The 72,089-nt window shown below is 39.4% G+C and overlaps 1 protein-coding gene across 3 annotated transcripts; it reads right to left on the reverse strand.

The window, feature by feature from the left end:
• Window positions 1-29,482: 29,482 nt before the first annotated feature.
• Window positions 29,483-38,730, reverse strand: CRP (C-reactive protein). 3 transcript variants are annotated; one of them, XM_025388614.1, is made up of 3 exons: window positions 38,566-38,730; window positions 37,712-38,327; window positions 29,483-29,511 (listed from the first exon to the last, which is right to left on the reverse strand). In XM_025388614.1, the coding sequence occupies exons 1-2, from the start codon at window positions 38,624-38,626 to the stop codon at window positions 37,714-37,716; spliced, it is 675 nt and encodes a 224-aa protein (XP_025244399.1). In that variant the 5' UTR covers window positions 38,627-38,730; the 3' UTR covers window positions 29,483-29,511; window positions 37,712-37,713. The 3 variants fall into 3 exon arrangements, with proteins under 3 accessions (XP_025244399.1, XP_025244406.1, XP_025244391.1); XM_025388621.1 differs by lacking the exon at window positions 29,483-29,511 and having other exon boundaries at window positions 36,492-37,792; window positions 38,192-38,327; window positions 38,566-38,729; XM_025388606.1 differs by lacking the exon at window positions 29,483-29,511 and having other exon boundaries at window positions 36,492-38,327.
• Window positions 38,731-72,089: the final 33,359 nt, after the last annotated feature.

The raw sequence follows: 72,089 nt of genomic DNA on the forward strand, positions 1-72,089 counted from the left end.
GGGGAACAAAAGATAATTAGAAACTCCAAGAAACAAACAACAGGCCGGGCGCGGTGGCTCAAGCCTGTAATCCCAGCACTTTGGGAGGCCGAGACGGGCGGATCACGAGTTCAGGAGATCGAGACCATCCTGGCTAACACGGTGAAACCCCGTCTCTACTAAAATACAAAAAAAAAATTAGCCGGGCGAGGTGGCGGGTGCCTGTAGTCCCAGCTACTCGGGAGGCTGAGGCAGGAGAATGGCGTGAACCCGGGAGGCGGGGCTTGCAGTGAGCTGAGATCCGGCCACTGCACTCCAGCCCGGGTGACAGAGCCAGACTCCATCTCAAAAAAAAAAAAAAAAAAAAAAAAAAAAAAAAAAAAAAAAAAAAAAAAGAAACAAACAACAACAACAAAAAAGAGCTGAAAAGGAAACACAGTCATACTATAGCATTTGGCTCTGCAGTGAACAATAGTCACAGAATTATAATCACTACTGAGCTCTGCTTTTAAAACTTATCAGTAAACAAAACTCAAAATTTGTATTGTGTTAAGAATAGATCATAACACTATTACATTTCGTGATCTAAAAATCTAAAACAAGAGAGAAATGAAAAGGGGAGGAAAGAATAAAAGAAAGTATAGGGATACTCATTATTTTATTCTGTAAAATGTAAAGTGAGGTGAAAAGAAATACTGGATACAGTTTCTCTGCTGTCTGGAATTAAAGTAAATGTTACAAAGTAATTAGCAAACTAAAATGGCAACACACCTTCATTTAAAGGAGAGGGAAAGATAAGCTGACTCTTTTTCTATTTTTTTTTTTTTTAATTTTTTATTTTGTATTTTTTTTTTGAGACGGAGTCTCACTCTGTCTTGCCCAAGCTGTAGTGCAGTGGCGTGATCTCGGCTCACTGCAACCTCTACCTCCCGGGCTCAAGCGATTCTCCTGCCTCAGCCACCTGAGTAGCTGAGACTGTAGGCATGTGCCACCACACCGGCTTATTTTGTATGTTTAGTTAGAGACAGGGTTTCACCAGTTTGGCCAGGCTAGTCTCGAACTCCTGACCTCAGGTGATCCACCCGCCTCGGCCTCCCAAACCTTTTCTATTATAATAGGAAGTCTATAGATAATGTTTAAAATTGGCAAAATAAGAAATAGCAACATAAGGCTTTTTTAGAGAAGTGGAAGCTACCTCCATAAAAATAGAAATAATTTTAAAAGTTCAAACAATTGCCTCCATGGAGTGTAATTGGGGGTGGAATGGTGAAGCAAGAGACTGCTGTTTTTCTTTAAAACACTTCTGCACTATTTCACCTTTTCATTGCAAGCATAAATTAGTTGGATAAAATGTAAACATATTTATAAAATTTTAAAGGAAGTGCTACTTCAAGTATGTGTGAGGCTTTGGACATTGGGGTTTCATATAGATGTGGGAAATGTGAAGAAGACCAATAAATATCTTGTGTGATTATTTAAACTGGCCTAATAATCTTTCCACTATTTTCTTTGAGGTTTTCAGTCAGAAAAAAATGAACAATTTGAAAACTATATGAAATTTTCTAGATACTCAAAAAGCTGTTCCTTCAATTCCCAAAGTGTTAGTAAGTTAAGGAAAAAATAAAAACAAAACAAAATACTGAATAGGATATGAGAAGACCAAGGGTTTTTGCCCCACATCTGAATCTGACTCGCATTAGGATTTTTAGAAAATCGATGTTCCTGCTGGCATTTGGTAAGTGCTTTTGCAAAGTGAGAGGGCCTCTCTAGATGAGTGGACCTCAGAGGAGGTGACACCATGCCCAAAGGCCAGTGTGATATTTTTTTGGTGGGGGGAGTTTTTTTTTTTTTTTTTTTTTTTTGGGACAGGGTCTCCTTCCCATCACCTAGGCTGGAACATAGTGGCACGATCACAGCTCACTGCAGCCTCAACTTCCCGGGCCCAGGGGATCCCCTCACCTCAGCCTCCCAAGTAGCTGGGACTACGGGTGTGCACCACCACACCCGACTAATTGTTGTATTTTTAGTAGTTGGGGTGGGGGATATTTTTCACTGTCACAAAGATTAGGGGATGTATTGGCACTAGAGGGCAGGAGCCAGAATGCTCTAAGTCCTCTAATCCTGGGGATAGTCCCACAAAACAGAATTGTCCTCATGATTCTCAAAATGTCCTTCCAGACTTTCATGTAATTTTGAAAATAATGTATTTATATAATTACCCAAGCTTAGTACTTTCTTCTATTTGTTTTGCATGTAAACATCAAATATATTTTATAGAATTTTAACCTAAGCTGGATTTTCCAGGAGTGCAGATACCATGTAAATTGAGGGATTATTTTGTTTTACTTCCAAATTTTACCAAGAATTGTTTACCAGTTCATAAAATTGCATGACCAATCACAAGGCTGTTGATCTCTGACTTAATAACTCTGCCCCCATGGATTAGCCTACATTTGTGGCTGCCGTATTCACCATGAATCTACTTACAGACATAAGCATCCGATTTCTTCATTATGTCATCTACTAAAGGCATACCCAAGCATTTTCATATTGAAATACATAATATTTTATTACACATTGATTTACTTTTATTTATTTTTATAATTTAAGCCTTCTATTGACATGTTTAAGTTATGTGGTAGGTTATATTATCTATTGATTTTATTTCAAAATAATGAAGGGGATGTTATAAATAATTGTTATGTAAAAAGAATATTGACTCTGATAGGACCAAAAACTATTGGTCTAAGTAGTTTTTACAACTCTTTCCAAGTATATAGTTCTCATTTTTAATAGCCCCTCTTTTTCAATATGTTTTTCATATTAATATGGAGCAGAATATGCTCTAGATGGTTATCTAATGATTTAAAAAAAAATCAAGGGCAACCTAACTATATGCCCAGCTGGGCATCAGATTACTATCTAGAGAGAATATAGTCATCCAAACATCTAGGAAGTATCCAGATAGTCTAGAATATTGGTTGCTTTCTCCCTCCTATCCGTTCTTGTGTAGAGGCCAAATGCAACAAGCATGGATGTTCCAGGCACCTGGGGGGTCCCCTTCAGCATCTGTTGTACCAAGTGGGATAGATAACCCACCACCTTCCTATAGCCATTGCAAACATGTCACTAAATATCTGTTGTTAAGCAGCCAACCCATACCTTATCAGATCTCAATACTCTACTCATACTATTTCTTCTACCTAGAATTTTCTTCTCAAAGTTCTGCACTAAGCAGAATTTTACTTGACTTTCAAATTTTACTAAAATATAATGACTCCTGTGAAGACTTCCTTGGCTGCCCTTTTCTTGCTCTCCTCCCTCCCTATTGTCTAAGAAGAATAGATCACTCCCACCAGTCTTTACTTACACACACACACCCACACCCCAACATACACATATATACATACATGTATATATGCATATACATCTATCTGATATACATAACACACATACATGTGTATTATATGTCACACATATATGTATATGTACCAGAACATTTATATTATGAAAGCATAGCCATATGTTTATATGAATCCTCTCTTGCTAGACTGAGGGCTATCGAATGGCAAGGACCGTCCCATTCTTTAGCTATAGGGTTTCTTTCAATAAGAGGTTCTCAGTAAATATGTATTAGATCAGTGGGGGAGTAGATGAAAAAACTGAAGGATTTCCTGAAATTTTCACAAAAGTGTTTCTGTTTTCATTGCTGTCAATCTTAATATTTTCTCATGACACATCATATCCCTTTACTTATCTGTAACTTCAAGTATTTTCGTGTTGGGTTTGCAGGACTACAAAAATGTGTCTCAGGACACATTGACAATGGGGATTCCCACCACCGTAATCTCTTGTAGGCAGCTGCTTATCTCCTCTGTACTACAAATGTCAGAGAAAACTTGCCATTGTCAATATCCCCTCATGCCTTGTGCTGATACATCTAGAAACGCTTTAAGTGCCCCAGTGCCTTTCATGGTAGATGGAGCAGAAATGGCAACAGGCATCCTCCACATCAATATTTATCCCCATGATTTTGTCTTTCTTGTTCTTTACTGACACTCTCTTTTCCTTCTCTAACTCTTCTATTGCTTCCTGCAACTTGAGCCTAGTTCTATTCCTACTGGGTGCTCCTGGCTAAAGGTCATCCTGCCCTGCTGACACCAAGTGTATATGATCCTCCATGCCTTATTGCAAAAGCTTAGGAAGGGGGTTGCTCATTGGGTTTTTAATCTCCTCCAAAGCCCCTTTTTGCTGTTTATCCTGGGTCCATTTCCTTGGTTCTGGGACCTGCTTCAGAGATCACCCTTCCAGTCCTCTCAAGACAGCCATCTGTCTTGGTCACCGCACACTCCTTGCCTCTCAGTGAGAGCCACACTTAACTTTCTATCAGAGAGACTGCATGTCTTTTATTGAAATCTCTTAGACCCACATCCTGATACCAAACATTCTCATAACACTGTATTTTCTCTCCTACTTGAAGCATGAAGTTTCCATATCATCTCAGATCCTTAAAATAAAACCTATCCAGGGTGCAATTTCGACTAGCAATACATAAAATGGCACAACAAACATAATGTTTCCTGGAGTACCTTTGATACTCTAGGCCTCACAGTCCCAAGAGAAAGAATAATATTACGGCCTTACTACTTATGCACAGGAACAGAGTCAAAAGATGTTCTGGTACGCTTTTTCTTTTTGTTGTTGTTGTTGTTTTTGTTTTTGTTTGTTTTGTTTTGGTTTGGTTTGGTTTGGTTTGGTTTGGTTTGGTTTGGTTTGGTTTGGTTTGGTTTGGTTTGGTTTTTTGTGTTTTTTTTGAGACAGAGGCTCGCTCTGTCACCCAGGCTGGAGTGCAGTGGCACGATCTCAGCTCACTACAACTCCACCTCCCGGGTTCACGCCATTCTCCTGCCTCAGCCTCCCAAGTAGCTGGGACTACAGGTGCCCGCCACCATGCCCAGCTAACTTTTTGTATTTTTAGTAGAGACGGGGTTTCACCGTGTTAGCCAGGAAGGTCTCCATCTCCTGACCTCATGATCTGCCCTCTTCAGCCTCCCAAAATGCTGGGATTACAGGCATGAGCCACCGCACGCAGCCCACTTTTTTAAAACTAAATAGCAAATAGAGATAAACTCACCTCTAATGAAGAAAGGGAAAAATAAAATGTAGTAGAGTCCTAAGAAAAATACTGCCCAAAACAAGGAATAAATACATAAAGTGCATACTCCTAAAGATTTTCCCCAGTATACTTTAAACAATTTGATAACAACTTGTTTGCCCTCTGGTAGAAACAAGAGAAAAGTAGGCCCCCAGCATGATAGAAGGCAGTTTTTAAACCTACCCAAATTTTATCTTTTTATTATTCCAGTGAAGGTCTCTACTTCCTTGCTCTCCTGATTATAAGGTTTTATGATTGAGATTACTCTTGCTTTCATGCTACGCTTATTTTCCTTTATCTCAAGGAAGGAGGCTAGTTTTGCTCTATTCAATACAATATCTGCTAGCCACATGTGGCAATCTAATTTTTAATTAAAATTAAATAAGATTTAAAATGCAATTCTTCAGCCGCGCTGGCCGTGTTTCAAGTGCTCATAGCCACATTTGGCTACTATTTGGACAACGCGGATAGAAAACGCTGCCATCCCGATGGATGGCAGCGTTTTCTATCCGCGTTGTCCAAAGAAGACAAAAAAAAAAAGAAAAAGCAACCCTCACCATAGAAAGTTCTACTGGACAGCACTGGTCTACAGGAATTTCCATTTCGGTCAGGACTGATTAAAGTTCCTGTGTAATAATAGTACAGAAGGTAATATTGCCACAGAGGATTTATAAAACTCAGAGCCAAAATGTCTTGCCCTTTTCAATGTGACTAAAACTCCTAGTGCCATAGAGTATGATGCAAGCAGTTCACACATAAAAAGATAGGAGCTCTGTCTGGGCATAGACGTTTATGGACACTGATGAGGTGGAACAGGAAGAGGATTAATAAAATATTGATTTTAAAAACTGATAACTCATGAGCTGAATGCAAGGTACTCGGAGGCAGCGCTGAAAGCGGCATGAAGTGATCACTTTAGGAGTAGTCAGAGCATGTCCTAAATTCCCTTACCCAGCTTTTCAGAGATAATCCCTAGGTTCAGCTATGAAAGNGTTTTCTTTTTTTTTTTTCCAAATTTGGAAAAAAAAAAAAGAAAACGCTGCCATCACCATAGAAAGTTCTACTGGACAGCACTGGTCTACAGGAATTTCCATTTCGGTCAGGACTGATTAAAGTTCCTGTGTAATAATAGTACAGAAGGTAATATTGCCACAGAGGATTTATAAAACTCAGAGCCAAAATGTCTTGCCCTTTTCAATGTGACTAAAACTCCTAGTGCCATAGAGTATGATGCAAGCAGTTCACACATAAAAAGATAGGAGCTCTGTCTGGGCATAGACGTTTATGGACACTGATGAGGTGGAACAGGAAGAGGATTAATAAAATATTGATTTTAAAAAGTGATAACTCATGAGCTGAATGCAAGGTACTCGGAGGCAGCGCTGAAAGCGGCATGAAGTGATCACTTTAGGAGTAGTCAGAGCATGTCCTAAATTCCCTTACCCAGCTTTTCAGAGATAATCCCTAGGTTCAGCTATGAAAGGGTGGAAAGCAGGGGTGAGATTGTAGAAATGAGCACTGGAAATCATAAGATCAGGATTCTATTTCCAGTATCGAAACTCACCACTTCAGAGCCTGTGTGTGTGGTGTGCGGATGTGCACACAGTGTCCAGCCAAGGGAACGAGTGGGGACTGCTATCTCCCCACACTACACTCCCTGAGCCATGCACTATGGTATAATGTTAACCCATTCATTCACATAAAAGCACCATGTGGGTTAGCAGGAGCCCACATGAGCCTTGGAGGTTTTATTTAATTCTTCTTTGCTAGCATTTCAGTTATATCTTCTGCAAAATGAATGCAATAGACTGAATAGCTATATCCTAATTCCTGAAAACAGTGAATATGTTTCCTCATATGACAAAAGGGACTTTGCAATTGTAATTAAATTAGGGATCTAGAGATTATCCTGGATTATGTAGGTGAGCTTGATATAATGACAAGGATCTTTATGAGAGGAAAGCAGGAAGTCAGAGAGGAGAGAAAATGTTATAACACTAGCTCTGAGGTTGGAGGAAGAGGCCACAAACCAAGGAATGCAGGCAGCCTCCAACTGCTGGAAAAGGCAGGAAAACAAATTTTCCCCTAAAGCCTCCAGAAAGAATACAACCCTGAGGATACATCCATCTTACACTTATGACGTCCAGAATTATAAGATAATAATTTCTATTGGTGCTGTTTTAAGTCACTAAACTTGTGGTCACTTGATACAGCAGAAATAGAACACTAAACCAACGGCATTTTGAGTTATGTCTAAAATCCTTTTCAACTTAACAAACTAATTCCACAGCTTTGATTCCTTCTGAAAAAAAAGAAAAAGTACAACATATGGCTTACTTTTCACTTAAGAAGAAGCATGCATTCTTTGGTACTGATGAAGACAGAGCAGAAAATGGAAGCCAGAATCCATGGTGCAGTATTTCAGCAGACAAAGGCAAAAAAAAAAGCTTCTGTGTCTGAGACATGGAGCCATTGTGAGGTGTCATCTCCAAGAGACACTTTTCAGGACCTCTGCTCTTTAGAGGGATCGCAGCCCTGGAACCGCAGCCAGGGCTTGGTGAACACTCCACTCTGCAACTCAAACACCAGCACTATCCAGTCCAGGACACTAGGACTGAAGGCTCTTCCCCCGACCATGATAGACTGTGGTTCTCTCTTCTGGCAACAACACATACATGTTCGCTTCCCCAGTGTCTCCCACAAGGACTGGTTCTTATAAAAGACCACCCGCAAGGAATCTACTCCTGCCCCCAGAGTAATGCTTATCTCTGTTCCCACAGAGCATTGCTTTTCCAAATGCCTCTTCACCATAGGCTTCCCATCCACCCAGAGCTCAGTAATCATTGAAGTGGACCCCCTGGCTCCCACAGATGTGCAGCAAAGTAAGAATGGCCCAAAGACCTTGAAAAGGCCTCCTATCGCACTCAATCAGTACGATATAAAGCAGTCTCTTCCCTCAGTCTCTTCCCTCATGAGGCAGTCTTATTAGCATGGATCTAGGCATCACAAAAAGAGGTTGCACCCACACGCAGACTCAGGGTGGACTTCTACTGACTGGTGAAGATCACTCTTGATTTCTATTGTGCTTATCTGTTCACAAAGAAATTCTTGCTGTCTTTGAGAAACATGAGAGCCTTTTTGCTCATGTCTGTAGAAGAAATAAAAGGGTGGACATAAGAAATTGAATTATCTAGTATATTTGTAAAAGACAATATAAGAAACAGGAGATTCACTCCTTGTCTTAATCTCACAATTCTGGGTGTTCTCCACTCCATGCATCCTCTCCCCAGCCCACACAAGGCTCTTCAAAGTCTCAGACCAGGGACTGGCTCTCAGACGTAGCCTGGGGCTGCAAACTGACTTCTGAGCCAAGGTATAGAAAGGCTGGTGAGGACCAGGAAACAGTGAGAGTTTTGCCAGTTCAGTCCTCCTGCTGTTATTCTCTAGGGTGAGGATGTCAGTATCTGAATTCTCAGGGCACAAATGTCTTAGACACCCTTGAATCCAAATATTAGCAAATGTGTGAATCATTTTCCAAAACTGCCTATGAAGGCATTAATTTGGAGACAAAGCGCAGGATCATTCTCAGGCTTGGAAATCGAAGAAAGACATTTATCAGGGCTTCTGGCATTCCCAGAGCACCACATTTCTATGGTCATAATTGAAAACTTGGGAAAAAATTATTCCATTCACCATTTTAATGAAATTATTCAAAATACGAAGATCCTTTTTCATCCTAGCATTGTTTAAAGGGGTAAACAATTAGACCAAATACTCATTCTGCCCATTGATTCAAGCCAGAAACCCCTCAACTGCTTTATCTTCCTAACTTCCAGTAACCGCTTCCCACATAAGCACTTTTCAGATCTTTATATCCATCCAGCATCACTAATGAGAACCATGTAATCTCCCACCTGGATCTCAACAAACCTCTGCTTTATGTCTTCACAGTCTCCCTGTCCCTCTCCAAACTAGTTTTCACAAAGCAGCTAAAGCAATCATTCTAAAATAAAAATATCAATTCTCACACTTAAAATACTTCAGTGGATCCCTATATTAGGATGTGCAATCATCCGCATGAAATCTACTCCAGGGGACTTAACCAAATGTGGGGTTTCTTCACCTTGCTCCATAAACAGTCTGCAAGGAGGGAGCTCAGTACTGGTACAGTCGCTCTGCAGTGGCATCCGGGAAGCAAAATTGTTCTGTCTCTGCTCTACCCTCCCTAGTGATGACTTCTAGCCATTGCTGCCAATCGAGAAAGAAGAGTAAGGAAATAAATCAGCAGAAACTGCAAACTCCCACTCAGTATCAATTGACCACACTGGTTCACACAGCCACTCCTGTCTCCAATGGGGTATAGAGAAAGTTGAGTATTTTAACCTTCTAGTCACTAAAGAAAAGAAAAGCAAGGAAAAAATGGGATTGGAATGAATGTTAAGTGAGCCAACCCTCTTAACTCTTAAGAACCTCAGGATGCATTATAAGCTCCTTGACAACTGGGGCCATGTTTGATCCTCTAGCTTCATTTCTCTCAACACCCCAGTGTTGACTTTTCAATTCTTTTTGATTTTTCAATGCTTAAAACATGCCAGTATCTCTCTTACCCCGTGTGTCTGCACATGCTATTCATTCTCATTCATCCTCATTTGGCCAGCTAACTCCTGCTCTTCTTCCATTCTTAACTTACATGAAAATCCTCTAGGAATGATTTCTGCCCCTGCCCCCCACATCTAGATTAGGTGATCACCCCACTTATCAACTGTGTTGGCATTGACTATTGGCTTGTGCATATCATCCACTATGACAAAGTCCTTGAAGAGGGTGACCAGGACATGTCATGTTCACTATTATGTTCTCAGTGCCTGGTCCAGGCTCTGTCACATAGTTAAGGGTAATCATTGTTTATTGTATAAACAAGTCAGAATACTCATTGAGGTAGTTATTTGTTAATGCTATTCCTGAATATATTGGAATATGTCTTATTCTAAGCAAGTAACATTGAGCTTCCTTGTCTCAGGGGAAGTTTGTAACACAAGCAACCAAATATGTTGGAGATAATCCCCTTTTTAATATTTGTTCTCCAAAACCCCAAGCTCTTGCAGAGATTATGCTGGGAGTTAAGAGAGGCAGACACATGGAGGCTTCCTGAGGGAGTGAAGAGCACGCCTCAGGCTGGCAGGTCTGGTGGGCATCAGGGACCTGGCTCACTTTCTGCCAGCCCTCTGGGAAAGGAACAGAGGCCCTAAGAAGATGGCTGCAAAATGTACCTCTAGATCAGGGGTGTCCAATCCATTGGCTTCCCTGGGCCACATTGGAAGAAGAAGAATTGTCTTGGGCCACACATAAAATACACTAACACTAATGATAGATGATGAGCTAAAAAAAAGAAAAATCACACACAAAAAAATCTCATAATGTTCTAAGAAAGTTTGTGAATTTGTGTTGGGTTGCATTCAAAGCTGTCCTGGGCCGCATGTGGCCCACAGGCCATGGGTTGGACAAGCTTGCTCCAGATCCTTAGGACTCCCAACCTGGACCAAAATATCTGTGGTCTACTTGGCAGAAGCAGCAGAGTTACAGACATCGAGGATCCAGGTGGCCTTGGACAATGATCATCTCTGCAGTACCCAGTGGGCCTCTGAAATTTAAATGTTAATGTAAGACTCCTAGAACCCTTACACAACCTTGGGGCAATGAATAGGGAATCCCAATGGTGACTAAATTAGAATTTTTCAGCAACTCTGTAGGACAGAAGCTCAGAGACTTATTTAATTTGATTTAAACCAAATAGAGATGTGACATTTCTTGCTCACCTGAGTTTATTGAATAAGATTTATATTCACTACATAAATGGATGGCTTAGTGATTTATGCTGCACACGTGATGGATGAAATAATAAGCAGTCATTCAAACTAACAGTGACTTACTGAGAGAGAAATAATAAACCTCACAATGACAAAGTCCTGTAAATGGAGCTTATTACCTGGTTTTATTCTCTCTGGACACCTTATTTTAACCTAAAAATTTGGATCCATTCAGTCAAGGTCTTTCAATACAAGAATACCTAAAATATATTTATCAAAAATCCTTACAAAAATAGCAAATGGATCCACTGAGAGGGACTGCACTCACAATCTATAATGAGAACAATGTGTTTATTATACCAGTACAGTCATAATTACTTGGACTTTCAGGCTAGACCATGTGTAATGATTTGCCTCTTCTGTTTCAGTTCACTGAAGAAAGGGAGAAGCCATAATCTGTGTAAGATAAATGAACTAGTGTCTGTTGTGGCTACATCTAGATGCTATTTCCTAAGTCCCCCAGTATTCCAAAATCCCATGCAATTCAATCTACTTCTTTGCTTTGACAACTTGTTTATCAAGCCTCAGTATGTGAGCATGCACTTGCTCAAAGTAAAGCTCAGGAGGACTCAGTCTCTATTGAATTTTCTGCAACATCTGGCTTTTCCCAGGCCTTACCTGCCTGAAAAAGAGAACTGAATCACATCAACTGAAATGCTCCATGGCCCTTCCCCTTGGCCAGAATTATACTCAGTTATTTCTGAGAGTCCCTAGGTGTGTTCATATGAGGTCTGCCCTCTCTTGGACTTTTACTGTTGTCCACTTTTCTGAAGCTCACAAAACCTCTCTTAGGTAGTGCCTTCAGCCACCCATTGCCATCACTGCTGCCCACTGTGAGAAGCCGACGATCACTCCAAGGATCCCATCCCTAGGGCTTCCAAAGCCGCCCTCACCAGGTGCCAAGGCTTGATGCTGTCTCTTCAGTTTTCAAGGCAGGGAAGCTTCGCTATCTTCCCCATAAAGCAGAGTAAACTTCTTTCTATGCCACTCAGTGGAGTACTGAATCTGCATTGCATGTCCTCCCTATACGGCTGAGTTCTCCAAAAAATACAGTTTATTTGGCTTCTATGTAGCCCCGAATCTCCAAATGGCTCATGTATAGATCCATGGGGCCCAACTAGGAGAAAAACATCTGAGATATACACTAAGCTATCCTCCTATCTCAAGTTTTTCCCCAAACGTCTCAAACAGGGACAAAAAGTCCTTGAGCAAATGAAGTCCTCCTGGTCCTGCTTCTATTTTATCAGACATGTTCTAATCCTGTTTTATGGTCTCTGCTATAGAGGGAAGGCTATAACTTGCTGGAATTTAATAGTAGACTACTTGTTTTTATCTCTCTGGTCTCAACCATCTATCCCTGCCTACTTCTAAACCACAGACACAAAAGCAAAATATCTTCTCTGACAACCAGGATCCCCTGAGATTTACATAAAGCTTTAGGTAAGATTTGCAAAGTATGTGTGACTTTCTCTCTTCTGCCCATCCTATGGAAAACTCTAAAGCTGTGAGTGATTATATGAGCCTTTTCCTTGTATTGTCCTCTATGCACAATTGAACAAAACGAAGTGATCTAAAAATTATATCTCAGAGCCCAGAGACTTTAATCATAAGTTAATCACAAATTATTGACTCATTTATTTTAAGAAGCTATGTCCTGTGCATTGTAATTTTTCTCAAATATTCCCCACTAGAAGAAAATACATATGCCCCCAAGTTCCATTCAAACTCTCACCACATCTGAATACTTCCTTGACCCCTGTTCCATTCACAATCTTCCCCTCCTCTATTTCAAAAGTAAAATAAATCACTCTACTAGTTTTTACTCCTGTGGTTCAGTATTCCCTAATCTGTTACAACATATATCTCATTGAAATATAGTTGTTCGTATATCTTCCCCACCTGTAAGCTGCAAGGACTGAGACTGCATCATCTTCACTGAATCAGTGATTCATGAATTCACTTATTCAATAAATATCTTGTTTCACTATATGCAAGGCACTGTGCTAGGCTCATTAATCAGTCCTCTATCTCAAGAGACATTAAATGACTAATTTTTACCTAAGCAAAAGGGAAGAAAAGAGTTAATTAAGGAATATAAAGGACTTGCTCACTGAAAAACAATTTTTAAAAAAATGCAGCATGCACCTGCAGTCTCAGCAACTCTGGACACTGAGGCAGGAGGATTGCTTGAAGCCAGGAGTTAGAGACTACTGTGTGCTAAGTTGGTGCCTGTGACTAGTCACAGCCTAGACAACAGAGCGAGACCCCATCCTTAAAAATCTAAAAGAGAAAGAATTGCCCAACTCTTCCGTCAAAAAAACAAACAAACAAAAAAAAAAAACAACAAAAAAAAAAACTTTCCTTCTTTAGTTGATTCCTTCAAGTATTTCTTCCATGATACACTGAGCTGTTCTGCCAGTCTATGATGCTTCTCCTCTCTCCAAATCCCTTCAAGCTGAGGGCTGGCGTCCGTCTGTGGCTTGTCACCATGGCCTCGTGGTTTGGGGGTGGGGTTCTCTCTCCCTCTTTTGAGTGAACTCCAAAAATGGACATAAACTCTTTTCTAAATTCTCTGGAACACAGCTAAACCCATGCTATTATAGTGAATAAAACATCATTCAGTTATCTTAAGAGAAAAAACAATGCAAAGAGAAACTTAGATCTGGTTCTTGGATATGAGTATTCTTGGAACCCACAGGTTCTGGCTTCTCCTCAAATCACCTCAGCCTACTTCTCTCACAGCTCAAGGGATGCCCCGAAGTAAGAGCCAAGGAAGATTCTGAAACATTTCTATCCTCCCTCTCCAAGCCTAGGCCAGAGAGATCAAGTACCTAAGATGGGAATGAGTTCCTTTTCCTTCCTGCTCCACATCTTTCTGTGAGTTAAGATTATCCTCTTGCCAGAAGGATCTACACTGGGAATGCCTACACCCTTTGTATGAAACTCAAGATCTACCTTTGTGTGCAGCCTTACCTATGAACCCAAACTCAGAAGGTAATAGCCCAGCCACAGGGTGAGAGATAAGCACACAATTACAGTTAGAGGGGACGAGTGGATACCTTCCTAAACTATCAGCACCTGGGACCTGCTTCTCCAAATCAGTTTCTTTTGTTACTCTATTTCCCTTCTCTTGACCATAAAACTCACTTCCCATTGGGCACTTTGTCCCATCACACTTGACTTGCCTTGAATTTTTTTTTTCCACCTTTGACTTCAGAACATCCAAACCAGAGCATTTGCTTGTCCACCCACGCACACACACATGCACATACACACATATACCACCTGAAAATAGCCAAGCATGAACAATATATCCTGCAGGAGACCGTGGATTATTACATCATAAAGCAAACCTGCCACAAACATGAAATGTAATACCCGTTTTGTGTTTTATCCTAAAATGAGTATACATGTTGCATTCTGATTTCTAACATACTGATTTTTTTTCATGTTCAGTTTAGATACAAAACCACTCAAAATTGCACTAAGTAACCCAACCATGTCCCATCTCTCTTGGGTAAGAGCTGAGGCTGATATACAGAGCATGTCAGTTTCAAGGTCTGGACTGAACTGAACTGAGCTGATACTTGACAAATCAGATTCAGCAACCAGGCAATTGCTGTTGCTTGTCTGGTATTATATTTCAAGAGTCTAGGCTCCTCATTAGATATAAATAGAATCAGATTTTGATGGCTGTGGTTTAGTGTGTTATGGAGAAAGAGGTGTTTGTTTGTTTGTTTTTATGTTTTATTTTTATGTCAGTGTAATAACCCAGGTGAGAAACCAAAATAATGCTAACGAGGTGCCCACCTTTTCAACTTGGTGAAAATTTTGATCAGCATATTTTCTTACCGAGAAATCAAATAGTTTTTATCATTTGTTAGGTTAAGTGATTCTGATCCACTAGTCAGTTTATTTTACTATTTTTGAAAAATCATGCCAAATACATTTATTTTAAGCAAAAAAAGATGGTAGTGTTCTTTATTTTACTATCAAAGTTATAATTTGTATCACATCCACATAAATAAAGAATTTCAAACAACCCGTAGTCTTCACAGTCAGTTTTATTTCATCAGTTCTCAAACATCATCTTCATTGCGGTGTGTTTGTTATATGCCATAAAAACTTCAGTAGTTTTGCCTTACAGTTGTTAATTGTGAGTATTCAAGCTCTTACAAATTGCTAAATAAGTAAAATTTGTAGTCTTCTCAATTATTAAGATAAGAATTTAATCAATTTAACCTATCTGGAAGTTTAACCTTTTGGAAAACACTTTTTTCTGTAAACTTAAGTAATCAATCTATCTTCAGTTTGTAAACTCTAACCAACACCTTTTCAAGCTAATTCAGTATGAATATATATGGCTGCTAAATAAAAACAAACAAAAAGCCATTTTCAAAACTAGTTCCCTATTCATAATTAATTTCCCTTAGAAAATAACTTACAATAAGTGAAACAAAAAAACATTATTTGAGGAGAAAAATCTCTCCCTTTCAAAAATTTTTCAAGTATAAGAAATATTTGTGCAAAAATTATACTCAAACCTAAACTAAGTAAGTTACTTTTAGTTAAATAATTTCAAAACCAAAACTATAAAAATTGCTTCAAATTTTTACAGGAAAAGAACTTATATTTTGAAAGATGAGTAAATGTGAATATTCTTCCTAAGATTTAGGATGGAGCCTCCAAAAGTAAGAGTGCAGCTAAGTGTGCAGATTTGGGGAAAAAAACAAGTTTTCCACTCATTCACACTGAAACATGATAAAATCTGTATTTGGATAGGCATCTAAGAATATCCTAAACCATTTAACTTTAAATTTGCTGTTTACTGCCAATTAGCAATGACAAAGGCTAATTCTGTCACCTTCTCTATTTAGTCCATGACACCTAACCATGCCAGTCATACTCTTCTCTGATGACTGCTTTTCTGAATTTCCCTGATGATCCTACTCATTTTTGGTGATTTCAAGCTGCAACCTGTCTTTACTCAAACAAGCCCACCTTGTCATTTGAGTGCAATTTATAAATGTTCATAATTTTAAGAGAGAAATGAATAATGACAGTAAAATAGCAAAATTTGGAAATGCAGTTTTGTGTTCTTGAAGGTATACAAATTAAATTGAGCTTTAGATAAATATTTGATTAACACAACTATGGGAGAAATTTGAAATAAATTGTGGAATTAGTCTGTGAGAAAGCAAAAAAGATAAAAATGTGGTCCACAGATTCAGCTGCATATGCCTGGATCTGTGAGATTTCACCTCCTTCCTTCCCTTCTCGCATACACACCCCACAACCCAGGAACTGGGATCAATGATCAACTCGGGGATGTGCACCTGGCCCAACCTAAACCAGATCAGAGCAGTTGAACTTTCTGGAGCGAAGATGTGACGTGTGAGCCTGGAAGCTGCCAGTGACCAGTTTCCAGCTACATAAAACAACCAGGCATGAAAAGATGAAGAGAAATGGAGAGAAGCAAAGGTGACAGAAAGCCCTGGCAGCATCCTTGAGGCCCAGCCACACCTTTTGCCTCTTAGCAAATTACTACCTTGGACCAATAGAGTCCTGATTTGTCTTATGGCGGTTTATGTTACATACCCTCCCAACACAGCAAACAAAACATAATATAGAAAAAGAGCTCTCTCTTATCCTCTTTGTATCTACTTAATTCAGCACTTACAGAACATGCATTCTTTATAAGATTCTAGGGTTTGCATTTTTAAGTAGCCTCACTTACAGATTAATCTAATTAGACACAAAGCTCTCTGCTCTCAAAGCACTTATAATCCAGCAAATAATCCTGCAGCATTCGTATTTGAGCTGGTTTTCAAGATATATAAGGAATTCTCCAGTTGTTTGAGGCAGGCATATGCATTCAATCTAAGAAACACACATCATGCAAAGGCAGAGGCGCGAGGCTGCATGATGTTTGGGAACAGCAGATAACTGTATTTCTGAGGCTTAACGTACAGAGGAAAATGAAAAGAATGGAGAAACAGATAGGCATAAACTCATTAAAGACTCTGAAGGACCTGCTAAGGGATTTGGATTGATTAATCTTCCAGGTCAGGATCTCCAAAAAGGAGTTTGCACAACCCAGGCAGGGACAAGGTGGTTCCATGTTTTTCTTTTTCTCTTTCTCAAGGAACCACCTTGTCCCTGCCTGGGTTGCGGCAAGGACAAGGGACCACCCACATGATTCATTCAGGCAAGACCAGCTACATAATTAATAGGTCCCAGTGCAAAATAAAAATACAGGGCCACTTGTTCCAAATATTTCATCATTTCAAAATTGCAACAGCAGAGCATTAAACCAAGTATGGTACCTTTCTGTATACAACTACACAGGTTGCACACTGATAAAGCTGGCCTGCATCCTAGGAAGAAAATACTGGAACTTATATTTATATAACTTATATTTATATAAATACTGAAACCTTATATTTATTTTTATCACATTATTTCCTAATTTTCAATGCTTTATAATGTACATAATTATATTTAATGCATATATGTAATTCACAATTAAATGAATATGTTTAGCACATATATGTAATTTACTAATAAATGAGTATTTTTAGTATATGTATATGTAATTCACAGATAAATGAATATATAAATATTTGTAGAGTGTGCCTAAAATTTATAACTGATAGTACATGTAATCAATCAAGGTTAAGGACTCTGCTATCATCCTAAGATTGGGCCCAAATTCCCTGATGGAGAGAGTCTAGCTATGCTGGCGTGGAGTGCAAGGGGGAACAGGAAGAGAAGATAAAAGAGAGAGAAGAGACAGAGAGACAGTGGCAGAAGAAGGCAGAGAGAAACTCTAGCAAAGAGAGAGAATGAAATTCTGGCTCTGCTCACACTCTAATATCATTTTAAAAAGCAAAAAAAGGAGCACTTTTTAAAAATTCAGTAAACCCAAAACTATGAGAATCATCAAATCTGACCCATCAATTAGGATGTCTCCTTCTTGGATTAGAGAGGATGAATAATAAGAAGCAAGAATATTAAATATTTCTTCATTGCCCTTCTTGTATTATTGCTGCTGACCCATTGGGCTGAATAGGATTCATGGTAAATTGGAGCCAAGGCTATTCTCCCCCAAGTAAGACAATCAAAGCCATGTCAGGGATGTCCTGGTCACTCTCTCATTTCCACTTTTCAGTGCATCAGTCTGGAGCCAGTGAGGCTCCTGCTCAGTCACAGGAACTGCCTTCATGGTGTTTCCCACAGAAGCTCAGGAAGTGGGTTAGAATATTGCAGTAACTCAAAGGCCATATGATCCAGGAACTGAATCTTTAGTCTATGTTTTTTAAAAATGTTTAATATTTACTCCACTTTTAAAAAGGGAAATAAAACATAAATGCATATTACTAAAAGAAATAAGCCAATATGAAAAGGCTACATACTAGATGATTATAATTCTATGACACTCTGGAAAAGACAAAACTACGGAGACAGTGAGAAAATCCGTGGTTGCCAGAAGTTAGTAAGAAGGAAGAGATGAATAGGCAGAGCACAGAAGATTTTTAGAGCAGTGAAACTATTCCATAAGATACTACAATAGTGGATACATGTCATTATACATTTATTCAGACCCATAGACTTCACAACACCAAGAGCAAACCCTAACATAAACTATGAAATTAGGGTGATAATGATGTGTCAGTGTAGGTTCACGGGTTATAACAAATGTACCACCATGGTGCAGGTTGTCGATAGTGGGGAAACTGTACATGTGGAGGGACCAGGGCATATGGGAACTCTGTATTTTCTGCTCAGTTTTGTTGTGAACCTACAACTTCTCTTAAAAAATAAAATTTATAATTTTTTAAAGCAAGATACATTTTCATAGAAAATGCCAGTGATTTTTGAAACTACCTGTGATCCCTTCCCTTTCAAGAAAACCACATTAACACTTTAGTTTGACACTCTTTAGTATTTTTCTAAGCCTACGCATGCACACATTTTCCTTATAAAATGGGAAAATACGAGTATTAATACACTTTCTTTTTAATGGAAATATAGTATAGGTATATGTCTATGTCAAAACATTCAAAGACACAATGAAGTGAACTTTATTGTAATCACCATGGTGGGTCCTGTGGATTCCTCCCCTCACTCATTCTCATCCCACCCATGCTGCTGGAATGATGATAAGCTAAACATTACATTCCCCGGACTACCTTGTAGCTCACATTCTGGACGTCAATCAGATTCTGTCAATTCAGTGAACTTACATGAAATGTGGAAGATGTAACTGTGGTGGGGGCCCTTTTCCTCCCCTCTATCAGGTAGTTTTGGCTGGCTAACAAGGCCATGGCAACATGAGGTTTCCTGGCTGCCATGTACCAGTGCCCATTCTCCAGGACCCTAGATCTTGAGAAATAGCCGCTACTGTTTCTTGATTCAAACTCTCTGCCTGGGATGGTAGCTATGGGATTATGTTCACGAAATTGGAATTTCTGTGGTGGCTTCAAAGGAGACATCAGTGTGTCACTTCTCAATTCTTCTAGGAGTCTTTTTATTCTCGGAGGCCAATCAAGAGCCTACTTAATTTAGTCCTTCTATTAATTTGGGCTGGACACAGTGGTTCATGCCTACAATCCCAGTGCTTTAGGAGGCCAAGGCAGGAGGATCTCTTGAGCCCAGGAGTCCAAGGCTGCAATGAGCTGTGATCACAACACTGCACTCCAACCTGGATGACAGAGTGAGACTTTATCTCAAAAAAGTAAAAATTGAAAACACTTAATTCTCTATATGAAATTATTTCCCACTTAAAATATTTAAAATAGTTTCTCTTTTCTACACTGAATACTAACTGACACAATTCAATCACTTTAAAATTTTTATAATAAATAATAGAGTTTCCTCCTCTGCCTATTTATTGTAACACAAACACAATCCTTTCCAATTTATTTTGTATTTAAACAGATCTACCTCTTATCTATCTATCTGCTTGTCTACCAACTGTATGTCCATACAAACAAAAATGTTCTTGTGTTGCAAAATTGAATTACGCTGCACATACTAATCTGCAATTTGCTTTTTTCCCTGAGCATTTTTCTTGAATGGTACATGTAGATCTGTCTGTTATTTTTAAATAGCTGCACAATATTCCATAGTGTAGTGATAGTACAATTTATTCAGTCATATTCAAGAATTTCCCTGTTGATGATCACATGGGTTTTCCAAATGTTTGCTGTCAGAATGTTGTAATGAATATCTTTTTACATATCACCACAAGGACTTTGATCTTATTGTTGTAAGATAAATTTCTTTAAGCAGAATTACTGGGCCAAAGAATATGAGCCTTTCAAAATTTTAATAGATACTGTCAAATTGAATTCCAACTAGCTTCTACAAATTTACACTGCCAGCACAAATGCATGAAATGGCTTATTTCCCCATTAAACTAGTGATAACTGGATAGTAAAAACTTTTTTTGCCAATCTAACAACACAAAAAAGTAGTATACCATTGTTGTCTCTAAATTGCTTTTCTTAGATTACAAGTAAAATCAATGTTTACTGGGCATCTGCATTTTATTTGCGATGATTGTCCTTTCACATCTACACTTTGCCATTTCTTTTTTCCATCTATTTGTAAGCACCTTAAGTATATCAAAGATATTAGCCCTTTGATTCACACACATACACACATGTGCACACACACGTGGAGAGAAAGAGGAGAGGCAATATTCTTCCAGTTTGTCATGTGGTATTTGTTTCTGTTTATATTAACTTTACCACTGCAAAATTTTTATGTAGCTATGGATAACTGTGTTGCTTAGAAAGTCTCCATGACTTTGAGATTTTACAAATATTTTCCTAAATGTTTGAATACTTTTGGTGTTTTGTTGTTTTGTATATAAAGATCTAACTCGTCAAATGTTTAGTTTTGTAGGTGGTTAAAAATTAAGATGCAATTTATTTCAAGTGGATAGACAATAGTTCCAGCCCTAACTATTGTCTGAGCCATTCTTTCCTCCACTGAAATGGATTGCTATACTACGTATGTACCTGAATCTGTTGCTGAATTCTTATTTGTTTCACTGATTTATTGTCAATTACTGTTTTAATGCCATATTGATTTGATTCTAGTGGCCTTATAGATATTAAGTTCTGGTATCTAGTAAAAAAAATCCCTACTATTATTTTTCTTTTCAAAAATTTCCTGGCATTTATTACATATTTATTGTTCAAAATCAATTTCAGACTTATTTTCTTTGATTAATATAAGCTGGACATTTTATTCAAATAATAGTAAATGTATGCATTAATTTAGGAATGATTGACATTCTTGGAATGATTGAGATCTTATAATATGAAGTCTCTCATCCAGGAAGATGTCATGTCCCTCCAATTTATTCATGTCTTGTCCTTCAATAACACTCCCTTTTCCTTCATATGGTCACAAGACCATATGGTCACAAGCATGTGACTCTTCTATTAAGTTTTTCCTTGAGAGATTGACAGTTCTGTAGAATATAACAAGCTAGCCTGGGCTCAGGGCTCCTTTCCTTGAGCTGAACTCTGCAAAAACCACCAAAGTGAGAAGGATCCCAATACAAAAAAATGTAGGGAGAAATACTTGGGAAGAACAGAGGTGACAGAACACCAATGTGATAGAAAAAAAGGTTAGGGCAAAAGGAAAGCAGGTCCTACAACTGGGGAAGGGACTGGGAAACCACTTTCTAACTGGGCCTTTTATTGTCTTTCCCACATTGCCCTGCAAGGATTATTATTCATTCTATCAAAGTGGGTTGATGAGAAAAACTGCATCCCAGCCCAGCACTAGCACCAGTCTGAGTCACATCAGGGAGACTAGCTGGGGTGAAATGCTCATAACAAGAAGTTCACAGAGTTTGGCCAATTACTGAGCATCCTCTTCTCCTCCCTTCCTCTCTTACCTCACCCATATAAGAATCAGTCATAACAGAGGAAGACATTATCTGGAAAACTGAAATTCTTGGGGCAGAGGTGTTAGGTAGGTAGGGGGTCCCAAAGGACAGGGCTGCCTGGTGGCAGAAATGAAGTAAACAAATAATTGAGACCTTGTTACAACACTAGAAGCTCTCCACACTGAGTCATACTCTGTTCCCACTCCCAAACTCACCTAGAGGAGAACAAGCTGGAGTAAAGTACATATGACCATCAAGGTACAGATGACCTGTCAAGGTAGTTGATAATTCTAAAGGAGTATGTGTTTACACAGAAAAGAGCTAATATAGCAGACCTGAGGCTGCTACCATTAGAAACGCCTATCTGCAAGCCTAAACTTTCCCTTTTGCTGTAAGAAAATGCAAGGGTGCTCTAAAAAAAATAAAATAAAATATAAAATAAAAAAGCCATAGAGCAGGCATCATACTTAATCTCAACTTATTGAAATCATTCCTCTCGACATTAGAAACATGAAATGGATGTCTACAGTTACCATTTTCTTTTAAGTGAAGATGCTAGACAGTAGAATGAAACAAAAAATGATTTAGGAGTCCATAGTGACAAAAACAACTGAATGAATAAATGAAGAGAAAATAAAACTTTTCACTTAAAAGTAGAAGTAATGATGGAAATAGAAAGTGACCATTTGATAAACTATCATAGTAATAATTAATCTATCCAAAAAACATAGATAGATGCCACAACTAGTGAGTGAAAGTCTGATGGGAAATGATATATTCACCTAGTCTTAAAGTATCTCCTTACTACATAAATATTAATTACAAGAAGTAAGTTTCAATGGAGAAAAGCAGATAACATCACTTTAATCAAACGATCAAGTAATGAGAAAAGTCAAAATTGTGTCCTTCTTGATAGAACACAATGAGAAGAAAACAGCCCCAAATCTGTGATATTTCTGCCGAAAATTCATAACCTGAATCTAATCATTAGAAGACATCAGACAAATCTGAACAGAGGAATATTCTGGTTACAGCCTTCTGGTGTTAAAGTTTTGAGAGTTAAAGAAAGACTGAAAAGGATGAGGAAATGCTCTAGAAATCAAAGGTGACTGAAGAAACATGACAACTAAATGCAGTGTGTAATCCTGGTTTGTATCTTTTTGCTATAAAGGACATGATTGGGACAATTGGTGAAAGTTGAATGGGATATGCAAATTAGATAATGGCGATATTTCAGGGTTAATTTCCTGATTTTGATGGTTGTATTGGGGTCATGTAGGAGAAGGTCTTTGTTCGCTTGCATTACACACTAAAGTATTTGGGGATGATGGGGCATCATGTCAACAACTTACTCTTAAATGATTCATAGAAAATATTTCATGTAAAGTTCCAAGATAGCCACAGCTAACCTATGGAATTAGAAGTCAAAATAATGCTAACCTTCAGCTGGAGAAATTGTGACTGGGAAGTGGATGAGGGGCTTATCTGATGTCTTTTAATGATTAGATTCAAGTTATGAATTTTGGGCAGAAATATCATATAATTAGGGCTGTATTCTTCTCATTACTAGAATTACTAAATCTGGGTAATGGCTCCACAAGTATGTTTGCCTTGGGAAAATTCACCAGGCTACATACTTGTGATTTCTGCATTTTTCTTAAGTATGTTACACTTCAGTTTAAAAACAAAAGAGGTCCTTGCCTCCTAAACATCAATCAATTAGCACGTGTTAACCAAACACACACACACACACACACACACACACACAGAGCAGAAATCTCCCTATCAAGAAGTGATTGTGCTGCAACATTTTCAACATCTTTGAGGAAAATTCACCAACATGTGTACTGCCTCCTATTATGGAGACAGTATTTGAATTACTTGTATCTTGCTGAAAAATTCAGAGATCTGTAGAGGTATGCAATTGTTAGACCTCTCCTGAAGCTACTTGATCCCCTATCTATCCCACGTATTCTTAATAATCTTTTAATTTCCATTTTCCTGCCTGCTTTATTCCCAGAAGCATAGTGCTGAAATAAATGTGGACTCTGTCTCTGGACATTCCCTCCTTTCTCTAAGGAGCAAGCAACCTCACATTTGTAACAGGCCATTCTGTGAGCAGATTTATGGTCTAACAACTCCTTGCTCTTTAAGTATTTTTCCATCCTCAACAGAATCCAAAGCATTTCTTAGCTGCTGCTTCCTTCTGTAGAATTAATTAATTCATCAAATATTTATTGAGAACATACTAAGAATCCATACCATTCTAGAAACTAAGAATACAGTCGGGAACAATGTCTCTACTTTCATGGAATTTACAGTCTAGTGGAGAAGCCAAACTGTAAAGAAACAACAATATTTTTTAGATAGTAATATTTGGTTAGAAAACAATAACAGGATTCTGATCTGAGACAGAATGATGTAGAAGCCAGCCAGTCACATGAGGCTCTGAAGAAAGAGTGCTTCGGGCGCAGAGAACGTATGCAAAGGCTTTGAGATGGAAGCAAAGCAAGCATATTGAAACTCACTGCTATACAAGTTCCAGGTGACCGTGATTTTGTCTGATGTGGGTATGTTTCTGGTTTTACTGCTTATCCAAAGCATCAAAAGCTAGTGCCTGTCATATCACAGTCATTCAATATATATTTGTGGAAGAAATGATCAGACAAAATGGCAGGGGGGCTGGAATTCAGAGAGCGAGAGAGAAGCGCGACGATGTTACAGAAGGAGCACGGGTCCGAAAACACAGAGCCATGAGGGTCAGGTAAAGGGTTTGGAATTTATACAAAGGGCAGTGGGAAACTTTTGCAGGTTTTTCATCAGGAAGAGACTTGATCTTACTTACATTTGAAAAGATCATTCTCCTTGTTTAATGGAAATGGGGAAGCCTGAGTGGAAACCCTTCCCCTTTGAACCCAGCTTCCCAGCAAAGGGCCTATAGACTCCAACTTAATGCTGCATGGTTAGTGCTTCCAGGCTTTACTCTCAGGAGTCCAGCAGCAACCCTTGTGTCCTGGACTCAGCTCCTCCCCGGCCACCACCGTTCCTCAGATTGAGAGTTTCCAGGCCCAAAGCAACTTGGGCTATTCAATGATACAAAAACCTTTCCTTCCTCTTCTTTTCCTCAAAGGCGTGATCTGATGTGCTTCCTCTAGTGCCCCACCTCCTTTCTCTCTACGCCTCCTCTGTTCTATTGAAGGGAGCCCTGTTGTTGGGTTTTGAAAGCTACAGCTAGCTGCCCCTACAGATCCTGTTCCTCTTTTTTTATTTTTTATTTTTAATATTTTGAGATAGAGTCTCACTCTGTCGCCCATACCGGAGTGCAGTGGTGCAAACTCGGCTCCCCACAACCTCCAACTCCCAGATTCAAGTGATCCTCATGCCTCAGCCTCCTGAGGAGCTGGGATTACAGGCGTGCACCACCATGTGGCTAATTTTTTTATTTTTTTAGTAGAGATGGAGTTTCGCCATATTGCCCAGGCTGGTCTCGAACTCCTGGCCTCAAGTGATCCACCTGCCTCGGCCTCCCAAAGTCCTGGGATTACAGGCATGCGCCACCGCACCCGGCCAGATCCTGCTCCTTTTACCCCCTGTAGGGCCAATGTGGTCGGATCACAGTATCTTCCTTTCCGTTTCCATTTCCTGTTCTTTTAAGGTAGAATAAGGCCTTTTAAGTAGATTTTTATCCTCTATGTGTTTCTGATGTCCTCCTAAAAATCTGAATGAGACTTTTCTGAGTACATGCGAAATTCTGAAGCTTCCTTACCCTCTCGCTGACTCTTCCGTCAGTCTCTGAATCAACCTGTTTCCTGTAGCCACAACATTCTAGGTATAGGCCTTTCAAATTCTCCCCTTATGCTTTAACTTTGTGATAATTTCTACGACTTTTTTTTCAGCCCAAGCTGACACATTCTCCCCATACAATCGGGTGTCCCTTCTTCATTATCTACCCATCGATGGATCCCTTCACCACACTGAGGCTCTGACCCAGAGCCTGGGTAATTGAAATCATGATCACTAACAATCATATTAGTCATAAAGTATAGATAGCATGCAATGAGCACTAGCTTGTGCAGTGAAATGGGCCCTATATTATCCCCCATTTAAAAGATGAGGAAACCTGAAGAATGCAGCATATAAGTCATTTACCTAAGATCATCCAGCCGTTATAAGATGAAACCAGGACCTGAACTCAGTTAGTCTGGTTATCTTAACCCTTGAGGGTGAGATGGAGCAGGGACCCCACTTAGAAGCCTGCCAGCCCACATCCCTCACCCATGCATGGAAATAAAGGAAAATCTTGAGCTTCTTCAAGGGAAATTCCAGGTACCTAGCTAGCCTGGAGAAGTAAATAAGCCACTTGATAAGCGAGAAGGTAATAATAGCTTCAAGCAATAGCCAAGGAAATTAGAATCACAGGATGTTTGGTTCCCCTATAGAAACTAAAAATAACATCCTAATATATGTTCCTGAGTTGTTTTTCAGAAACCCAACCCCCCACCAAATGCCATTATCTGAGATCTCTGTGCCAGTGGATGGAAAATGCTGTCTTCCTCAGATGACCAAAGATAGTGGGGAACTGAGGACTGAACACTCACTGCTGTACTTCGTTCTAAATTTCTTCCTGAGAGGCCTGAAGAAACTCATGCCCACAGGCCAGAGCTCAATATTTCTGTGGACCCCAAGTTTTTAGACAAACCTTAACCAATCACATATCAGAAAATTCTTTAATCCACCTATGATCTGTGGCCCTCCCAACTTGAGATGTCCCCCTTTACGGAGGCCAAACCACCGTATGGCCTCCATGTGTTGATTTATGACTTTGCCTGTAATCTCTGCCTCCCTGCCTTTAAAAACCCTCCATGTAAGTCATCAGGATGTTTGGGTCTTAGATTCTCCTTGTCTGGCATCTTGCAATAAAGGCTTCACTTTCTCCCACTGCAAATCCTGTTGTCAGCATTTGACTTTGCTGCACCAAATGGGCAGACCCAAGTTCGGTTGAGTAACAGGGTGGAGAGGAAAGGTAGACTTTAAGAAACTGCAAATGAAGCATATAAATGTACAGATTATGCCTTCGAAGTCCCTCTTTGACCCCAAACATGAGTAAAGCATAGAGAAGAATAGGATCTATTTCTGACTTTCAGATCCAGGCATCAACAATACAAAGGCCAAAGATTCCATGTATCAGGGCACAGTTTGTTTTGAAATGAGCCTGCCCCAGCTCCTGGAGAACTTTGACAAGTCTGCCCTGATTCTAAAAGGAAACCCACCCCTGATGAGGAAAGACTCTTTGTGCTATTTATGAGAGACTGCCCACTACACTGTTACTCCTCTTAGAAGTCTGAAGTCCTGCCCAGGCTCCACTCTGGCTGTTTGCAGGTGAGAATCTCTCCATGGAGGAGCTTTCCTCTGTCTTTAAGGTACTCTTAGAGTTTTGAGGAAACAATATCACCTCTTTGCCTGTTTAGAATAAACTGAGAAATAAATACTTGAATAAAAATCACATCAGCCTTGTGGCTAGCAATGCTTGATTTGAAGGACCCAGCTCAAATCTCAAGTGAACATGGCCTTCCTGAAACTTTCTCCCCTGAAGATCTATGCTTCAGGACAGAACTGCAATGAGAATCTCCACTTGCTTCATACCTAGTGAAGAGTGAAATGTCCCAGAGCCCCAGAGATAGCTGTCATGTGTAGGCGACCTTGGACCTCTTTGCTGGAAACCGATGGATGTCAGACGTGGGACATGGCACTAGTCTCAAGGAGAGGAGCCAGACAGAGGAAAGCAAAGCTTCCCAGACTATCACCCTCTCCAAAAGAACCCAAGACCTAATCTTGTCTGATGCTGCTGCTATTGTTAACTGTGTCTTCCCCAGCATTCTGAGTCATCCCTTTAAGAGAGACATAAAGACACAACTATGAAAAAGTGCACCTGAGAGAGTCTGTGACAATCAGCAGAAATTGGTGGAGGTGGGGAGTGTGTTAGTCCATTTTGCATTGCCATAAAGGAATACCTGAGACTGGGTAATTTATAAAGAAAAGGGGCTCGATTGGCTTCAGTTCTTCAGGCTGTACAGGAAGCATGGTGCTGGCATCTGCTTCTAGCAAGGGCCTAAGAAAGCGTACAATCATGGTGGAAGGTGAAGGGGTGCCAGTGTGTCACATGGCAAGAGCAGGGACGAGAGAAGGAAGGGAGAGATCACAGGGTCTTTTAAACAACCAGATCTTTTATGACCAAACTGAGTGAACTCACTCATCACTAAGGGGATGGCACTAAATCACTCATGAGGGATCTGCCCCCATTATCCAAACATCTCCCACCAGGCCCCACCTCCAACATTGGGAACCATATTTCAACATGAGATTTTGAAGGGACAAACATCCAAACTGTTTCAGGGGATCATTTCAAAGGGGAGTTGAAAGAGGTTAATCCTGGGGCTGAAATACTTGAAATTCTTAGTATTACCTAAGTCCATCAGCCAGCTTGCAAAGATTCCTAGGGAAATTGTGGCCAGGTAGGCGGAAAGGAGACAAAGAGAATGTACCCCTCATATTGTATTTGAATAAATAGTGAGACTGAAAAGTACTAAAATATAAAAGAAAATTATCTAAAGCATGCAAAAGATGTATGTCAAAAACTTTAAAGATTAATCACAGGAAAATGTAGAAAACTTTAGACAGTAACTATATTAAACTTTTAAGTATATTGAAGAAAAGAGAATTGATGAAAAATCATTGGAAAAAAAACATACTAAATCTAAGAAAGAATTTAAGGAAACTCAAAAAGCATCACAGAATTTTCAATGGCATTAGAAAAAGTAAGGATCCCAATATGAAAAGCAGAAAATAAATCAGTAATATGGAAGAGAGATTTGAAAAAAATAAAATTTAAAATATAAGGATCAGGACATGGAGAAAAGTGACCTGAGGGACGATAAATAAGAAATCAAAAACCAATAGAAATTTCACCTAATGAATATTGGTCAGCCTTAAGAAAGAAAATGGAACAAATTAAACAACAACAACAAAATATGTCTTAGATTTCTTGAATCTTCAAATAGAAAGGATTTTAAAAGTTACAGATAATTCTAATTTATAATGACCACATTCTAATGATGAGGGCAGAATGCTGGAAAATACTCCTGTATTCCTTAGTTAATACAATAAAGCACAATAAACCATGGTAGGTATATGGATAAAGGCAAATGAAAATATTGGCAGAACTATAGTTGGACACATGCTGTCTTTTTTAGGAGAAAAAGTCTGGCTCATTTGCTCTTAGACAGACATAAAGGCAGCAGCTCTCAGCTTTGGCAGAACACTGGAATCACTTAAAGAGCTTTAAAAATATGGATGGTTGGGTCTCACCTCCAGGAAATCAGATTTAATAGGCCTGGGGTGTAGCCTGGTGATTCTAAGCCATGAATGGGACCCTCTGCTCTGCACTGGCCCTTGTGCTGATGAAAGCAGAGTGAAGAAAGAAGGGAAATACAGGACCCTTGGGGTGAGAGAGCCAGGTATGCAGGACAAAAAGACCTCAGAACCAAAGTCAGGGAAATGTCAGGTGTAATCCCAGGAGGAACCTTTGGGACCTGCAGTTGGGCCTCAGGGTCACCACTAGGGCTTGGTGAACTCTTCCCTGTGCACTTCGTATGTCAGCGTCCGCCAGTCAGGGACATTAGGACTGAAGGCCGCACCAACATAGATGGCATTAATGTCATCTGGCCATCTAATCTAACCTAATATCTAATTTCACAAAGTCCCACATGTTCACATCTTCAATATCTCCCACCAAGGACTGGTTTGTGTCAAAGCTCTCACTGAAGGGATTCTGCTCCTGCCCCAGGATGATGCCTGCCTCTGTCCCCACAGTGTATCCCTTCTTCAGACTCCTCCTCACCATGGGCTTCCCATCCACCCAGAACTCCATGATCCCTGAGGCCGACTCCAGTTTAAACAGAGGTACACGGTGTAGAATTCTTAGGAGACTTTAAAATTATCCCAGTTCCACCCACGGATGTGCTGTAGCCTCCAGTCTTTTCCTTAGAGAGGAGGATTCATTATCGAGTCCTCACAGCATAACCAAAAAAGGCTATGTTCACAGGTCAGGTGCATATAGACATGGAGACCCACAATAAAGGTCTTGAGTGCCTTCTTTAGCTCTGCACTCAGGATCACAAAGGAATTGTCTGACTCTGGCAAAACACAAAACCCTTTTTGTTCACATCTGTAGGATAGAAAGCAGAGAGAGAAAAGGTCATCGGTTAAGCTTGCCAGGCCACAAAGATGTATTCCTCGCAACATACAGAGAGATTGGACTTAGAAACCACAACCTGAACTCTGCCCCAGACCACAACCTCTCACCCGTGCTGGCCCTTTTCCCTAACCTGGCTTTGCACAGGCATATTCGCAGGACAAGATCTTAGCCATCAGTGGAAGCAGTGCCTCCCTGTCTGAGGGAAAGCACTGGGAGGCTGATGAAAACCAGGAAACATGGAAAACTCCATGTTTAGAGACCAGGAAACTCCAGGTTCCCTCCCTGCTTTTGGTGTGCCTGGAATTCTGATCATTCTCTTGAAAAAAGTATCAGTGGCTGAGATTCTGGGTTTGGACATCTGAGATCCCTCTGTTTCAAGTCTGCCCCACCTTGACCTCATATGTGCAGCAGTCAGGATGTCTCAGCTGGTAAATGATTTTCCAAAATTGCCCCCTTGGAGCCATGAATCAAAGCTCTAAGAGCAAAGAGAGCAAGATAAATCACAAAATGAGAGATCAATATGGGTTATTTATTAGAGAATGCGCAATGCCTGCTGGTGCTCCAACAACTCTGTGTGGCATCGCCTGGTGAATTAGGACAGTCACATTTTGAGAATCCATTCCAGGGAAATGATGTAAAATATTGGGAGGGGGAGCTTTCTTCACAAAGACAACCACTTAACATTACTTAGGATAGCAAACAGAAAATTGGGGCATGTTTAAGTAAACTGTATATGTTCTACATCCACCAAATAGAATAGATAGCCATTTAAATGTCAGTGGTGAATCTTATGATATAACATGTAAATAAAAATGCTTTTGATAAAAGAAAAAATAACAGACTTGTATATACACTATTTTTAAAAGAAGTGACTATTTTAGAAAAAAAGTATAAGGAATGCTTCCAGACAATATGTTCTTATTATAATAATGGAATTATGGAGGATTTTTTTTCCTTACTAACTTTTCATAATGTGGTTGTATCCGTTTTAAAATGAAGTGTGCGTGTGTGAGTGTGTGTGTGTCTGTGTGTGTGTGTGTGTGTAATTAAGAAGCAAGGAAAGAGGGAATGAAGATCCCATTTTATGAATAAGACACCCAGTCTCACTGTGGTTACTTGGCTTTATGCCCAGAATGCTTAAAACAGAACAATATCAGCTAGACATCCTGAGCTATATATACATTTAGGTACCAAAGTATTTCACAATATATTAATTCCCATATAAGACATCATTTCATGTAAAAAGAATCTGGAGCTTATTCATCATGATCTCATCATGAGTTTTCCCATTGATATCCAATGAGAAATTGATAATAGAGGCTGTTTCTCCATTGACTAGGAGAACCAACTAACATATGGGTAGCATATTCTAAACATGCAAGAAAAAAAGGACTATTACAAATGGTGGTACATTTCTGGACTAGTTTTTTTAATGATGTATAGTTTAAAAATTTTTAATATCCTTTTACAAACTTTTTGCATCTATTTTTTTAATTATAAGACTGGCTTAAAGTAATTGCTCCAAAAGCTTTTGTTCTCTCATTCTAACCATTTGCCCAATAAAAGGTAAATGTATAATTTAAACAAAAATAAATCGTATAGGTGAAAGGATTGGTACAAAGAAGGAAGAAGACATTTTTCCGATACCAAATTGCCTTCTTGTTAGTGTCTGGGCTCCTTAGGTGAGTTAAAAGAATGCAGCTACCAATGCAATAGGCGAACACTGGGAATTTCATTGATTTCATGGAGCCCACTACATTATAGGAACTACCTCTAAAATGGATATGCTGTAAAGAAGGCCTAAAATTGAAAAAGAGAGAGAGCGGCAGAGAGAAATAGAGATGGAGAGAGCAAGAGCTAAAGCAAAAGAAAGAAAAGTGCGCGAGAGAGAATGAAAGACCTTCCCACAAACCATTTTACAACCCACCCCTGGCTCCAGCAACCTGCCAGTGCAGCTCTGTAACTGCTTGCAGCATATCACAGAGCATTCAGTGAACTTTATCAGGAGAGAAGTGTAACAAGCTTGCAATGCAACCTTTACCCTTCCCTCAGCTATGTTTGTTTGGGAAGCCTCTTCTCTCTTCCTTCTACATCTGTGATGCTCTGATAAAAATACTTAATGATTTCAGCTTTTCAAATATCTTGGCACTTTGGTTTCTCCACACTACAGAGATACAAAGTATCAACTGGGGAAAAAGGAAAATACAAATACAATATTTGTCATCACAGTGAGGCTTTACTGAATAAATAGGAACACACTAAATACAGGGCTGTCGCTTTATTTAATCCTAGAGCTATGACTCCAAACTCCAGTGTTGAAATGGAGTTTGGTATGCTCTCCTGACTCAAACTGAAACCACTATAGCATAAGAAAATTAAGAAACAAGGGGCATACCCGTCAGAAATAACCACATGAACAGTCAGGGACCACAGCTGTGACTCTGCAATCTTTTCTAAACCATCACTCACCCCAGAAGAGTGGCACCTAGAAGAGTGGCTGTTGGAGACATGGCTGTACACTGTAATCATTAAGGAGATTTAAAAGTAATGATGCCTGAGTCTCACCACCAGATAATCCAACATAATTATCTGGTTATGGCCTAAGCAACTGGATTTTGAAAGTTCTCCAGGTGGTTCCAATATTCGTATCCAAAGTTGAGAATTGCTGGCCTAGAGAGTCCCTTGTATGACTCTATGTGTTCGGTGAATGCCAGTAGGATGTGAAGTTACATCTAAGGGTGTGCATGACTATAGAAGAGATGGAGGTCAGAGAAGAACTTTGACAATATGGCACAATTGTATTCATGCTAAGGCTGAATAGGATTTCTATTTGCAAGCCATTCTCCTAAGCACATAAGAACAAAATAAAAAGTAGGGTGATTGCCAGTGGATCTGCAATGGTAGCTAACACTGAATATACGGCATCCTGGAATGACTTCGCCATAAGAAAAAACACACATCCCCACACCCTCCCTCTTGCGCTAGGGGTATAAGTGTAGGGTGTAAGCTTCTGCTGCATGTGGCAGTAGAATACAGTGGTTAGAAGCATAGAGCTGAGTAGCCAGACTGCCTAGGTTCAAATCATAGCTCTGAGAAAGTTAATTAACTTCTCCAAACTTCAGTTTTCTCATCTGTAAAATGAGGACTATAAAATATTACATAACTCATAGTATTGTCATTAAACAAGTGAATATATTTAAAAGACTTACAACAGTACCTGGCATGGTAAGAGCTCAGTAAGTGTAAGAAGTTTTTGTTTTTGTTTTTGTTTTGTTCTAAGATTGTGTGTGATCTGCCCTGTGTGATTAAGTAATTATCATCCTGGGGGCAGTGATGAGACTTTGGAGATCACTTATCTGTGTGTATGAAGGGCATAGGACAGAAGGGTCCACACTGAATGAGGCCTGAAAGAATGCACCAGAAGTAGGCCAAGGGGATGACCTGGGTACAGATGCACTAGATGCTTCTTTAAAGGTGACCACCTGACTGCAAGCTTAGTGGGAGCCAGGCATGTCCCTGAGGTAAGAAATCTGAGCTGTCAGGAAAACACTACAGTGATAGCTCTAAAAGCACATGGTACAAAAGGGCTTGTGCTCTTGCATATTCCTGAGCGCTAACCCCAGAGGATCTACTCTAGGAGGACTGGGGTCAATGAATCTATACTCAAACACCCAGATGAAAATGATGCCTGTAATCAGCAGACTAAAAGTGATCACTGGGCCAGGTGATCCAGGAAATTTGAGCTAGGAGTCTGCGTTTTCTGAAGGAAAAGGCTAACAAGCCCACTTAACCTACGTTCTAGTACAGAAGAAATGAAAAGATGCATAGATGAAATAGAGACAGGGAGCTGAAGAGAATGAATCCAGGCAAGTATGACAACCCATCTGAGACTAGTGGGCAGTTGTCCTAGGATAAAACTACCTAGAAATCAAAGCAGTGCTTCTCTTTACCCTGGGATTCTAGTGGTCAGAAATCTATACTTTGGAAATCTGATCTAGGTGGTGGTGGTGGTGAACCATCTAGAGCCATTTGCTTCCTTTGTCAATCTTTGCTTCCCTGGGGCACATCAAACTTGAGGATAGTGAAAGCATGGGGGAGAATATCACAGATTTAACATTCTACTTACTTTGTCAGCTGGGACTCCAAATCCATTTCCATCAGATCCTGGTCTCACTTTTGAGGCAGCCTGTAGTCTTTTCTCCGGGGCCTGGATAGACCGGGTCTTATCACAGAGGTGGCTTCTCATCCACTCACCTGGCCTGATATGTAGCCCATTCTTAAGACTGCTCTCTCCATGACCATCTCTTTTTGTAAAGTGTGCAAGGCTTGTTGCCTGTCCAGTGAGCTAATATTTTTTTCTGACACAGGGAGATTTTAGGTTTCTGATCTGCACGTCACTATATTGCATCCCACGCTAAGTCGCTTACATTAGGGTCAGGCCTGGCCCTAACCCTTATACCAACGTGGCTATTTTCAGCTCCAAAAAGAAAGTGTTCTATCAAGTAGCAGCCTCCAACATCTCTGATTCATACTATTGGTCTACTTTCTCTTATTTGGCCTGTAAATGCACCACAATATCTCTTCAAGCACTAGGCCACCATCCCTCTTTCACCTCCTTTCTATTATCAGTTTTATAGACCATTTGTCCCTATGTCTTTTTAACTCATTCCCTGAGGCCTGATTCTACTTCTGGAAAAATCAGATCCATGGTCCCTACTCTATCAGAAAACCAGTGCTGATGACATGGCTTTATTAGCATCAGCTAGAAGTGGCCACGGTAGATGCTTGATCTTACTCTCCACTTACTGCAAAAAAAAAGCATTGCTTAGAACCAACATGCCCAAATCAGAATCATCTTTGGCAGATGTCATCTAACATTTAATTGGATTACATCTAATAGCTCTGTATGGTACGACAATTCACCAGTTACCTGGAAATACATTTTCCAACAAGATTACATTGATGTATCCACCAGTAGGCTAAATTACTTAAATTTAAACATCCTACGAATGCTTTGTTAAGATTTGTTAATGTTCTCTGAATGCAAATACCAGGTGTTAAAATTTTCCTGGCTCAAATTATTAAGGCCAGAGGCTGTCTACTACACTATGTATAGTAAGATGCAAGCAATTGAATTCTGAAGAAAATATTAGCTCAACCTACATCCCTGGGGAGTTGGGATGGCCTTTTATAATTAAGACATATCTGGATTATTTAACTAGAAAAGAGTATCCATCCTCTCTTCTGCTTAGCTGAATGTGAGGATGGATGGATCTGCCCTAATTGGACAACAGAGAATATTTGCACTCTCCTTTTTGTCTGAGAATGTATCCTTAACTTCTGTGCTTACAAATGGTTATCAAAAGTCAATTAGAGAAGTCAATATTCATATAAATAACGGCTTCAAAGATTTGTTATTCATCCTTCTAACATTCCAAACTTAATTCTTAGCAAATGAGAAACTTCAGCTGCTGCCAACCGAGATAAATTCTACCAAGTTGTATTTTTATGGCGTATAATGAATCTACGTTTATGGATATAATACAAAATGGCTTAATAAGAATAAGAGCAGAAAACTGTTATAAGAGCTTACTACGTGCCAGGCACTGTAGTAAGTGCTTTGCTTGCATGATTTTCTTTGATTCTTATTGCAATCCTTTGAGCTACTTACTATTATTTCTCCTGCTTTGTAGGTAAGAAAACTGAGACATAAAGAGGTTATATTACCTAAGGTCACATAGCTAGTAAGTTGTAAAACCAGGATTTGAACCTAGGCAGTCTGATTCCAGAACCTCTGGGCTTAACTAGTTTACCATATGCCTTCCCTAGGTAACCATTTGATATGCAGGAAGCCCCATAATTCATTCCTGGCTGTGGTCTTTATGGAGTAACTTCTACTGGTCACTTAGTACTGAAAGACCGTGTTGAAGGACACTTCTGGAGGAAGCCAGCCGCTGTCATCTTTGAGTGGTCTGTTTCTACAAAGAACCGGAACCAACTGGGGCAAGTGCATTCTAGTCACTGAACCTGGCATCAGATTCATGGATCTCAATGATCTTTAGTTTTTGCTCCCAAATTGGAATAATGATAGAATGAGAGTATTAAAACCCCCACAACTGGCCATACATGAATGGCCAGCTGTCTCAAAAGAGGGATGTGCTTGTCAGAGGGAATCCCTTCAGGGGACTCTCGGGGACAGGTTGAAGTGCCATGGATATGTTGTGTAATGGGCAGTGTAAAGTTACAGGGACTTGGTTTCAAAGGCCCTTAGAGAAGTTAGTCACAACCTCTACAGCAACCATCAGAAAACAGCTTGGACTTGCTCAAGTAAACACGGGCTTTATTGGCTTATGGACCTGGGCAGTCCAGGTATAGATCTGGTTCTGGAAAAGGCTGATTCAGAGACTCCATGTGGTCAAGGCTCTGTTGTTTGTCAATCCCTTGGCTCCTCCACTTCCAGTTTGGCTTCTGTCCTCAGTCTCTCTCCATGTGGCAAACAAAATGGCTACTGGTGGTCCCAGGTTCATGTCTTCTCAGCTTGGAAATCCAGCAGCAAGAAGATGTCTCACTCCCAAAGGCCGTAACTCAATCCTTGGAAAGGCTATAATTGGTCCTGCTGGGAACACATAACTATCCAACTATCCTCCAGATAGGGAGCTAGGGAGATGGGAGATGGGCTACTCTGACAGGACACCCTGTGGTTCATGTCCACTCTTGTGGCCTGGGTATATTGGGAATGAGGGGTTGAAGAAGGAATTCACAGCCCCACAAGGTTCATGTGCAAAAGGGGAGGAGTTTCCCAGAAGAGCCACAAAATTAAGAAAGCACTGCGAGCAAACAAAAACTATTGTTATGTAAGTTCTTGGCAGTAACAACATATTTATACCTAGTGCCTCATTTTGCTCTGGAAAAAAAGCAGACCTTCTCTGCTAGGGCAATTCTAACGGCCTTTCCAGTGTGCTTTGAGAAAAATGGAGGAACTGTGCAGTATTGCTGGGCTTCCCATTTCAGGAGACCTGGGTCCAGCAGTTCCATGGCATGATCATGAGCACTCTAGACCCAAACCAGAGACCTGGCCAATGTCCTGATTCTGAGACTGAAGAGCCCTGTGAATGTGGGCAATGCCCTCCTGCTTTCTGGGGGTCCTGGGCGGGGAATTAAATAGAAGACCAGCACTTCCTTCTCGGTTCTTGCCTTGTGACATTTTTTAAAACATCATTTCTCCTTTCTGGGTGTCAGTTTTTTCATCTATGTGAGGGTAAGACATTATCTCCAAGATCTGTCTAACTTAAAAAGAAATAAAAATGAAAACAAAACACCTCAAATTCTGATTCTTTTGGACAAAGTTTCCCAGCATAGTTAACGAGCTCCCAGACCAGACACTTGACCTCCATTCTCAGGTGCTGAGGAGGGTGGAGCAGGCCTGCAATGCATACAGGGGAACAAAGGCCCAGAGACAGCCACATGGGAACCAGGCAGTGTGAAAAACCGGGAGGTACTAGAGACAGAGACATGGGGCGCGTGCGGTGTAAAAAACCGGGAGGTACCATCAGGACCACAGCTGGGGTTTAATGAACACTTCACCTTGCACTTCATACTTCAGTGCCCCCCAGTCCAGGACATTAGGACTGAAGGGCCCGCCAAGATAGACGGTGCTAATCTCATCTGGTGACAGCACAAAGTCCCACATGTTCACATTTCCAATGTCTCCCACCAGGGACTGCTGTGTTTCAAAGCTCCCACCGAAGGAATCCTGCTCCTGCCCCAAGATGATGCTTGCATCTTCCCCCACAGTGTATCCCCTCTTCAGACTCTTCCTTACCCTGGGCTTTCCATTCACCCAGAACTCCACGATCCCCGAGGTGGACTCCCAGCTTGTACAAATGTGTACTGGAGCTACTGTGACTTCAGGAACTTTGAATAATATTTCAGATCCACCCACTGTAAAACTGTATCCTATATCCTTAGACCAAAATATGAGAATCTCATTACTTTGTCTCTTGGTGGCATAAGAGAAAATACTGTACCCACGGGTTGAGGACAGTTCTGTGTAGAAGTGGAGGCACACAGTGAAGGCTTTGAGAGGCTTCGTTAACCGTGCTTTGAGGGTTACATAGGAATTATCCGACTCTTTGGGAAACACAAAAGCCTTCATCGACATGTCTGTGAGCCAGAAAAACAAGCAAATATGAGAGATTTCTCAGATCACAAAGATCTATCCCCTCACTTACGTATAGAGTTTAAAGTTGAGAAACAGACTGACCCCTTCTGCAGTTACACACACACATCACACACACACACGCACATCATGATGGATGCTCCACTGTTCTGTTCATACAGTCTTAGACCCCATCCCCATACCTCAGATCAAATCTCTCCCATAGCCTGGGGTGGCCCTTACCTGTCTGGCCAAAAGCATGAGAGAGGCTGGTCAAGACCAAGAAACACAACAGTTTCTCCATGGTCACGCCCTGCTGCCAGTGATACAAGGACCTGAATTCACTCCTTTGGAAAAGATGTATTCGGCTGAAAGTTCAGGGGCTAGAAGTCCTAGATCTCTTGCCTCAGAGCTATCCCCTCCTGCCTGGATTTATATCCAAAGCAGTAAGGGAGTTTGTGCCACTTTGTAAATAATTTTCCATCATTGCCTGTTGGGGCAAGTGTCAGAGTTTCGGGAAGAGGAGAAGCAAAATTATTCCAGAACAGAGAAATCAGTGTGGGTTATTTATTACAAACTCCTATGACTACTGAATTACCAATTCTTTGTGACAGGAAAAATGAAGAAATCTCCCAGGGTTCCACTTTGGCTATCTATCCTGAGAAAATAATGGGAAATAGTAACATATTAAATGAGTGGTCATCTGGGTGCACATGGTAGCTGCCTCTCCAACACCCACTTCAGCCCAAGTCATAGAGTTTGACGAAGGAAAGCTGACAGCTTCTGGATATGGATATTTTCACTAACCTCTTTCAGAATTTGCTTATTTACAGATTGGGAAATGAGGAAAACAAATATGCCCTTCCCTGAGTCATGGACACATTTTCTTAGCCAACTGATTATACTTATTAAGAGCTCTCTAAACATCTTGGCACTAAATGACAGCCCTGACAGTAAAAGTCCTGTGAAATGTGTGCTGATGACAGACATAGCATTATGTCAGAGTTTCTTCCAACATTTTTCTCTGAATATGTAAAGCTTCAGGCAGGAGTCAGGATAATCTGATTCTACTCTTTCCTCTGTCCACAAGATTCAAATAATCTCTCCACACTGTCTGTCCATCTTACTACAGTTCCCTACTTAACTCACTCTTCAAAATGACTATTATACTCCTTCTCCTTGCTCCTCAAGTCCCCAAAATCTCATTCATTCTTTTACTCAGCTGATGAACTCACCTTTCATTGAGAAGTTAGAAGCAATCAGAAAAGAACCACCATATCCTTTGTAGCAGAGGTTTCTAGCCATTCCCTCACATCCATTCTCTACTTCTCATAAGATAAGAATAACATTTTCAGTTGGGCGCTTGGTCATCCCCTCAAACACCAAATTTCCCAGCCCCCACTGTAGATTGCAGTGATGATGTGATTAAATTAAGGCCAATGAGATATGAACAGAATAGGGACAATCTCTAGGTTGTGCTCTTTAAGAAAAGTATATGCTTTCCCCTCCCACTTCCCCCTTTTTCCCTTTGGCTAGTATTCAGTCATGATAGCAGGAGATGGAACAGTTCACTTGCAGGCCAGCAAGTGTAAGCTGCATGTTGAGGTTGGCATGGCAACAAGATAGATGGAGCCTGGATAATTCAGTATGGAGCCACTGTATCAGCTGTAGACTGCCTACCTGAACATTTACTTAAAGGAGAAATATTCTCTTCTTTTGTTAAATCACTTTGAACTCAGTCTTTCTGTTCTTAACACCTAACTGATATCCTTATACATCCTCCTATAACCCAGTGTACCAGCCTTTCTGTCTTCCTCTATTAAAAGTGATGAGCTCTCCCTGTATTACATCTAAGGCCAACCCTTGCACTTCTTCAGTGAATCCCAGACTCTGTCGACCACACAAGGGATTTTGCTCCTATAGGTATCCTATCTTCTGCATTATTAATTTATTCATCTTTACTTGATCATTTCCATAAAACCATACTATAATAAATTTAATATTTTAGAGAAAGAAGAAAGAAAAGAGAAAAAAGGAAGGATGGGAGGGAGAGAGGGAGGAAGGAAGGAAAGGTTTATGGGTGTTTACAACCTCTATTTTCCAATCTCCTGCTCCCTCCTCAATCCATGGAAATCAGACATTGGCCTTCACCACTCTAGTGAAGCCAACATAAACAAACACCTCTCTCATTAAATTCAATAATGAATTTTCTGTTCTTATTTTACCCAGCTTCTTGGCAACATTCAACACAGTTTATAACTTTCTCCTGAATTCTTATTTGTGTGTGTGTGTGAGATGGAGTCTCTCTCTGTCACCCAGACTGGAGTGCAGTGACACAATCTCAGCTCACTGCAACCTCCACTTCCTGCATTCAAGTGATTTTCCTGCCTCAGCCTCCCGAGTAGCTGGGATTATAGGCACATGCCACCATGCCCAGCTAATTTTTTATATTTTTAGTAGAGATAGGGTTTCATCATGTTAGCCAGGATGGTCTCAATCTCCTGACCTCGCGATCTGCCCATCTCAGCCTCCCAAAGTGCTGGGATTACAGACATTAGCCATCATGTCTGACCAACTTCCTCCTGAATTCTTGCTCCTAGTTTAAAAGCGAAATAATTTCAAGGCTTTATGCCTAAAAGAAGTGGTCTTCTGTCCCACCACTCTCTATCTGATATGGTTTGGCTCTGTGTCCTCACCCAGATCTCATCTTGAATTGCAATCCCCACATGTCAAGGGAGGGACCTGGTGGGAGGTGGATGGATCATAAAAGCAGTTTCCCCTATGCTGTTCTCATGTTGGTGAGTGGGTTCTCACAAGATCTGATGGTTTAAAAGTGTTTGGCAGTTCCTCCCCACCCTCTGTCTCTCCTGCCACCTTGTGAAGAAGGTACCTGCTTCCCCTTTGCCTTCTGCCATAATTGTAAGTTTCTTGAGGCCTCCCCAGCCATGCAGAACTGTGAGTCAATTAAACCTCTTTTGTTTATAAATTACTCAGTCTCAGGTAGCTCTTTATAGCAGTGTAAAAACAAACTAATACAGAAAATTGGTACCAGGACAGTGGAATACTGCTATAAAGATTCCTAAAAATGTGGAAGCAACTTTGGAACTAGCTATGGGCAGAGGCTGGAACAGTTTGAGGGGCTCAGAAGAAGACAGGAAGATGTGGAAAAGCTTGGAACTTCCTGAGTTTTGTTGAACAGTTTTGACCAAAATGCTGATAATTATATGGACAATGAAGTTCATGCAGAGGTGTCCTCAGATGGAGATGAGGAACTTATTGGGAATGGGAGTAAAAGTCACTCTCGCTATGCTTTAACAAAGACACTGGTGGCACTTTGCCCATGCCCTAGAGATCTGTGGAACTTTTAAGAGACATGATTTATAGTATCTGGCAGAAGAAATTTCTAAGCACCACAGCATTCAAGAAGTGACCTGGCTTTTTCTGAAAACATACAATCATATGTGTTCACAAAAAGATGATCTGAAATTGGAACTTACATTTAAAAGGGAAAAAGAGCATAAAAGTTTGGAAAATGTGCAGCCTGACCATGTGGTAGAAAAGAAAAACCCATTTTCTGGGGAAGAATTCAAGCTGGCTGCAGAACTTCACATAAGTAATGAGGAGTTGAATGTTGATAGCCTAAATAATGAGGAAAATGTCTTCAGGTCATTCCAGAGATCTTCATAGCACCCCCTCCCATCACAGGTCCAAAAGCCTAGGAGGAAATAATGGTTTCGTGGGCCAGGCCCAGACCCCCGCTGCTCTGTGCAGCCTAGGAACATGGCATCTTGTGTGCCAGCTGCTCCAGCTCCAGCCATGCCTAAAAGGGGTCAATGTATATAGCTCAGGCCATTGCTTCAGAAGGTGCAAACCCCAAGCCTTTGTGGCTTCCAAGTGGTGTTGAGGATGCAGGTGCACAGAAGACAAGAGTTGAGCTTTGAGAGCTTCTGTCTAGATTTCAGAAGATACATAGAAACACCTGGATGTTCAGGCAGAAGTCTTCTACAGGCATGGAGCCCTCATGGAAAACCTCTACTAGGGCAATGCTGCAGGGAAATGTGGGGTTGGAGTGCCCACACAGAGTTCCCACTGGGGCACTGCCTCGTGGAGCTGTGAGAAGAGGGCCACTGTCCTCCAGACCCCAGAATGTTAGATCCACTGACAGCTTACACCTGTGCTTAGAAAAGCTGCAAGTGTTCAATGCCAGCCCGTGAAAGCAGCCACAGGGGCTGTACCCTGCAGAGCCACAAGTATGGAGCTGCCCAAGGCCATGGAAGCCTACCGCTGGCATCAACATGCCCTGGATGTGAGACATGGAATCAAAAGAGATTATTTTGGAGCTTTAAGATTTCATGAGTGCCGTGCCAAATTTGAGACTTACATGGGGCCTGTGGCCCCTTTGTTTTGGCCAATTTCCCCCATTTGGAACAGGAACATTTACCCAATGCCTATACCCCCTCTGTATCTTGGAAGTAACTAACTTGTTTTTTATTTTACTAGGCTAATAGGCATAAGTGACTTGCCTTGTCTCAGATGAAACTTTAGACTTGGACTTTTGAGTTAATGCTGAAATGAGTTAAGTTTGGGTGACTGTTGGGAAGGCATGATTGGTTTTGAAATGTGAAAAGAATATGAGATTTTGGAGGAGCCAGAGGTGGAGTGATATGGCTTGGTTCTGTGTTCCCACTCAAATATCATCTCAAATTGTAATCCCCATGAGTCGAGGGAGGGATATGGCGGGAGAAGATTGGATCATGGAGGTAGTTTTGCCCATGCTGTTCTCATGGTAGTGAATGAGTTCTCACGAGGTCCGATGATTTAAATGAAAGTGCTTGGCAGTTCCCCCCTCACTCTCTCTCTCATTGCCTTGTGAAGAAAATGCCTGCTTCCCCTTCACCTTCCACCATGATAGTAAGTTTCCTGAGTCCTCCCTCAAACATGTGGAACTGTGAGTTCATTAAAATTTTCTTTTGTGTATAAATTACCCATACTCAGGTAGTTATTTACAGTAGTGTGAAAAACAATTAATACACCATCCTTGACTCACAAGTAGAGCTGAGAGATAGACCGTGCCTCAATAACACTGTTTGAGTCTCTGAATCCAGTCTCACCTGATGCCAGCTTCACCTCACGTCTTCTGAGTTTCATTAGTCAATAAACTCCCTTTTTACTTACTGTACACATTTCAGCAGGTATTATGATACTTACATTTGACTAACTTTTGACAAATAGAAATGCCTTCCTAACAACACCCTGAATCCAGGACATTGTGTGTCCAAACCAATCATCACTTGCCCTGAAATAATACATACACTGGTATCCTTGCCACCAGAATCCTTCCACAGAAGCACAGGTTTTATGCAAGGGGAAGCATTTAAACTGAGTCACAAAAATTGAAGTGGGAGGTTCAAAACTAAGAGAATAATATGAGCATGGTTACCGCCAAATTTCATCTTCTATTGTTTTGTACACAAACTCTGAAAAACTTATTTGAATCTCTATAACTGTGATTGTCCACATTAATAAATTAGTATCTTTCCAGTCTAAAATTGTATGAATTTGCAAGACAAAATTCTAAGATATCCTACTCCACAGTTTGTACCAAGTCATTCTTTTATTCAGACTCTATCCTACTTAATTTATTAGTGTAGCTTCTACTTGGTATTTACTACTTCTTAATCACTATTAGAATTGCTGTTCTGCTTTATCAGCAAAATAGTTACATTTGTACTTGTAACATATTGCTGTTTGTCTCTGTTGCCAATATTTCTATAAACTTATTACTAAAATAATCTATAGAAAATTTGGGCCTATGGTCTTTCACATGAAGCAAGTGAGAGACTTTGAAGATTTCTTGAACAAAGAAAGAGTAGAGTCAGATCAGTGTTTTAGAATTTTTATTGGCAGCAATATGAATAATATATTGGTGTGAGAGAGATTATAAATTGGTAGACCACTTTGTGGGTCTTAGTTCATTAATTCAACCAAGACATATCTTAGGAACATTTTCTAGGGATCAGGCAATAAGCCAGTTAACTAGACAAATTATGTTAAAGATAATGTGATTTAACACTTGAACCTGGAAGGCAGAGTTGCAGTGAGCTGAGATCGTGCCACTGCACTCCAGTCTAGGTGACAGACAGAGACTCCGTCTCAAGGAAACAAGCAAACAAAAAAGATAATAGGACTCAAAACTAGCACAGAAGCAGTAGGAATGCAGAGAAGAGGACGAACGTAAAAGGTATGTCAGTAAGAAAATTCATAGAAATCAAAAACTGATCAAATATGGAGCTATACAGAGCAGTGTTCAAAGTTATGTAGCTAGTACTCCTATGTCAAACACTATGTGAATGAGGCCAAGAAGATTTGATTATTGGTACATAGACCAGTTGATTTTACTTATTTGGTGGTCAAACATTACAACTCTAACCTTGGCTAGGCAACTGAGAAAGATAATCTAAGGTCAAGAATAACTGTACAGATAGATTGATGCAAATACAGCATCATCATCTCTATTAGAAAAAAATGAGAGGAAAGTCAGACTCTTTTATTTATGGATAATAGCATTTGTTTCTTGAAAGCCAGCCTATTGCAAAGCCTGGCACAGAGTTGGTGCTCAGTAGTGCTGTGGGGTGAATAGATAAAGGAATAACTGAAGGAATGGCAGAAAAAGCATGGAAGACAAATTTCATCAATGGTGGACTGAGCACTAACACTAATATCATCTTCCCACTTCAATTCCTATGAATAACAAAAAAAGCATTTTTTAATATAAGTTAATGTAGGGCCAGAAAAAAAAAAAGTTTCATTCAACAGAAATAAATAGAAGAATCTCTGGAAGTCAGAAAGCAGATAAATTATATTAATAGAAGAAACCATAACCCAGAACGTATGCAGAGGAAGGTCCACTATAAAAATTTGAAGTGTTTCAGGGAATCTTGAAAGAAAGGGACAATGGAAACAAGTGGCACAAAGTATTGGAGAGATTGATTAAGGGGTCACTGCTACCATGCCTCTGGGCCAAACATTAAGCTGCAGAGGCATTTGCTCTTAGCCTGAAGCAATCAGAGTCCTTTGGCCTGACAGGTGGGACCTTGCCCAAGGAGTCCAAAGACACCCAGGAGGAAACCCCATGCTCCCACATCCAAAAGACAAATTAGTGGTATACCCTGCCAGCACTTCTGGCTCATTCCTCATAATCCCTAGAGATAGGCTACAGAAAACAGGAATGGCATCCATAGAAATGCTGAGAGAATTAATACCATGAAAAGTGGGCACCTCATTCAACAAATACAACAATAGGAAACAGAGTATAAGAGCAAATAGAGAAGTTTTTGTTGAGAAGTATAATCAATATAATCAGAGTATACAAAGTTTAGACAAAAAATAAATAAGACAAAAATCTTGAGAATCAAAACTATGATACTCAGAAAAAGGATTTCAGAGAAAGAAAACATTGAGATTGGAGGTAGGAAAATAATCAAAGAAATAATACAAAAACATCTTAGAGTAGCTAACAAAAGTAAGTGATCAGATCAAAAGAGCTACAGAGCACCAAGCAGGTATTAAAAAGATCCGTGTCTAAACAATGGCAAGGACTTTGATAATTAGGGTACAGCGAAAAATTGGAAAAATCTCCAGGTAGCATGTATATGTATACTAGAAAGAAATGAGAATCAACAGGTGTTAGAAAAGTATCAAGAAAAAGATAGATAATTAAAAACAAGCAAAGAAGATAAAACTACCTGACTTATTTTAAGAATCCAGTAACAAGTTAACACAAAACCCAAACAAAAATGGTACAAAAAAAAGAAAATGAGAAGCCATTCTCATTGATAAACATAGATGCAAAAATCCTACATAAAGTATAAGCAAGTCAAATCTATGTGTAAAAATTTTGAAACATTATAACTAAGTAGAGTTGTTAAGCAAACAAGAGAAAATGTCTAGGCAACACTCACATGCCCACTGGAGCAGCAGTTACTGGGCACACTCACAGCTAGAGCTGTGAGAGGCCCTCAAAAACCATCACATTCTAGGGCCACGCTCAGGGATCTGGTAACACAGAATATCAGACCCTAGGAGAGGGATCCCTATCCTTGAGCTATGAAGCTGCAAGATTAGAGAAGCACTGGCTTCTTCCCTGGTGTGACCATAGTCCATGAAACCATAGCAATAAGGTGTGACAACCTAGCATTCATAGTTTGAGGGGGCATCTGCCCTTCCCTGGTGTGGCTGGGGGCTGAGATCCAAACCTTGCAGTTGCAGCTAAATGACTCGGCAAGCTTAGAAAGGATGAAGCACAAAAACATTCATAGCAAGAGTCAACAGCCATCCCCTGATGTGACTGAGGGCTAAGTGTCTAAGTGTTGTGATTGACAAGGATTGTTTGCCTGAGCCGTTTACATTGTGATTTACAGTATTCCAGTACCTTTTCTGTGTAGCCAGCTACAGAGGGTCATCTTGGAAAAAGTAAAATAATTAGCACTTACATCTCAAGGGTTTTCCTCAGAAACGTAGGGGTAGTTTCAGATAAGAAAAACCTACCAATGTAATTTGTATTTCTTTGACAGACTTAAATAGCAACATCATAAGACCATTCCAATAGATGCCAAAGTTTTTAAATTTATCATTTCTCAATTCTTACTAAATTAAGAGTAAAAAGAATTTCTACTAAAAACCTACAGCAAATATCATACTTAAAATGAAATTTTAGAAACTTCCCTTTAGAGTTAAGGGTATGGCAAGATGCCTACTATCAATCTACTGCATTGTCCAATCCAATGCAGCAATATGAGAAAAAAAAAAAGTGGTCTGATGATCAGAAAAGAAGAAAAGTGTACAATAATTTATACATATGATGGTCTATATTAAAAATCCTAGAAAATCTACACATAAACTATTAGAATCAACAGGAATTCACCATTTGTGTTGGTATAAGGTAATCATAAAACACACTAAGATACTCATTTTTATAGCAGAAACCAACTAGAAAATAAAACATATAAGAGATCCCAGTCACGTTATCAATAAAACTCATAGAGCACCTGGAAGTAGGTCTTACAGAAATGTGCAACACTTTTATAAAATATTATATTATATTACTAAAGAACATAAAAATGAATAAACGGAGACCTAGACCACATCCATTGAGTGACCCAGCAACATAATAGTGTTAATGTTCCCCAAATTAATGTATATGTTCCATTAAATATATTCATACCCTATGATCCAGTAATTCTACTTCTAGGAATATAACCTATAAAAATTCCCTCAGAGACATATACAAGGAAATTCTTTGCAGCACTGCTTGTTACTGGGAAAACAAATAGAAGGAATTCAAATGTTGTTCAGTTGGGAAATGCATATTCATATGAGGGAATGGTGTACTACAGTTAAAAAGGATAGAAAAGATATGTATATATCCTGCCCTCCAACAAATACAAGGGTTTGGATGCAAATTAGTCCATGCATAATTAAAATATGAAAATAAGAACTTACATAAATAAAACAATAGTGCCAGTATAACATATAAGTTATATTTATTCATATACCATCTTCCCTAACAGGTAATGTAGTAAAGAAATAAAGTTCACACTTTCTCACAATTAAAGAAAAATCCTTAGTAATATGTAAGTATTTTAATATAAAGGCTGAAAATTCTACCTAGTACTGTTAGTGCATACAGTAGATAGTTTAATGGCTTCAGAAATTATTATGCATTACACGGTGTTAAGCTTTATTGTGATGCTGCAAGTGCTGATGAAAGAGTTGCCATGACATTTCTCTCTGTGTTAAAATTTTGTTTTATTGATGACTAAAGCTACACTCATTATCAGATTTTAAATTTTGGTGAAGCCAGCCTCTATTAGAAGTGATATCCCTCAAAAGCCATACACTTCAAAAGAGGTTGTGGGAGCCCTGGGCTGAAGGCTGCAAAAGTGTGACTAGTTGTGAGGTTGGTGAACATATCTGAGAAGTCTTCATAATGCTAATAATTTCAGTGGGATTTTTACTGTTCATGTTGGCCCTCTGGTGTGTTAATGAATAGGTTTTGAGTGGTCTGTCCCTAGTTATCTATAGACCTAATTATCTATGGGTCTAATTATCCCACAAGCTCTGTTATTTTTAGTGCATGATTATGCAGAAGATGAGAATTTTCAGGAACACATGTATCACATTATAGCAAAAAAATTCCAAAAGGATATATCTCGAAAACAATATTGAATTTAAAATATAAGTTATAAAAAGTTATTTAAATGGTATCTCATAGTTGGCTTTTAAAATTCAAAACAAGATTATATAGCATACATAAATATCTATCTATGTATCTATTACATTTATGAGTATTTAAAACAACAGATAATTCATCCCCAAAAACACACCTTCAATCTAATAAGAAGACAAACATCAGAGAAACCCAAATTGACTTTCTACAAAATACCTGACCAGTACTCCTCAAAATTATCAAGGTTATGAAAAAACAAGGAAAGACTGAGAAACTGTCACACACCAGAAGTCACATAATGACTAAACGTAATGAGGTATCCTGGATTGAATCCTAAAACAGGTAAAGGACGTGAGTGCAAAAACTGGAAAAAGACTGGAGTTTGGTTCATAGTAATGTACCAATGCTGTTTTTCAGTTTTGACAAATGTACCACAGTAAGATCAGATGTTAATATTAGGGAAAGTTTGGTGAAGGGCATCTGGGAACTCTCTAGAGCAGCATTTCTTTCTTCTACATCATTTTCTTATATTATTAACAGAGCCAGAGTCAGTTCTGGAGGGGATGACTCCATTTAAATAAAAAATAAATAAATAAAATGTGCTTACTACTCAAATGTAGCTTCAAGATAAGACCCCCTAGTACCTCCTGTTGGTCTTCACTATATTCTATTCGGCCATAGCACTTGTTTCTGTGTAACATGAAACAAGTCAGTTATGACTGGTAGGTGGGGGGATGAGAGCAGTGTGACACAGACATTGCATCTTTGTTTTCTCAGCCAGTTTCTATTTTCCACAACCAAGTACCAGCAATGATCACAAAATACACTAACACTGGGGAACACAGACAGCTGGAGAAATACGGAACTGAATATTCTTCGTCTCCGACCATCTGGGCATGAGCTCCATCTTAGAAGTAACTACCATGCTGTACCCTCTGACCATGATATATCTGGCCTTATGTCTCCATCACTCAATCTTTCTTTACATGCCTATCAGGTGAGATTTACCTGTTCTTTTTTAAGATAAAGTTCAATATTTGGTGTATTATGTCTTAACTTATTCATGATAATAGCTTTATCAAGATAATTACTATTTTTGAAATTGCTCCAGTTACATCGTTGCATAAGTTTTGAATGATACGTTCCAAACCATAACACCTGCTATCTTTTACATAACTTTGGAGAACAAGAGGTTACTTCATAACATGCTACGTTATAGCAGAAACGCTGGCATTGAGAAATTTTCCCAAAGAGACTTCAAATCTTATGAGATCACTTACAAGTGGTTTTCTGTCTTTAAGATCTGGTGAAAAACATATGCCAGATTCTGACATGAAACTATCTACAGAAAAAAGGTTGGATTCCTGGAAATCCTCAACAAACAGCTGTTTCACTTGAAACTGCTAATGTAAGTCTCTTAGTGGTAGACTGCCATGGTAGAAATATTGTATAGTAGAAATTTGAGCAGCTGATTACATAAATCTGAAAGGGTTTACTGAAAGGATATTTCTTATGAGGAACTAGAACTGGGAATACAAGAAATTCTCTCTCCATCTTTCAATCCTGCTGAAACTGAAGGAGAACCTCTCAGTTTTAATTCAAAATTATAAATAGAGGAATAATCCACCCCATCCAGATTAGGTCAGGAGATCACCGTTGATCTAATCAGCTGTCATCAGGATTTAAGAACACATCATAGAAACACGGCTGCCAGAAACCACCCTTGGATGTTGCGTAGGGGATCTGTTATCAGAAAAAAAGGTCCAAAAAGACACCTGAAATACATCCACTATAGTGGGGATCAGAAGATCTGCCAGAACAGTGATGATGAGGGAATGCTCACTAATAAATAGCAGATGAAAGCCTGCTTTGCAACCATCCTGCCCAATGCTCTTATTTATAATTGATGACCTAAGACACCAACAATCCTGACATTCCCCTTGCAGACTCTGGATTGAGCTGTTCTCTCTCTTCTTCAAAGACCTACTCAGTCTCCTGGGCTTCTCACTCGATCAGCTACAGAATCACTGTGTCTCGTTAGTTCCACTCCACTTATTTGCTGTTGCTCCTCCAAGTAAATTCGTAGACATTTTCACTTTAAATGTTGTTTTTGGTTTTGGTTTCTGCAATAAGTTCCAATGAAATAGACATAAGAAAATAAAAATAACTAACCTGAGAAGTGTCGTGAAATCTGATAAAGCCCTCATAGAAAGAGTTGTCTGGATTTTTTCAAATGTCATTTGCAGGCATCATTCTTTACTAGTTTTATGATTTAGTCTTATACTCACCAATAAGGTCTGTATTGGTTCATTTTCACACTGCTATAAAGAACTAGCTGAGACTGGGTAATTTATAAAGAAAAGGGGTTTAATTGGCCCACAGTTCCACATGGCTGGGGAGGCCTCAGGAAACACAATCAAGACAAAAAATGAAAGGAAAGCAAGGCACATCTTATATGAAGAGCAAAGGAAGAGGGCCACACACTTATCAAACAACCAGATCTCATCAGAGTTCTATCACGAGAACAACAAGGTGGAAATCTGCCCGCGTGATTCAGTCACCCCCACCAGGTCACTCCCTCAACATGTGAAGATTACAATTCGAGATGAGATTTGGGTGGGGACACAAAGCCAAACCATATCAGGGTCATTTCATCACCTCTGGCTATAGGATTCAAGAGTCATCTTACATCCTTCACAGGAAGGGGGACTTAGACTATATACCCATGGCCAAGCTACTCCAATTCCAGGAGATTTATAAAGCACAGTGTTCTGTATCAGATACACACCACAGACTTAGTGTTGAGCCTGTACGGCATGAAGCACAGGGCAACTTTGTTGGTAATTCCCCTGGAAGTCCAAGGTGGCAAATTCTGTAAACTAATTTGGTTCACTCAAGACCACATTCTCCTCTAGCTTACCTTCCTAATCTGTCATACTTGCAAAGTTAAAAACTACATTGCCCAGAACTTTTGCTGCTAAAGCTCCACATGTGACATAGGTTTAGCTAAGCAAAGACACTCAAATGATATTTGGATGCACAAAGAATTTCCAAATCCCGTTGGAAATCCATTTCTAGATCCTTGGATTCCATGTAACTTGTTTCCAGAACTGAGCCATCTGAGCACACATCTGTTCCTAAGCCTTCTCAGAAGCTGTTCTTCCCTTGCTCCTGTTTCTTAATGACCTTTCTCTCACTCTACTATTAAAAAAAAACAAAACACAACTAATGGTAGCTTTCAGATTACTTAGCCTTAAGAGCATATGCCTTTCTCTTCAAATGGATAAAGCTCAAACACAATGTCTAATAAAGTTAGTGGGATGATTTCTGATATTAATACATAATTCCGATTTACTTACACTCAAAAGCCAAACTCCAGAATTAGATATATGTGTTCATATACATTTTCTGAAGAAATATCATGCTTTTTATGGTACATCTTGCTTCCTAAAGTTTTAGCCTCACATCACATAAATTAAGTAACAAGAAAGAGCAAAATTTGTATGTATGTCATTTTTTATAATTTTATAAATTTCTACCTGTATCATTTTAATTCGGACTTTGCTGATTTTAATAACCTATGCACAAGATTCTTTCCATAATTTATAACTTAGTGGTTTTCATAATAGTCTTTGGAAGTGCAAATCTAATTACTAAGATGTATTCTTTGAAAATACAAAATTAAGTATTCATCAACAAAATTCTTTTGTATATTTAGTTATAATGAAAAATATTGTGATGTATTTCCAATATTTGAATAATTTAATGCTACTAACATTCTGTAGCAAAATTTATTTTTTGATATACAAATTTTTGCAGCCAGATGCAGTGGCTCACACCTGTAATCCCAGCACTTTGGGAGGCTGAAGCAGGTGGATCACCTGAGGTCAGGGTTCGAGACCAGCCAGGCCAACACGGTGAAATCTCATCTCTACTAAAAATAAAAAAATTAGCCGGGCATGATGGTGGGTCCCTGTAATCCCAGGTACTCGGGAGACTGAGACTGGAGAATTGCTTGAACCTGGGAGGAGAAGGTTGCAGTGAGCTGAGATCACACCAACGCATTCTAGCCTGGGCAACAAGAGTGAGACTCCACATCAAAAAAAATTGAATTAGGAGTTTTGATGGGTTGAACTATGGTCCTTTAAAAATAGATATTAAAATTCTAACCTCCAGTACTTCAGAATGTGAGCCTATCTGGATATAGAATTGTTACCAATGTAATTAGTTAAGATGAGGTCATACTGAAGTAGAGTGGGCCCCAATCCAATATGACTGGTGTTCTCATAGGAAGATGGTGACGGGAAGACACAGGGACACAGGGAGAACACCATGTGACAACAAAGGCAGCAACTGGAGCGAGGCTGCTGGAATGCCAAAGATTGCCAGCAAGCCACTAAAAGCTAGAAAAACACAAGGAAGGATTTCCCTACAGCCTTCAGAGGAGGCATGGCCCTGCTCACATCTTGATTTCAGATTTCTAGCCTGTGAGAAAATTAATTTCTGTTGTTTTAAGCCACTGTTTGTGGTACTTTGTTTTCTAATACAGATACATTTCACACAAATTTGATTGCAAATTTGAAGTGCACTGTCATTTTCTAGTCAGAGGAGTTTACATTATATAAGATTTAAATGTTTTAAAATGTGCCAATCTGTAGCTAAGATCCCAACAAGAAAAAACCAAGGTGTTGAAGAAAACAGACATGAGGATTCTCCTGGACATCACAAAAAGCAGCAGTTTGGGGTTTTATAAAAGAGTCAAGTTCTGGTAGGGAGGTTCCAAGATGGCTGAATAGGAACAGCTCCAGTCTACAGCTCCCAGTGTGAGCAATGCAGAAGACGGGTGATTTCTGCATTTCCAACTGAGGTAGCAGGTTCATCTCACTGGGGCTTGTCAGACAGTGGATGCAGCCCACGGAGCATGAGACGAAGCAGGGTGGGGCATCACTTCACCCAGGAAGCGGAAGGGGTCCGGGAATTCTCTTTCCTAGCCAAGGGAAGCTGTGGCTGATGGTACCTGGAAAATCGGGACGCTGCCACCCTAATACTGCACTTTTCCAACAGTCTTAGCAAACAGCACACCAGGAGATTATATTCCGTGCCTGGCTCAGAGGATCCCACCCCCATGGAGCCTTGCTTACTGCCAGCACAGGAGTCTAAGATCCAACTGCAAGGTGGCAGCGAGGCTGGGGGAGGGGTGTCCGCCATTGCTGAGGTTTGAGTAGGTAAACAAAGCTGCTGGGAAGCTCAAACTGGGTGGAGCCCACCGCAGCTCAAGGAGACCTGCCTGCCTCTGTAGACTTCACCTCTGGAGGCAAGGCATAGCTGAACCAAAGGCAGCAGAAACTTCTGCAGACTTAAACGTCCCTGTCTGACAGCTTTGAAGAGAGTAATGGTTCTCCCAGCATGGAGTTTGAGATCTGAAAACGGATGGACTGCCTCCTCAAGTGGTCCCTGACCCTCAAGTGGACTAACTGGGAGGCACCTCCCAGTAGGGGCCAACTGTCACCTCATACAGCCCAGTGCCCCTCTGAGATGAAGCTTCCAGAGGAAGGATCAGGCAGCAACATTTTCCATTCTGCAATATTTGCTGTTCTGCAGCCTCTCCTGGTGATACCCACACAAACAGGGTCTGGAGTGGACTTCCAGCAAACTCCAACAGACCTGCAGCTGACGGTCCTAACTGTTAGAAGGAAAACTAACAAACAGAAAGGACATCCACACCAAAACCCCATCTGTATGTCACTATCATCAAAGACCAAAGGTAGATAAAACCACAAAGATAGGGAGAAACCAGAGCAGAAAAGCTGAAAATTCTGAAAATCAGAGCACCTCTTCTCCAAAGGAAAGCAGCTCCTCGCCAGCAATGGAACAAAGCTGGATGGAGAACAACTTTGACAAGTTGAGAGAAGAAAGTTTCAAACAATCGATAATAACAAACCTCTCTCTGAGCTAAAGGAGGATGTTTGAATCCATCACAAAGAAGCTAAAAACTTTGAAAAAAGATTAGACAAATGGTTAACTAGAATAAACAGTGTAGAGAAGACTTTAAATGATCTGATGGAGCCGAAAACCATGGCACGAGAACTACGTGATGCATGCACAAGCTTCAGTAGCTGATTTGATCAAGTGGAAGAAAGGGTATCAGTGATTGAAAATCAAATGAATGAAATGAAGTGAGAAGAGAAGTTTAGAGAAAAAAGAGTAAAAAGAAATGAACAAAGCCTCCAAGAAATATGGGACGATGTGAAAAGACCAAATATATGTCTGATTGATGTACCTGAAAGTGACGGGGAGAATGGAACCAAGTTGGAAAATATTTTTCAGGATATTATCCAGGAGAACTTCCCCAACCTAGCAAGGCAGGCCAACATTCAAATTCAGGAAATACAGAGAACGCCACAAAGATATTCCTTGAGAAGAGCAACTCCAAGACACATAATCATCAGATTCACCAAAGTTGAAATGAAGCAAAAAATATTAAGAGCAGCCAGAGAGAAAGGTTGGGTTACCCACAAAGGGAAGTCCATCAGACTAACAGCAGATCTCTCGGCAGAAACTCTACAAGCCAGAAGAGAGCGGGGCCAATATTCAACATTCTTAAAGAAAAGCATTTTCAAGCCAGAATTTCATAACCAGCCAAACTAAGCTTCATAAGTGAAGGAGAAATAAAATCCTTTACAAGACAAGCAAATGCTGAGAGATTTTGTCACCCCCAGGACTCCCTTAAAAGAACTCCTGAAGGAAGCACTAAACATGGAAAGTAATAACCGGTACCAGCCACTGCAAAAACATGCCAAATTGTAAAGACCATCGATGCTAGGAAGAAATGCATCAACTAATGAGCAAAATAACCAGCTAACATCATAATGACAGGATCATATTCACACATAACAATATTAACCTTAAATGTAAATGGGCTAAATGATCCAATTAAAAGATACAGACTGGCAAATTGGATAAAGAGTCAAGACCCATCAGTGTGCTATATTCAGGAGATCCATCTCATGTGCAGAGACACACATAGGCTCAAAATAAAGGGATGGAGGAAGATCAACCAAGCAAATGGAAAACAAAAAAAAGCAGGGGTTGCAATGCTAGTCTTTGATAAAACAGACTTTAAACCAACAAAGATCAAAAGAGACAAGGCCATTACATAAAGGTAAAGGGATCAACTCAATAAGAAGAGCTAACTATCCTAAATATATATGCACCCAACACAGTAGCACCTAGATTCATAAAGCAAGTCCTTAGAGACCTACAAAGAGACTTAGACTCCCACACAATAATAATGGGAGACTTTAACACCCCACTGTCAACATTAGACGATCAAAGAGACAGAAAGTTAACAAGGATATCCAGGAATTGAACTCAGCTCTGCACCAAGTGGACCTAATAGTTGTCTACAGAACTCTCCACCCCAAATCAACAGAATATACATTCTTCTCAGCACCATATCACACTTGTTCCAAAATTGACCACATAGTTGGAAGTAAAGCACTCCTCAGCAAATGTAAAAGAACAGAAATTATAACCAACTGTCTTTCAGACCACAGTGCAATCAAACTAGAACTCTGGATTAAGAAACTCACTCAAAACCACTCAACTACATGGAAACTGAACAACCTGCTCCTGAATAACTACCGGGTACTTAACGAAATGAAGGCAGAAATAAAGATGTTCTCTGAAACCAATGAGAACAAAGACACAACGTACCAGAATCTCTGGGTGTAGAGGGAAATTTAGAGCACTAAATGCCCACAAGAGAAAGCAGGAAAGATCTAAAATTGACACCTTAACATCACAATTAAAAGAACTAGAGAAGAAAGAGCAAACACATTCAAAAGCTAGCAGAAGGCAAGAAATAACTAAGATCAGAGCAGAACTGAAGAAGACAGAGACACAAAAAACCCTTCAAAAAAATCAATGAATCCAGGAGCTGGTTTTTTGAAAAGATCAACAAAATTGATAAACCACTAGCAAGACTAATACAGAAGAAAAGAGAGAAGAATCAAATAGATGCAATAAAAAATGATAAAGGGAATATCACTACTGATCCCACAGAAATACAAAACACCATTGGAGAATACTATAAACACCTCTACGCAAATAAGCTAGAAAATCTAGAAAAAATGGATAAATTCCTGGACACATACAGCCTCCCAAGACTAAACCAGGAAGAAGTTGAACATCTGAAGAGACTAATAATAGGCTCTGAAATTGAGGCAATAATTAATAGCCTGTCAACCAAAAAAAGTCGAGGACCAGATAGATTCACAGCCGAATTCTACCAGAGGTACAACCAGGATCTGGTACCATTCCTTCTGAAACTATTCCAATCAATAGGAAAAGAGGGAATCCTCCCTAACTCATTTTATGAGGCCAACATCATCCTGATACCAAAGCCTGACAGAGACACAACAAAAAAAAGAGAATTTTAGACCAATATCCCTGATGAGCATTGATGCAAAAATCCTCAATAAAATACTGGCAAACTGAATCCAGCAGCACATCAAAAAGCTTATCCATCACAATCAAGCTGGCTTCATCTCTGGGATGCAAGGCTGGTTCAACATACACAAATCAGTAAGCATAATCCATCATATAAACAGAACCAAAGACAAAAACCACATGACTATCTCAATAGATAAAGAGAAGGCCTTTGACAAAATTCAACAGCACTTCATGCTAAAAACTCTCAATAAACTAGGTATTGATGGGACATATTTCAAAATAATAAGAGCTATTTATGACAAACCCACAGCCAATATCATACTGAATGGGCAAAAACTGGAAGCATTCCCTTTGAAAATGGGCATAAGACAGGGATGCCCTCTCTCACCACTCCTAATCAACATAATGTGGGAAGTTCTGGCCAGGGCAATCAGGCAGGAGAAAGAAATAAAGGGTATTCAAGTAGGAAAAGAGGAAGTCAAATTGTCCCTGTTTGCAGATGACATCATTGTATATTTAGAAAACCCCTTCATCTCAGCCCAAAATCTCCTTAAGCTGATAAGCAACTTAGCAAAGTCTCAGGATACAAAATCAATGCGAAAAAATCACAAGCATTCCTATACACCAGTAACAGACAAACAGAGTGCCAAATCATGAGTGAACTCCCATTCACAATAGCTTCAAAGAGAATAAAATACCTAGGAATCCAACTTACAAGGGATGTGAAGGACCTCTTCAAGGAGAACTACAAACCACTGCTCAACAAAACAAAAGAGGACACAAAGAAGTGGAAGAGCATTCCATGCTCATGGATAGGAAGAATCAATATCGTGAAAATGGCCATACTGCTCAATGTAATTTATAGGTTCAATGCCAATCCCCATCATGCTACCAATGACTTTCTTCACAGAATTGGAAAAAACTACTTTAAAGTTCATATGAAACCAAAAAAAAGCCTGCATTTCCAAGACAATCCTAAGCCAAAAGAACAAAGCTGGAGGCATCCTGCTACCTGGTTTCAAACTATACTACAAGGCTACAGTAACCAAAACAGCATGGTACTGGTACCAAAACAGAGATACAGACCCATGGAACAGAACAGAGCCCTCAGAAATAATACCACACATCTACAACCATCTGATCTTTGACAAACCTGACGAAAACAAGAAATGTGGAAAGGATTTCCTATTTAATAAATGGTGCTGGGAAAATTGGCTAGCCATATGTAGAAAGTTGAAACTGGATCCCTTCCTTAAACCTTATACAAAAATTAATTCAAGGTGGATTAAAGACTTAAATGTTAGACCTAAAACCATAAAAACCCTAGAAGAAAATCTAGGCAATACCATTCAGGACATAGTCATGGGCAAGGACTTTATGACTAAAACACCAAAAGCAATGGCAACAAAAGCCAAAATTGACAAATGGGATCTAATTAAACTAAAGAGCTTTGGCACAGCAAAAGAAACTACCATCAGAGTGAACGGGCAACCTACAGAATGGGAGAAAATTTTTACAATCTACCCATCTGACAAAGGGCTAACAACCAGAATCTACAAAGAACTTAAACAAATTTACAAGAAAAAATCAAACAATCCCATCAAAAAGTGGGCAAAGGATATGAACAGACACTTCTCAAAAGAAGACATTTATGCAGCCAACAGACACATGGAAAAATGCTCATCATCACTGGCCATCAGAGAAATGCAAATCAAAATGACAATGAGATACCATCTCATGCTAGTTAGAATGGCGATCATTAAAAGGTCAGGAAACAACAGGTGCTGGAGAGGATGTGGAGAAATAGGAACACTTTTACACTGTTGGTGGGAGTGTAAATTAGTTCAGTCATTGGGGAAGACAGTGTAGCAATTCCTCAAGGATCTAGAACTAGAAATACCATTTGACCCAGCGATCCCATTACTGGGCATATACCCAAAGGATTATAAATCATGCTGCTATAAAGACACATGCACACATATGTTTACTGCGGTGCTGTTCACAATAGCAAAGACTTGGAACCAACCCAAATGTCCATCAATAATAGACTGGATTAAGAAAATGTGGCACATATACACCATGGAAAACTATGCAGCCATAAAAAAGGATGAGTTCATGTCCTTTGTAGGGACATGGATGAAGCTGGAAACTATCATTCTGAGCAAACTATCGCAAGGACAGAAAACCAAACACTGCATGTTCTCAATCATAGGTGGGAATTGAACAACGAGAACACTTGGACACAGGGTGGGGAACATCACACACTGGGGCCTGTCATGGGGTGGGGGAAACGGGGAGGGATAGCATTAGGAGATATACCTAATGTAAATGACGAGTTAGTGGGTGCAGCACACCATATGGCACATGTATACATAGGAAACAAACCTGCACATTGTGCACATGTACCCTAGAACTTAAAGTATAATTTTAAAAAATCACCTTGTATACCTTAAATATATTCATTTTGTATTTGTCAATTATACCTCAGTAATGCTGGAGAAAACAATTGACTTATTTTGTATAAAATATATACTAGTTATTAGAATCATTATGGAAAATGGTGATTTGATTTACTAATTTAATTATTCAATTATTAAATTTTTCTCAAGACAAAAACAAGCATCAAGTTCTAATAAAAACACAAGGAAAGTTTTTCAAAGTTCCAAGGACTACCAAAGTAGAACTGAAAGCAAAACACCAATACTAAACACAGCGAATATTACATAGAACATGTTATTCTTTCTAATAATCACCATTCTACTTGTGTTCTTCACACAAAATATTGTCAAACAATACTATGAGAAATATCTCTAATGTAATATACAGTAATTTATTTACAGAACATTCAGATTCTAAAATTAAATCAATTAATTCTTTGTGAGGAAAGCTAAGGGCACTAGAAAAATTATCAGTAAGCTTAACATTTAAATTCGATTATTGGGGTTGGCTTAGCCTCATAAAGATTAGCATTGCTAACTAGTTTCACTATTTTCCTACTAAAAAAACAAAATTTTACATAAATGTGGAAACTATGATAATACCTACTACACTGTTGATAGGGGAAAAGATTTTACATGCCAACTGCAATTTTACATTGTCCTTATATACATTCCCTTTTCTGACATTATTGTAGTTTAAATAATGAATGAAATAACCAAATAATAATTGTAATGATAATAATGACAACAGCAAACAGTTCTATAGCACTAACCACATGCCAGACATTGTTCTACATGCATTCTCATATTAACCCAAATAATCCTTCCAACTGGAAGTAAGTACAACATTATCTCCATTTTACAGATGAGGAAACTGTGGCACTGAGAAATTGCTCACCAGATTATAATAAAGATTGTGGTAGACAAAGTATGCCTTACCAGTAGGAAAATCCACAGATGTTTCCAAACATTCCCAGTTAATTGTATTTATATTTATAGAGAAGAAACTGCATGCAAAGAGTATTTCATGATATTATTTTTAAATTTTTAAAACCTTTATTCACATTTATTTGGCTTACACTAGAAATGGGACTAACGGTCTCTATAAACAAAATAGTTGCCCAGGCCAGCTTTGTGGCTATGAGAGCAATACAGTTACACACCCAGCCCTGCTCTTAGAAGGTCCTTGTGCTTAAAAGATTCCATGCTGACTTTAATACTCAGTTGTCACCATCTTGAAAGACTTAAATTTTTTAACAAAAAACTGTTACATTTTCCATTTCATACTGGGCCCCACGAATTCTGTAATTGGTCCTGATTGTTACAATGACTGTGCAAGGATGAAGTTTTATGTCTTTTGCCCATGCTTGAAAACTTGTTTTAGCTTGAGAACATGATTTTATTGATAAACAAGCTTTGGTTGCAAAAAGTAGAGTTTTGACTTGTAGGGAGTATTGGATGTTGCCATTTAAATTGTAAATATTACAAAATCAAGGGAGTTAAACTTGCATCTTTTTAAATTGATATGTGAGGAAGTGGGATCATCTGATCTCCAGCTAGTTGCTGCATTCAGAAATAAGATGGTTGTCATGGGGATGCATAATAGCATGTTTATTTGGATTGAATATGAAGTCAGAGTCAGACTTTTTCTGACAGAAAAGAAGTTGATTTGGCTGACTACTTTGACAATGAATAGTGGCTTTGCTCATTAAATAAGGTAAACATATGTCTCAGTTTTCCCAGGGCAGTCGAGGTTTGTCTGTTGTCCTGGCATAATTAGTAACCCACCATCACTAAATTAAATAGCAGATAATTTCCAAACATTGAGTTAAATCCCTAGATCTCAGATTTTTCACTCCTCCCCAAAAAAGTACATAATAAATGTATATTATCAAAATATTATATTAGCAAAGGTATATTAAAATTTGTATCTAAATTTTGTTAAACCTTCAAGGTTAAACAGTTACCTCTAAAAGGCAGTAAACAAAAATGAAAGGCCATCTAATAGATTTTAATAAGTTTAAGGGTCATTTGCTAAGTCTTGGTAAACTGTTATCAACATAATTCCAAAAAATCAAAATTTGGAAAACATCTTTTTGCAAGTCACGTGGCTTTTTATTTCTTTGTTTTCAGCAAATGTAGAGAATCTGTCCCTGATAGAATATTATATGTAACTTTTATGATAGAGAATTTATAATTTGGGGCATATAACCTGGAAGGATTTCAAAGAATTAAGCAAAGGAACTAGCATAATTGTTCTGATGCCATCTACTTCTTCACATGAACAAGATTTCTCAGCAATTACATTTTTTAGAGAGGAGAAGAAAATAAAACTGATGTTGAATGCAGCTCATCACTGCTATAAGCAATATCCATGTACAGACATATAAACTATGGTTCACCCTTGAATAGCAGGGGGTTGTACTGTGTAGGTACAATTATACACAGATTTTCTTCCACCTCTGTCACCCCTGAGACAAAACCAATCCCTCCCCTTCCTCCTCTTCCTCAGTCTATTCAACATGAAGATAGTGAGGATGAAGACCTTTGCAATGATCCACCTCCACTTAATGAATAGTAAATACATTTTCTCTTTTTTTCCCCCCTTTTTTTTTTTTTTTTTTTTTTTTTGAGATGGAGTCTTGCTCTGTCACCCAGGTTGAAGTACAATGGCGTGATCTCAGCTCACTGCAACCTCCACCTCCATGGTTCATCCATTCTCCTGCCTCAGCCTCCGGAGTAGCTGGGACTACAGGCGCCCGCCACCACACCCAGCTAATTTTTGTATTTTTTGTAGAGACGGGGTTTCACCGTGTTAGCCAGGATGGTCTCGATCTCCTGACCTCGTGATCCGCCCGCCTTGGCCTCCCAAAGTGCTGGGATTACAGGCGTGAGCCACCGTGCCCAGCCCTCTTTTTTTTTTTTTTTTTTTTTTTTTGTATTTTTTAGTAGAGACGGGGTTTCACCATGTTAGCCAGGATGGTCTCGATCTCCTGACCTCGTGATCCGCCCGTTTCGGCCTCCCAAAGTGCTGGGATTACAGGCCCAGCCCTCTTTATTAATTTCTTAATAACATTTTCTTTTCTCGAACTTACTTTATTGTAGGGTTACAGTATATAATACATATAACATACAAGATACATGTTAAGCAATTATTTACATTATTGAAAGCCTTCTGGTCAATAGTAGGCTGTCAATAGTTAAGTATCTGGGAAGTAAAAAGTTATATGCAAATTTTTGACTATAGGGGTATGGGGTGGGGACCTAACTCCCACATTGTTCAAGGGTCACCTGTAGTTGGAAAATGAATAAAACTAGTCAGTGAAAGTCTGACGAGGAAAAGATTTACATACTCTTAAGGTATCTCCCCCAAAATCCTTGTTAATTACAAAGAGGAAATGTGTAACTTTATAGTGGTGAAACCTAGCAGATACCACATTAGTTAAGTGATCAAATTTAGTATCGTCAATAACATAACCAGGCAGCTTAACTTCAAAATGGATTTTTAAAACTTTTCTTTTTCTTTCTCTTAGGTCACAAGATGCAACCTTGAAGCTTACAGCAGAAACCTTGCTTTTCTTCTCCTTAGTCTTAACATACAGCCTTGAAGTGTACTTTCTTTAAAACACCAGGTTGCTCCCTTTCTCACCATACACTCTTACACCATGCACATTTATCTAACTGTATGCTTGTGTCTAATTATATGCTTACTTAGAAGTTCCAGGGGCTAATCTTGAGACAGACAAAGCCTAGAAATCCAGCTGCAGAATTCCAGCGATTAACTCAAGGCAGCTAGTCAACAACATGGCCATTGTTGAGATGATGCCAGCCCACGCTCCAGGTAGACTGAGACCAAAGATAGCCATCGAAACAAGACACACAGGACCTGAGCTCAGCACAACTCCTGTATGTCTCCCCTGTCAAGTCCCTTCATTTTGAAACCCTGCCTTCTCCCCAGAAGTTCAAAGTGGTTGCTTTGGTTGGAAATCTGGCCACCTCCCCAGTACTAGTTTTGGTTAATAAAACCACTTTCTTTCTTCCAGACCATACTCTTGTTAATTGGATTCTGCAAGCAGCAAGCATCCAGATGTGCATTCGTTTGTAATAATAGGACAAATTCAAATTGTGTAACACTGACTAGATGTAATGAGGATAAAAATGCAACTATTCTGTGATATTACTGCCAAAAAATACCTGACCTGATTCTAATCACAAAGGAGCACCCCAACAAACCCCAAAAGAGGAAAATTCTCCAAAGCAATTGGCCTGTAATCTGCAGAAGTGCCAATGTCATGAACGTCAAGACAATTTGAAGAACTCTTTCAGAATGAAGGAGTCTAAAGAGACATGGTTAACTAAATGCAATGTGTGATCTATATTGGGTACTTTTGCTTTAAAAAGGACATATTTGGAACAATTAGTGAATTTGCAGAGGGTCTGGGGATAAGATGGTACTAATATACTGGTGCTAATTTTTTTAATTTTGATTGTTGTTATGTAGTTGTAAAGGAAAATATCCTTGCTTGTAGAAATTATACATTAAAGTGTTTGAGGGTTGTTTTAGACACGCAGTGCTATGAGCAGTCTGAGTTTCCATTCCTGTTGAAATGGAAATACCAAAAACTAGGTAATTTATAAATAATAGAAATGTATTTATCTCAGCTCTAGAGGCTGGGAGAGAAGTACCAGATCAAGGTGGCAGAAGGTTTAGTATCTGGTGAGGGCCCAGTCTCTACTTCCAAGATGGTGCCCCAAACATGGTGTCATCACATGGCAGGAGAAATGGAAAAGGGAACAGGCCTAGCTAATTCTCTTGACCCCTTTTATAAGGTCAGTAATCTATTTTTGAGGATGGAGCCCTTATGACTTAATCACCCCCTAAAAGCCCAACCTCTTAATACCATCACACAGGGTCTTAGATTCCAACATACGAATTTGGGGGGGACACATACATTCAAACCATAGCACAGGTAATAGGGTATCACATCGGCAACTTATCCTTAAATGCTTCATAAAACAGAAAGTTCTTTCTATTATTCTTAAGGGAAAAAAATAATTACCTTCAATGACTTCCATGTCACTCGGCCAAAATCTTCTATAGTGGCCTTCAATTCCCTCCATGATTTTCCTCTATTGTGCCCCATTTCTCTGGATTTTTACCCTTAATCTGCTCTAGTGACACAGGTTTTCTTGCTTTTCCTCAAATCCATCAGGCACACTCCCACCTTAAGGCCTTTGCACTAGCTATTCCCCCTGCCTGGAATGTTCTTCCCCAAGAAATCTACCTGGTCATCTCCTTCATCTCCATCAAGTTTACCCAAATGTCATTGTTTCAATGGGGCCTGCAAGGACCATCTTTTTTTTTTTTTTTTTTTTTTTTTTTTTTACTTTAAGTTCTGGGATACATGTACAGAATGTGCAGGTTTGTTACATAGGTTTACATGTGCCATGGTGATTTGCTGCACCTGTCAACCCATCATCTAGGTTTTAAGACCCACGTGCACTAGGCATTTGTTCTAATGCTCTCCCTCCCCTTGCCTCCCAGCCCCTGACAGGCCCCAGTGTATGATATTTCCCTCGCTGTGTCCATGTGTTCTCATTGTTCAGTTCCCACTTATGAGTGAGAAAATGTGGTGTTTGGTTTTCTGCTCCTGTGTTAGTTTGATGAGAATGATGACTTCCAGCTTCATCCATGTCCCTGCAAAGGACATGAGCTCATTCTTTTTTATGGCTGTATAGTATTCCATGGTGTATATGTGTCACATTTTCTTTATGCAGTCTATCATTGATGAGCATCTGGGTTGGCTCCAAGTCTTTGCTATTGTAAATAGTGCTGCAGTAAACATACATGTGCATGTATCCTTATAGTAGAATGATTTATAATCCTTCAGGTATATACCCAGAAATGGGATTGCTGGGTCAAATGGTATTTCTGGTTCTAGATCCTTGAGGAATCGCCACACTGTCTTCCACAATGGTTGAACTGATTTACAGTCCCACCAACAGTACAAAAACCTTCCTATTTCTCCACAGCCTCACCAGCATCTGTTGTTTCCTGACTTTTTAATAATCGCCATTCTAACTGGCACGAGATGGTACCTTATTGTGGTTTTGATGTGCATTTCTCTAATGTCCAGTGATGATGAGCTTTTATTCATATGTTTGTTGGCAGCATAAATGTCTTATTTTGAGAAGTGTCTGTTCATATCCTTTGCCCACTTTTTGATGGGGTCATTCAATTTTTTCTTGTAAATTTGTTTAAGTTCCTTTTAGATTCTGGATATTAGACCTTTGTCAGATGGGTAACTTGCAAACATTTTCTCCCATTCTGTAGGTTGCCTGTTTACTCTGATGATAGTTTATCTTGCCGTGCAGAAGCCCTTTAGTTTGATTAGATCCCATTTGTCAATTTTGGCTTTTGTTGCAATTGCTTTTGGTGTTTTAGTCATGAAGACTTTGCCCATTCCTATGTCCTGAATGGTATTGCCTATGTTTTCTTCTACGATTTTTATGGTTTTGAGCTTTACATTTAAGTCGTTAATCCATCTTGAGTTAATTTTTGTATAAGGTGTAAAGAAGGGATCCAGTTTCAGTTTTCTGCATATGGCTAGCCAGTTTTCCCAGTACTATTTATTAAATAGGGAATCCTTTCCCCATTGCTTGTTTTTGTCATATTTATCAAGGATCAGATAGTTGTAGATGTGTGGTATTATTTCTGAGGTCTCTGTTCTTTGAGGAACTTGGTCTATATGTCTGGTTTTTTTTGTTTTTGTTTTTGTTTTTGTTTTTAGCAGTACCATGCTGTTTTGGTTACTGTAGCCTTGTAGTATAGTTTGAAGTCAGGTAGCACGATGCCTCCAGCTTTGCTCTTTTTGCATAGGACTGTCTTGGCTACACGGGCTCTTTTTTGGTTCCATATGAAATTTAAAGTAGTTTTTTCTAATTCTGTGAAGAAAGTCACTGGTAGCTTGATGGGAACAGCATTGAATCTATAAATTACTTTGAACAGTATGGCCATTTTCACAATATTGATTCCTCCTATCCATGAGCGTGGAATGTTCTTCCATTTGTTTGTGTCCTCTCTTATTCCCTTGAGCAGTGGTTTGTAGTTCTCTTTGAAGAGGTTCTTCACATCCATTGTAAGTTGTATTCCTAGGTATTTTATTCTCTTTGTAGCAATTGTGAATGGGAGCTGACTCATGGTTTGGCTCTCTGCTTGTCTACTGTTGGGGATCACCTTATTTTAAAAGGAAAAAAAAAAAGTCAGTCTTTTTTTCACACTCTTCATTCCCAAATCCTGCTCTAGTCATTTTGTTTTTATTTCTCCAGAGTATTTATCCCCTTTTACAGACCACATAATATAATTGTATATTATGTTTATTATTCATTGTGTTTTTCTTCTGATAGAATATAAGCTTTATGGAAAGAGAGATTTTTGTTTTCTTCGCTGATTTATCCCAAGTTTCTAGAACAGTGTATGGCACATAAATATTCATGGAATAAATCAAAGTGTTTCCAGTTCTGGGTGTAGGATAAAATGTATTTGAAATAATATTTTGTAGTTTTTATTTTTTATTTCTCAAAATAAAAAAATTGGATTTTAAAAATGGAAGCAAAGAATAGGACTTGCATTTCTGTCAATATAATACACTGGAAAAATTCAAACTATAGAAGGTTTACAAGTACTGGTAAAAAATAACCATAATTTTAAATGCATTGTTAATCTACAAAATGGCAAAGGAAAGCCCCAAGAGACAATACAAAAATGAGTAGGAAAGCCACAGTGAAAGATAATAAGAACATGGGGTTATCTTACTTGTCCAGGTCTTGGCTTCAGGGGCAGGAGACAAGACCTTGTGTGGAGTGGGAACTGAGACCTAACTGCCTACAGACACACACACACACACACAAAGCCAAGACCATCAGAGTGCTACATCGTCACTGAAATAGTATGGAAACATAAAAGTATAAGTCATGCTTTTTTTAAAATTTAGCCTTGGTTAGAAAAATAAGACCAACGTAAAAACTAGATGCCTCAATTAACAATTGTTGAGGAAGAAGCATTTCTAAAAGGGAGGGTGGGATGTTGTTGACTCCAGTGATTTTAAGAAGTCAAGCAACAATAGCCATCACAAAAGAGAAGTAAATATGTACTTCCTATCATAAAAGTTAATATTCCCCCCTCACTCACATGAGATAGAGTAAGTTTCTATTCCTTAAAACCAACAGAGCCCAGAAATTAAGGAAATATTTAAAAAAAAAAAAACCTGCATTGATAGGGTTTATCAAAGGGATAAGCCAACTAAAAGATCTCCCACTGACCAAAACCAAGCAATGAAATAAAGTACTATTTAATTATAATCCAACATATAAGATAAATATCCATGATCAGTATTGATATAAATACAGGATTGAATAAACAAATGGAGAGAAGAGACAAATATCCACTACAGAGCTCCAAATAATTTATGTACACACCTAATCTCCAAGGAGGGTCAGTTAGCAAGGAGGGGAAACTCCCACTCCTTAGGTGTGAGCTGCACACACGGACATTCTTCCAAGGAGTGCAGAAGTAAGGAGAAGAGGGGCGGGAGGAGGAACTTTAGAGTAAAGAGACCTGACAAACATCATCTCAACCAGGTGGTCAGGGTCAATATCAACAGTCATAAACCATGCTGATAGGTTGTCCTTTTGGTGTCATGTGATGAAAATGACACTTACCTCTGTACCTTCCTACTAGAAACCCTTACCCAAGTCTAATCATAAGAAAAACATAAGGTAAATCATAATAGGAGGATGTCCTACAACCTACCTAACCAATATTCTTTAAAACCACCAAGGTTGGCTGGGCACTGTGGCTTACACCTGTAATCCCAGCACTTTGGGAAGCTGAGGCGTGTGGATCTCAAGGTCAGGAGTTTGAGACCAGACTGGCCAATATGGTGAAACCCTGTCTGTACCAAATTAGCCGGGCCTGGTGGCACCTGCCTGTAGTCCCAGCTACTCGGGAGGCTGAGGCAGAAGAACCGCTTGAATCCGGGAGGCGGAAGTTGCGGTGAGCTGAGATTTTGCCACTGCACTCCAGCCTGGGTGACAGAGCAAGACTCTGTCTCAAAAAAAAAAAAAAAAAAAAAAAAAAAAAATGCCAAGGTCATCAGGGAAAGCCTGAGAAGCAGTCACAGCCAAGAGAGGCTTAAGGAAAATTGACAACTAAATGTAATGTGGCATCCTGAATATCATTTTGGAACACAAAAGGGATATTAGGTAAAAACTAAGGAAATCTGAATAAATTACAGACTTTAGTTCATAACATTTTATCAGTTTTAATTCACTCACTATAACAAATGTACCACACTAAAGTAAAATGTTCAGGAGAGGTGAAATTGTCAGAAGGAGGGGCTGAGGTGGTATATGGGAACTCCCTGTACTAAGTTCTCAATTTTTGTGTAAATCTAAAACTGTTCTAAAACATAAAATCTATTATAAAAATAGTGTGAATAAAAATAAATGGAACTTAACAATCAATATCATTATTTTATTACGATTATTGAACTGGGAAAAATTTTACCTTGAGATTCAAGAATAATTTATGGGAGCATGTTAAATGATGTCATGGAGATCCAATCAGTAAAATGACCCAGTTTCTTCCATAAATTTCAAGGAAATAAGTGACAAATGGTGAGTAAATTAAAGGTGATTTAGGAGACATATAAACCTATGAAATGTGAGGACCTTGTTTGGACCCTGATTTAGAGAAGCAAAATTCCCTGTCTCACTTTACTCAATGTCTCACTTGTGCTTCCCAGGTTCACAGTCCAAGTAAACTGTCTGGCAGGGCACGGTGGCTTATTCCTGTAATCCCAGCACTTTCTGAGGCCGAGGCGGGTAGATCACCTGAGGTCAGGAGTTCAAGACCAGCCTGACCAATATGATGAAACCCCATCTCTACTAAAAATACAAAAGTTAGCTGGGAGTGGTGGCATGCAACTGTAATCCCAGCTACTCAGGAGGCTGAGACAGGAGAATTGCTTGAACCCGGGAGACAGAGATTGCAGTGAGCCAAGATCATACCATTGCACTCCAACCTGGCAACAAGAGTAAAACTCCGTCTCAAGATAAATAAATAAATAAACAAACAAACAAACAAATAAACTGTCTGTACCCAAGCCCATGTCTCAGTCTACTTTTGTAGAAACTCAAAGAAGGACATTCATCATCAAGAAATTGGTTAAATAAACTATGGCATAACATATAATTGCTTACTATACAATAATTTTAAACAGTGAATTAGATCCACATGTGTTGACATGGAAAGATCTCAAAACACTTTCTAAAACATGAATCTTTTGTATAAATGAATTATAATAATACATGCATGTCCGCTAGTATGTAAATAATCATTTTTCTAGATGTTTACATCTAAAATTAACAGTGATTACTTCTAAGCAGTGGAAATTCTCTCATGCCAAACGTTTTCTGCTGGCAAGCTGGCTCACTGATTTAAAAAAAAAAAAGGCCCTGATTTATAGCATTTGCTGATTTCTGTGGTGTAAATGCTCTATACCACTATGTCTGATTTCAACCCACAGAGAATTTAACAGGCTCCTAATAATTACCAAATAACAATTCATTCTCGTGAGCCCATATGGGTCACCTTCAATACACTACTGGGTGAAAATGTGCATTAATATTATAACTTCATATGCTAGTTGAATTTATTTCAATTATACTTTTAAATAGATTATACTTCAAAATAAAAGAAGAAAACTGTTGAACACATGCTAAGATTTCCATTTCTAGTTCTTGGTTACACATAGCCTTGGAAATAAGCCCAGGCCCATATTCCCTGGCCACAAAGGAAATCAGGCAGCAGAGATTAAGACGAAGAAAATGTGCCTTACTATTCTCTTCCTTTCTGAGCTTTCATGAGAACCCATGTCTGTGAACCAAAATAAAAGGAGAAGAAGAAAGGTCATCATGCGAGGGAGGTTGCTGTGGGTATTTCCTTGTGCTCTTCGGTTTATAAAGAAGATGAGATCATAAACAGGAAGAGAAATGAAGAGCACTGGGAGAGGCAGACAGGGACATTACAATTTATATGTGCATTTTTGTGACCCTGATCATTTCTGAAAACTATCTCAGAGTCATTTTCTTTTAAAATGGCTACTACTGCCAAATATTAAATCAGGTAATTCTTGAATTTGCCCTAATCCTCTTATAGTCATCAAAAGCCTGTCTTCCTCCCGATCACAAAAAGATTCAGTAGGAAAGAGCATTTAATTAGAAATCAAGAAACCTGCATTATCATCCTCATACAGGTACTGTTTTGCTGCAAAAGCCTCAACAAGTCACTCAACCTCTCTGAGCCTCTATTGTCTTCTATAAAACAAGAGCTTTCAATTATAAGGTTTCTGAGGACTTCTTTGGTTTTAAAAATCCTACAATTTTCTTATTTCTACTGGCCAAACCCTCTTAACGAAGCTCATTCCTCTCAAGAACTTGCTTAGATCCCCCGAAGTGTTCCTGGGTCGGATAGAAAGAGAGCAGAAAGAGCCAGCGCTTCCATGTAGACAGCACTGGTATGGTGCCAGGACCTGAGACAAATAGGAGGGGCATCCCCAGGAGGCACCATGGGACCCTGCTCTGGACCCCAGTGCCACATCTGGGGTTTGGGAAATACTTCATCAGCACCCACCAGCCTAGGACACTAGAACTGAAGGCCTCACAACATGGATAGTGTTAATCCCTCTGTGACAACACAATGCCTCTCCTGCTAGTATCTCCATTATCTCCTTCCATAAACTAGTTCTTCATGAAGTCCCCACTGAAGGAGTGCTGTTCCTGCCCTGTGCTCTAAGATCATCTTTGCCTCTGTCTCTTCTTTTTTTTTTTTTTTTTTTTTTTTTTTTTTTTTTTGAGATGGAGTCTCTCTCTGTCACTCAGGTTGGAATGCAGTGGCGCGATCTTGGCTCACTGCAACCTTCGCCTCCTGGGTTCAAGCCATTCTCTTGCCTCAGCCTCCTAAGTAGCTGGGATTACAGGTGCCTGCTACCACACTTGGCAAATTTTTGTACTTTTAGTAGAGATGGGATTTCGCCATGTTGGCCAGGCTAGTCTTGAACTCCTGACCTCAAGTAATCCGCCTGCCTCAGCCTCCCGAAGTGCTGGGATTACAGGCGTGAACCACTGTGCCCAGCCCAAACTATTCTTTCTTCAGGATCTTCCTCCCTGGGGGGCTTTCATTCATCAGAAATCAACAATATCTGAGCTTGGCTCTGAGCCATACAGATATAAAATAGGAGCATGCAAGCCTTGTGACTCTTGACAGGGGGAGAGAGAAAGATCTAAAGGGGATGCCATTATTACTGTGGTCCCTGGTGGCAAAGGAGAACAAACTCCAGCTCACTGTGAGATCGGAGAAGATTCAGACACTGGGAAAGGCCAACAGCAGCTTCTTCAATTGTAGTTTACAGCCTCTTAAGTCTTAGTTGACTCTTTACAAAGATGAAAGCCACTCCTCCCCTGAGGTTTGTGGGAGAAACAAAACAGTGAAAGAAAGTAATTTTCTCTAAGAGCAGAGGCCTCACACTGTCACTAGGATTGTTAAAGAGCATAAATCCCTAGCAATAATTGCAAAGATCTTTATG

Source organism: Theropithecus gelada, chromosome 1 (assembly GCF_003255815.1).
Source record: "Theropithecus gelada isolate Dixy chromosome 1, Tgel_1.0, whole genome shotgun sequence".
Lineage (NCBI taxonomy): Eukaryota > Metazoa > Chordata > Mammalia > Primates > Cercopithecidae > Theropithecus > Theropithecus gelada.

Coding starts and splice junctions, on each gene's coding strand:
- CRP (XM_025388614.1), bottom strand. CDS start 38,626: ATGGAGAAACTGTTGTGTTTCTTGGTCTTGACCAGCCTCTCTCATGCT. Junction 38,328..38,565: donor TCATGCTTTTGGCCAGACAG/GTAAGGGCCACC, acceptor TCTGGCTCACAG/ACATGTCGATGAAGGCTTTT.